General features: G+C 31.8%; 5 protein-coding genes, 1 long non-coding RNA gene and 1 pseudogene across 12 annotated transcripts; 2 read left to right on the forward strand and 5 right to left on the reverse strand.

Annotated features, from left to right (window-relative positions):
* Window positions 1–19,443: 19,443 nt before the first annotated feature.
* On the reverse strand, window positions 19,444–20,205 carry LOC128039760 (putative nuclear RNA export factor SDE5; annotated as a pseudogene).
* Window positions 20,206–21,342: 1,137 nt separating this feature from the next.
* LOC105786087 (uncharacterized) lies at window positions 21,343–24,224 on the reverse strand. The gene is made up of 3 exons (XR_001131317.2): window positions 23,877–24,224; window positions 23,135–23,284; window positions 21,343–22,049 (listed from the first exon to the last, which is right to left on the reverse strand). It is a non-coding gene; the product is annotated as an uncharacterized LOC105786087 (long non-coding RNA).
* A 196-nt stretch (window positions 24,225–24,420) lies between these two features.
* Window positions 24,421–27,501, forward strand: LOC105786086 (uncharacterized). Its single transcript, XM_012612355.2, has 4 exons — window positions 24,421–25,034; window positions 25,554–25,908; window positions 26,306–26,390; window positions 26,920–27,501. Exons 1-4 carry the CDS (start codon window positions 24,871–24,873, stop codon window positions 26,922–26,924), a joined length of 609 nt encoding a protein of 202 aa, XP_012467809.1. The 5' UTR covers window positions 24,421–24,870; the 3' UTR covers window positions 26,925–27,501.
* Window positions 27,502–29,201: 1,700 nt separating this feature from the next.
* Window positions 29,202–31,193, reverse strand: LOC105786088 (uncharacterized). Its single transcript, XM_052624658.1, has one exon. It carries the CDS (start codon window positions 31,191–31,193, stop codon window positions 29,202–29,204), a length of 1,992 nt encoding a protein of 663 aa, XP_052480618.1.
* A 125-nt stretch (window positions 31,194–31,318) lies between these two features.
* LOC105786089 (uncharacterized) lies at window positions 31,319–40,023 on the reverse strand. 7 transcript variants are annotated; one of them, XR_008198579.1, is made up of 8 exons: window positions 38,626–39,028; window positions 37,283–37,647; window positions 37,084–37,171; window positions 36,820–36,908; window positions 35,862–35,967; window positions 35,289–35,674; window positions 34,188–34,247; window positions 31,319–31,333 (listed from the first exon to the last, which is right to left on the reverse strand). XR_008198579.1 is itself a non-coding variant. In XM_052634487.1 (6 exons), exons 2-6 carry the CDS (start codon window positions 37,289–37,291, stop codon window positions 35,664–35,666), a joined length of 312 nt encoding a protein of 103 aa, XP_052490447.1. In that variant the 5' UTR covers window positions 37,292–37,647; window positions 38,626–39,093; the 3' UTR covers window positions 35,275–35,663. The 7 variants fall into 7 exon arrangements, 3 of the variants coding, with proteins under 3 accessions (XP_052490447.1, XP_012467818.1, XP_052490451.1); XR_008198581.1 differs by lacking the exons at window positions 31,319–31,333; window positions 34,188–34,247 and adding exons at window positions 37,731–37,815; window positions 39,885–40,023 and having other exon boundaries at window positions 35,275–35,674; window positions 38,626–38,705; XR_008198580.1 differs by lacking the exons at window positions 31,319–31,333; window positions 34,188–34,247 and adding exons at window positions 37,726–37,815; window positions 39,885–40,023 and having other exon boundaries at window positions 35,275–35,674; window positions 38,626–38,705.
* Window positions 40,024–60,370: 20,347 nt separating this feature from the next.
* LOC105786091 (B3 domain-containing transcription factor NGA4) lies at window positions 60,371–61,357 on the reverse strand. Its single transcript, XM_052628159.1, has 2 exons — window positions 60,867–61,357; window positions 60,371–60,775 (listed from the first exon to the last, which is right to left on the reverse strand). Exons 1-2 carry the CDS (start codon window positions 61,234–61,236, stop codon window positions 60,759–60,761), a joined length of 387 nt encoding a protein of 128 aa, XP_052484119.1. The 5' UTR covers window positions 61,237–61,357; the 3' UTR covers window positions 60,371–60,758.
* Window positions 61,358–65,042: 3,685 nt separating this feature from the next.
* On the forward strand, window positions 65,043–67,073 carry LOC105787078 (uncharacterized). The gene has a single exon (XM_012613525.2). It carries the CDS (start codon window positions 65,043–65,045, stop codon window positions 67,071–67,073), a length of 2,031 nt encoding a protein of 676 aa, XP_012468979.1.
* The last annotated feature ends 5,016 nt before the right edge of the window (window positions 67,074–72,089 follow it).

The following is a 72,089-nucleotide window of genomic DNA, read 5'->3' on the forward strand; positions in this document are numbered from 1 at the left end:
AATATATATATCTATATTCAAATCATGTCCCAAATCAAATCCCACAACTTTGATATTCTAAAACATACTACAAATTAAGCATATCACATTAAAACTAATTAATTAACAAATAATATTATATTATAATTATAGCAACCAAAAGTTAATTTTTTTATGTTACAAATACATATCTATAGCCAAATGACTTTACTAGAAACTAAGAACATGCCAACTTGAAACAAAACAAAATATACGAACTTTGTAGAGTCTAGGATTTGTCGGTTGGATGCTGGCGACTTTGAGTACAAAATCTCAAAATACACCTATCCAGCGTATGAAAACAAGACTATTCGGTGAGTATTACTTTCAAATGATATTACAATAACTTACTCGATATAGCGTGAAATTTAAATAATTGGACTCAGTTGATTTGTTTCTTCTTTAGACCAATTCAAGTATGTTTCATATCAAAGTTTATCCAATACATTAATATATACATGTATCCCAAACAAACCAAATGCGATATTATAATTAACCAATCTATTTTAACGAACTTATTAACACTTTATACTAATGATGTATGCAACCTTATTCGATTTTGTCTCATTTTGTCATATTGTATTACATTACCAGTTTGAATCATACCATTCTTCTTGTTCAATATTGATGTTTGCTTATACATAGCTCAGATTCGAACTAATTTACAGATCCTATTTGTAACACCCTTAACCTGAATTCGTTGCTGGAACAAGGTGACGGAGCATTATCGGAGTTTATAGATCAATTAATTAGATATTTCATATAATATAACATTCATATCAGAAATTAATCGCAATCAAACTTATTGTCCCTTATACGAGCACTCGAAACCCAAAATACACATTAGAAACAAGTTGGGACATGATTGAGTACTTAAAGAATTTTTCAGAAAATTTTGAAATTTTTCATAATTGCAGAGGACACATGGTTGTACACAGCCAAGAGACACGCCCGTGTCTCAGGCCGTGTGGGTATTTGAAATAGGGGCACACAGTCGTGTCCCAACCCGTGTCTATACCTATGTAACTCTTTGACTTGGGTCACACGATCAAGCCACACCCCTATGTGCTAGGCCGTGTGAGCATACTGAGTTGCACAAGTTAAAAGATGCAAGGGACACACGACCATGTCACCTGGCCGTGTGTCACACATGGCTTAGACACACGCCCGTGTCTTTACCCTTGTGGACAAAAATAGGTCATTTTCTAAGCCGCATTTTTCACCCAATTTGTCATCAACCTAACTCAACATTGTTGCACATCAATAAGCCATAACAAGGCATTCAAATCAAGCTAAAGTCAAATCTTAAACATGTATTATCACAACATACAACCAATATGCCCAAAGACAATTCAAATGACAATTTGAAAACATGTCAATCAAATTCCAAAGTTTACCTAGATAACCAAATACATATATGCATAATTTTGCTAAATATACCAAATCAACCAATTCTCAATATACCTATAATTTTCCATCATTCAACCATTCCAAAAACATTCCAAACATGATAAGGCTACTTATATACGCACCAAAATATACCAAACACAAGCCATTCAAATGGCTAGTTTCAACAAAACATTTATATACCAACATTGACCAAAATAACTTATAAATGCCATTATAACTGTAATTAATTTACTAAAAATACCAAAAGAGTCAATGGATAGTGTGATTTAGCTTCGACCAGCTTCCAACCCAAATGAGCTTTCGAATTACTATAAAACATGTAAAAATAACACGGAGTAAGCTTTTAAGCTTAGTAAGTTCGTATAACATAGAATTTAACTTACCATTTAATCACATTTAAGGTAAGCATACAAGACTTATTCAAACCAATGCCAAAACTCTAAACACATAACCTCAACATGTTAGCCATGTAAACACATATAATAGCTTATAATCATGGATGAACATAGTCATTAACCAAGTTCCACATACATGTATATCAACCGAATCATGTTTCAATATATCAAGTAATATCATTTCCATGTATAAACCGGTAATAGTTTGTACCAAACTCATTTTGTCTCATAACAAAATATTACCCATTGAACCGTTTAAAATATCGTTGGATAGACGGCTAGTACACACGAAGTGTACAAAACTATAATCCATCAATTCATGTACATGTATGCTCATTTGAGCATGTAAATAGGAAGCCCTTCTGAGCTGAATAAAGGGAAGCTCATGCGAGCTAAATATCAGGAAGCTCATGAAAGCTGTGGTGTGTCTGCAACACGTGTAGGACTACAACCAAAACTGTAACCCTAATGACATGTTATTGTATCCTCCTAATTTCTAAGGTTCAAATAGGACTAAAAAATTATTAGATATGTGATCGGTAATTATACATGGAAATTGTACAAATCACACATAATAATATTAAATTTTAAAACATATAAATGTACAATTTAGTTACATGAACTTACATCGACAACTGTGTGTAGATACGAAGGCTACTAATTCGTTACTTTTCCTTTGCCTCGATCTAACTCCGTACTAGGTCTATTCGGATCTATACGAATGAATTTGAATTAGTTCAATATAATTCATATTCAATTTAGTGCAACACAAATTTTTGGAAAAATTACTATTTTGCCTTTATACTTTTAATTTATTACAATTTAGTCCCTAGGCTCGAAAAATTAAATTCATACAATTTAATTCTTATTCAAGCCTAATCAATTTTTATACATATTAATAGAAGCCCATGTATTTCATAAAATTTAGAATTTTCCATAAATTTGTCATCTTTTCAATTTAGTCCCTAATTGATAATTTCATCAAAATTCTCTTTACAAAAGTTGTTTATCTAACAACCTTTCATTTTCCATCTTAAAACTTCAAAATTCAAGCATACTCATCCATAGAAAAATCCTAATACTTTAGTGGTTTTACAAATTAATCTCGAGATAGTTAGATTAAGCTATTACGATCCCGAAACATAAAAATTATTAAAATGAGACAAAAATACATACCTAAATGAGTAAAAATAAGCTTGCTAACTTCAAGCTTCCATGGCTAGAGTTTCCATCTTTTTTTCTTTTATTTGGTAAAAGATGATGATATTAGATTAATTTATTTATTTATCATCATTTATCATTTCTTTTCCAAAATTAACCTTAATAATTTATTAAATTTCCAATGATGAATAATCATTCTTATCTTCTAACTACTCAAAATGGTCTATTTACTATATAAGGACCTCCAATTTAAAATTCCATAGCTATTTAATACCTTTAGCTATTAGAATTCAATTTTGCACTTTATGCAATTTGGTCCTTTTTATCATATTAGACATGTAAACGGTAAAATTTCTTAACGAAATTTTTATACAATATTTCTATCATACTATGGACCATAAAATAATTTTAAAATAAATTTTCTTTCGACCTCGAATTTGTGGTCGCAAAACCACTGTTTCGATTTCACTGAAAACAAGCTATTATACTATTAATACTATAATTCTACCACAGTGCCTCATCGATATGTCCCAAACTAAATAAATTGCACCTAGCACTTATCGGTTAATCCGAAGCAATAATCATGCCCAACACTTGTCGGTACATCTGATGGTTAGTGCGCCTAGCACTCATCGACCTATAATCAATCATCAATGTAATTTTATATTGGTACATCTGACATAAATAATTCGTGCCCTACACTCATCGCCTCAGCTAAAATAGTAATTGTGAAAGCCACAGTCGGGGCATTCGAAGGAAAATATGCCTAGCGCTCATCGACTTATAGTCAAAGCAGTTATTATTATTTTACTCAATTCTATAACTCATTAATTGTTCTCAACTTTGCCCAACAAATACTACAACAACCTATAATTTTATTCTCAGTTCAGTTTCCATTCTATTGATCTGAATAGCAAATCTTCCATTGAATGTTATTTCATATAAAACTTGGCATCATTCGTCTCATGTTCAAGCCAAATACGCAACTTTACTAAATTATACTATTTCAAATTTTTATACACTTTAACTCTCTATCACAATAAGCAAACTTAATATTGTATTTTTAGTCAACTAGTCATGTGTAACTTCATTTTGCCAACTGACCTGAAAATGAAATTAAAAGGGAAAATAAATAATAAGTTGAGTTATGGTGATACTTACGAGGAATTTTAAACTATTCTTTAGTGACTTTAGCTTTTTCCTTCCCTTTTGAAGAAATCGAATTTTCAGTAACTACAAATTAACATAAACAATAACATCAATAATTCACCCAATTCATAGTCAATTATTATCTCAAGCAAACTTTGCATTTCATTCAATTTAAATTCTTAAAACTAGAATAGGCATAACTCTCCATTCTAAGTGCCAATTTATAACCCGACTTCATTTCCTTTTATTTTAGACCCTTTATTATCGATTTTAACAAAATCTCTTAACAACTCTACTTGATATCCACTTTATTTTCTCAAATGAAAAATCTAACATCTAACTTCAAAATCTAGTCATTTTTCATGTATACATTAAAAATCTATTAATTTAAGATTAAAAAGCATAGAAAAATCATTAATGGTAACTTTCTAAAACCTTAACAATTTTATAAATTGATACATATGTTAGTTAAATTATGATTCCCCAATCTCAAAAACATAAAATTTATAAGAAAAAATAATAATTTACACTCACCAATTTGTGGATTAAATCTTGAAACCCTAAGCAATTTCCTCTATTTCTTTTTTGGGTATTTTTTTACGTGTGGAAGGATGGGAAGACATCTTCTCTCCTTCCACTTAAATCATTTCACTTTATTATTATTTTTCTTTTTTAATAAATAATAATTATAACATAACAACCCTTTTTTTAGCCACAAATTTGGCATGTCTTAATGTCATCTTAAAATTTTGGCTATTAGTAATTTTAGTCCCTTTAACTATTTCCAAATTAAATTTTATAGCGATCTAACTTTATAATTTAATCCTTGGACTAGACAAAATACTCAAATCAACTAAATTACTTATCCTCAATTCAATTCATTTATATATAACTCTGAAAACATTTTTATTAATTATTTAGAGGTCGATTCATTAAAATAAAACCCGAAATCGTATTTTTTGACACCACTGTACCGATTTGTTATAGTAGTAAAAGTCATCGTCACAGATGACAAGTGAATGGCCATCGTCACTGGAAATCAAATCTGCGATGACCAATTTTTTATATGTAGGATGGTGTGTCGAGCAATGCTCGAGAGCGATTAGGATGGACGAATGGGTAATTAAAAAATTAATTTGCATTTGCATTTGCATCATGAAAATAATTGTACATGCATTGATTTACTAAATGTCCCTTATATTATGCTTAAATTTACTATTATGCTATAAATTGTATGCTTTGCAGTTTGAATTGTAATGACCGATAGTCACGGGTGTCAGAAAATGTATTCCCAAGACTCCATTATTGTAAATCGAACTCGTATATATTTTAATTAAGTTTTGGTTAGGTGAATTTGCTTGAATTAAGGGTAATAAGGTATAAGGACTAAATTACATATAGGGTGAAAGTTGAATTACAGATTAAAGAATAATTAAAGGGATTAAATAAGCAATTATGCCATTGGTGTTAAATGAGGCAGCATAAGATAAAAATTAATATAAAATTTAAAGTTAAAAATATATATTATAATATATTTACCTTAATGTTTTAGTATATATATTATATTATAATAATAAAACAAATAAAGAAAGAAAATAAATAGAAAGAACAAACGAAAAGAAAGAAACAGAAAGGAAAGAAAAGAAAAGGGAAGGAACGAAAGGAGAAAGACAAGGCTAGGGTTTCAAAGTTCCAAGTTCAATTGTTAGTTAATTTAATCTATTTTCTTGTAATTTTTATATTTTGGAATCTCGGTGTTAAATACTACCCAACTCATGTCAAAATTTCAGAAATTATTGAGTTTTTAAATGTTGTTAATGTTGAATAATTTTAATATTAGGGATTAAATTGATAGATTTGTAAGTTAGAAATGAAAAGGATTGAATTGTAGAGTAAATTGTAAATTTTAAGTAATAGGGACTAAATTGTGAAAATTTGAAATTTATGGATTTAAGTGAAAATAGGAAGTTAAATTTAGTTTAAAGTGGAATTTGTATGAAAATATAGGAATAATTGTGAAGAAATAAAGTTAGTCTCGATTTAAGGAATAAATTAGAATTTAGGCAAATATTGAGAAAAAAATTTAAATATTCAATATGAAATGGAATTGTATTGTATTGATGAATTTTAATTGTTTTAATTCCATAGCTAACGTCGTACCAGAATCTTCGACTAAAAAGAGAAAAGATAAAGTTGACGAGGAATAGCTCGGAATTTTTTGTTTGTATTTCTACAATCCGAATCTAATTATTAATTGCTGTATTTTGATTTAATGACTATGGTAAGTGGTTGAGGTGAGTATTTGACATTTTGATATTTAATTGAATTTATATGTATATGTGATTATATAAAAAAATTTGATATTGTATATTGATTTTTTTTGAATTGTGAAATTAAACCCTATTAACTGTATTAGGCTGAGTTAGATATAGATGGCATGCCATATGATTGGAAAAGTCCAAGGATTTCTTCGACTTCGAGTCGATGAGACACTAGGTGTCAATTTATTACTTCGGATTTATTCGATGAGGCACTGGGTGCCAAACTGGTGTGTTTTGGTTGGATCCGTGTATCCGTCTGAGTCCGAGTCGTGTTAATAGAGGTAATTAAATAAAACAGTATTATGATTGATATGGTATGTGAATTGAAAATGAAATAGTGAATTGTGAAATATGTTGCAAATTTATGGAATATATGAGTTATATACTCATGAAATGAATATGAAATGGATAATACAATTGTATAACGAAATGTGAAATAAATTGTAAAAAGCTATTTATATAGCAAATATGAGAATTGAGGTATTGGTGAAACAAATGAAACATGATATGATTGTTGTATTAATTAAATATTAATATGTGTTTACATTTTAATTATATATTTGTAATCTCTTATCTTTAAATATTCGGATTATAAAAATACTACTGAGTTTTACTCAGAGTACGATTTTGTTTTCCGTGAGCAGGTTAGGTACTTAATTTTGATCGCCAATTCAGCATCCAACAATGGTCTTGAACTCAAACGTGGTGATGTTTTTCCTTTTATGTCGGCATGTACCTAAGGTGTCTAAATATTAATTATTTTGTTGAGTGATTGTAAATAAGATTATAAGTTAATATTGGTTGGTTTTATATATATATATATATATAAATATGTGTTTAGGTTTGAGGTCATATTATGATATGTTAAGTTAATGTTTAAATGAACATGAATTATGTAAAATAGATTAATTTTGGCATGTTTTAAAATTGGATTTGAATGATGTTTTGATGATATAATTGTGGTACCAATGAGGGTACTTTGGTTAGACACCTAGGATGTTTGTTTGATATGATTTGGATGTGTTTGATTGTGTTTTGAATTGATTAAACGAATGATTTTTGAGTTGTTTATTGTCCAAGCTTGTAGGGAATGATAAACTTGTTGTTTAAGGTACATTTTAAGTCTACACAGTCAGGCACACGGGTGTGTGACTGGGCCGTGTGAGACACACGGCTAGCACACGGGCGTGCAAGGCCATTTTGAAAGGGCACACGGTTTGGCACACGGGCGTGTGGCCTGGCCGAGTGACCCAAGTCAAAGAGTTACACGGGTATAGACACAGGCTGGGCCACGGCCATGTGTCCCTATTTCAAATGCCCACACGGTCTAAGACATATGCATGTCTCTTGGCTGTATAAACCCTGCAGCTTGAAAATTTTTAATATTTTTCGAAAAATTCTCTGAGTTTCTGAATTAGTCCCGACTTGTTTCTAACATGTATTTTGGGCTTCGAGGGCTCGAATAAGGGACAATATGTATGAGTTTGATTGATTTTGAGTTGAATATTATATGATATGAAATGCTTGAAATTATGTCTGTTTGATCGATAAGCTTCGGTAATGCTTTGAAACCCTATTTCAATGATGGATGTGAGTTAGGTGTGTTACATGAATAATTATAAATGATGGTTTAAGATAAGTCTCACACTGATTCGTTGCAATTTCATTCCCCCTTTCTTTGCCTCTCAGGTAGCACAGAAAACTAGGACTAAGAATGGCATCGGATGAACCTCGGATTAGCAGCTTATTTTGTTTAATAGTTTCATTAAAATTTTCGTTAAATGTTTATTTGTTGGTTTGTAATTATTAAAGTATTTTCTCGCTTTAATATCTTAGGTTTGAGATTTTTTAGCTTTTTTTATTTTATGCATGACATTTAAATATTACTATAATATTTGCATGTCATTCGGTTTAGAAAACTATTATATGTTTTCCATTGCTTTACAAAATATTCAAAGTTTTGACAAGTCTTTTCTTGAAAACCCTAACCGTTTTTTCAAAAATCCATATTAATGAAATTGCAATTGAATTATTAGGCAAAACCGGTTTAAATTAATGAATGTTTTCCTAAAAACAAAAAAGTGATTTTTCAAACAAATCAACTAAATTAATGAATGTTCCGTCTAGTGATCAAATAAAACACCTTTGAACTTAGTCGAAACTCTTAGGCTGGGTTGGGGGTGTCATATCCCGAAAACCATGTTAGAAGAATTAGACTGTGAAATTATGTTAAGTGTGATAATATGGTTCAGTGGATAGGTGTTGTAACACCCCTAACCCATATCTGTCGTCGGAACAGGGTTACAAAGCATTACCGAAATTTACATATCAAATAACAGACATTTCATATCAATTAGCATTCATATGAGAAACAAATCAAAATAAATCATATTTTCCTTTAGGTGAGCCCTCGAGGCCTGAAAAACATGTTAAAAATAAGTCGGGACTAAACCAGGTACTTAGAGAATTTTTTTTAGAAAAGATTAAAATTTTTCAAATGTGCAAGGGACACACACCCGTGTGGCTAGGCCGTGTGTCTCACACGGTCAACAGACACGCCTGTGTCTTAGGCCATATGGACATTCAAAATAGGGACACACGGTCGTGTCCCAACCCCTGTCCAAACTTGTGAGCTTACTGACTTAGGTCATACATCCAAGCCATACGCCTGTGTGCTAGGCCGTGTGAGCATACTGACTTGCATTAATAAGCTGCAGGGGTCACACGGCCAAGCCACACACCCGTATGCTAGGCCGTGTGAGCATTCTATTTTGCACTAATTAAAAGATTCAGGGGACACACGACCGTGTCACCTGGCCGTTTGTCTCACACGGCTGAGACACATGCCCATGTCTCTGCCAGTGTGGATGAAATAAACCATTTTTCTAGCCACATTTCTCACCCAATTTGTCTTCACATCAACACTTTTGCACATCATCAAGCCATATAAAACTACTTAAAACAAGTCAAACTCAAGTCATAAACATAACATATCATCACATATATCCAAGAATCCATACTTACCAAATTAACCAAATACACATATAAGCATATTTATAACTAATATACCAATCCAATCCAACCATCAATATACTTACGAGCTTTAAACATGATGATGCCACATATATATACATCAAACTCAAGCCATTAAAATAGCTAATCACAACAAAACAATTGTATGCCATCATTGGCCAAATGAACCTATACATGCCATTATAACCAAAATGAATTTACTATATATATACTGAAATGGGCCAATGGATAGTGTGATGTAGCTCCGACCAGCTTTCAACCCTTACGAGCTTTGAAGTTGCTATAAAACTGGGGAAATAAAACAGAGTAAACATTTAATCTTAGTAAGTTCGTATAACATGGAACTTAACTTACCATTTAATTATATTTAAGGTAAGCATACAAGATATATATCCAAAGCAATTTAGCCAATAGCCTAAACACATAAACTCATCAACCATGTTAGTCATATATTTCATATGAATATCAAGAAACATGTATGAGCTCAACAATAATCAAATTTCCATGTACATATGCTTTCCACATCATGTGCCCATATAATATGTACAAATCATATCCATGTATTTCAAGTATATATACCCGTAGTAATTAGTCTAGAATTCATATTGTCTCATATCATAATTTTGCCCATTGAACCATTTAAATTATCGTTGGATACACGGGTAGTATACACGAAGTGTACAAATCTGTAATTCGTCAATTCATGTACATGTATGTTTATACAAACATGTAAATGGGAAGCTCATGTGAGTTTTATAACGGAAAGCTCTTGTGATCTAAATATCAAGAAGCTCATACGAGCTACAAACGGGAAGCTTATGAGAGCCAAATATCGGGAAGCTCGTGAGATCCATATAACAGGATGGTCATAAGAGCTAAATAATGGGATGCTCTTGCGAGCTATGGTATGTCCGCAACACATGCAGGACCACAACCAATTCGGGAACCGTTAATGACATGTCATTTGTATCCATCGAATTTTCAATGTTCAAACAGGACTTAGTACTTGTCGGATATGTAATCAATAATTATACATGGCAATTATACATTTCACATACATATTATTCAATTTAAACATATAAATATACAATTTAGTTACACGAACTTACCTCGACAAGTATACGTAGATTTGTAAGCTACTAATCCGATACTTTTTCTTTTCCTCGATCCAATTCTGTACTAGGTCTATCCGGATCTACATGAATGAATTTAGCTCAATTTAATACAATTCACATTCAATTTAGTCCAATAGATAATTTTGGCAAAATTACTATTTTGCCTATATACTTTTAATTAATTACAATTTTATTCCTAGGACCGGAAAATAAAATTCATACTATTTAATCATTATTCCAAGCCTAACAAATTTTTATATATAACAAAAGCAGCCCATGTATTTCATAAAATTTAAAATTTTTCTATGAATTTTCCATCTTTTCAATTTAGTCCCTAAATCATAATTTCATCAAAATTCTCTTTACAAAAGTTGTTTATTTATCAACAACCTTTCATTTTCTACCATAAAACTTCATAATTCAACTGTGCTCATCCATGGAAAAACACTAACACTTTAATAGTTTTGCTAATTAATCCTCGAGATAGCTAGATTAAACTATTACGATCTCAAAAAAATAAAAATCATTAAATACGGGACAAGAATACTCACCTAATTAAGCAAAATAAGCTTATCTATCTTCAAGCTTCCATGGCTAGGGTTTCCATGTTTTTGTTTTAGGAAAGATGATGAAAATGATATTAATTTAATTATTTATTTCATATATTATCATTATTTTATCATCTTTCCAAAATTAACCTTAATATTTCTTTAATTTCCAATGATGAATAATCATACTTATCTAAAAAACTCCTCTAAATGGTCTATTTGTAATATAAGGACCTCAAATTTTAAATTCCATAGCTATTTGATACCTTTAGCTACTAGAATTCAACTTTTGCACTTTATGCAATTTGGTCATTTTCATCAATTTAGACATGTAAATAGTAAAATTTCTTAACAAAATTTTCATATGATATTTCTATCATACTATAGACCATAAAATAATATTAAAATAAAATTTCTTCTGACCTCGAATTTGTGGTTCCGAAACTACTGTTCCAATTTCATTGAAAACGACCTGTTACATGTGTTGTGCTTGTGTGTGTAAGGTTCTGGGTTAGAATATTTTTCTTGGATTTTTTCCTAAAACCCTACCTTTGAACATTTGATTTATATATTAATTTTGTTCAACTGATGAAAGAATGAGCCTGGTGGTTTGGTGGTAGGGTGTTTGTTAGCTTACCCTAAGGCTTTGTGTTTGAATCTTGTGTGTGCAAAGTGGAGATGATTTTTGTTTCAAATTCGGAAGAAAACAAGCTGATGTGGTTAATATGTGGAAGTTAGTGGGGTAGTTTTAAAATTTTTTGGTGAGGGATTTTATCCTAAAATTCCTCCCTCACAACCATCCCACTCTCCCTCGATTTGATATTCAATCTTCCACTTTTACCATTTTTTCCTGTCTCAATTTGCGTAATTTTTTCTTCTTTTTTAATTGAAATTGCTTTCATGTACACAACTTTTACGTTTTCTTTCTTTTATTATTTCAAATCCTACATTGGTGTGGTGTGAATTCCAATGTCGAGTTCTTTTTGGTCGTTTCAATTTTTGATGTTGGTTGTGTTTAGTAGGAATATTGAGTTGTGGTTTTGATTTTCAGAGAAGATCGTGAGATGAATTTTCCTCCAATGATTAGTGAGCTTTAGGATTTTCTACTATAATCCAAGGGTCTGTGAATGTGTCGGAGCATCGTATTTCAAAAATGATTAGGTGTGTATCGAAAAACTCAAAAAAAAAGTGAATGGTAAAAAGCTAAAAATTGGTCTGTCGACGCCACACGATCGTGTAGTAGGTTATGTGCCAGGTCGTGTGGGCCTATTTTTTAAAAATTTTCATCTAGGCATATATGAATATGTTTCAATGATGATGTATTTAAAGTATATGTAAAATATATATCTGTATGGTATGATACTGGTAGTTCTGATGGTATGTTTTGATTCATTATGCCTGTATATGTGTGTATAAGGTACGATTATGTGAATTTGTATTTCTAAATATGTTATATAACCATGCATGTAATTTTATGGAAAAATTGATGTGTTTCTATAAGATTTGATAAATCAGTTCTGCAAAGCATGGACTTCTATGCCTTTTATTTTTTGATATTGTGCATCAGCATGTCCTACATGCTTATCATTCTGATTCTGTATATGCATGCCATGACACATTGCATGGGGTTTGAGATAATGTTGAAAGGAGAAAGATTCTGGCAGTTTAATGATCTGCGTATTTTGGTGGTTTATCCACATTTCTGTCTAGTAGCTTACCTGCAATTATGGTGGCTTGACCACATATGATTGTTCTGGTAGCTGGGCTGCAATACAGTGGTTTGATCACATATGTCTGATCTGGCAGTTTATCTACAATATTTGATGGCATTGACCACAACTATTCTATTGGTGTGATTTGGTTGGATGAGTTCTGGGGAACTCTATTTCGGTGTGTAGTGGAGTTGGTTTGGACGTTTTCTGAAAAATTCGCAATATGATTTTCAGAAAAATACCGCATAGGCATAATCATGCATACTCACTTCTGTTTGATTGATCATTTTGAAATTTTTTGTGACTTTCTAATTTGTATATTGTATTATGTGTGATCTCAATTTGAGTTTCTGATTTGTTATAGTTCACCCTTTTGTTTTATTTCTGACCTTCTAAGTAAACAGTGAGGTTAGGATTAGATGGCGTGCGGGAGCTTGGAATCACTCATGGATAATTAAATAAGATAGTTATGGTTTTAATTATTTTGGACTGTAAATTTGTTTAGACTTTGTTTTTGGGTTTTGTTTTGTTTGTTTGGTTTTTATCATTTCTTCATGAAACGGCAAAGCCTCGTGGGTTAACTTAAAACTTGATTTTCAAAATTAAAACTCTAAAAAATTTTCACTACAAAATTAACCCTTAAAGAGTTTTTTTTTATAAATAAAAGAATAGTTTTAACGAGTATTTGTTCTTAAGCTGTAAATGATTTGCCAAAATGTTTATTTTCAAAACACAAGTTTGAGTTCAAATTTTGGGACTGAGATAAGTGATTCCGTATTTAAGTTTTTCTAAACATTTGTAAAAGTTTTGTCAAATTTCATTTTTTTGAAACATGCTTTTAGTTTGATCTAAACAAAGTCTTTTAAAGAAGTTAATGTAATTCCTCGACATCCGTTCATAACTTCTAGGCTAGGTTTGGGGTGTTACAGGGAGTGTTACAATATATATAACTATAATTATTGGTCAAAAATCAAATTCGAATTTATCAATCAATTTGCTTGAATTGGCTTGATTTGGCCGGTTACATAGATTTTAATAGCTAACTATAATAGATGATAAATAAATATACTATATAACTATGACAAACTATTGTACATACTAGAAATCCTATCACACGCAGCGATTTTTAGGGGCGAAATTAAATTGTAATTTTTACGATAGTGAAAATGCAATTTCACCATTTGAATAGTCTATATTTTTATAACTTTTAGGGGGCCAAAGTGCAATTTTAGCTTTACTAATAATTTTAAATTGACTAAATGAAAAATTTTCCATTTTAGGAGGGGTCAAGGTCCCTGCTAGCCTCCTAGATACGCCCCTTATCACACGTGTATGTGTCATGGGCTGCAGTTCAAAGCCCGTGACCATCGCACCAAATGCATCCAATGGAGGTCTATTGCTTAGATGGGGATCATTTGGCCTATGAGAACTGGCCCGATTCAAAGAGCTATTGGACAAGCCTGTCAGATTGAAGCCTAGTTGGCCCGATAATGAAGAGATGACAACTTAGGCTAATATTGTAACTAATCTTAGAAGATAGAGGGAATCATATCTTGTAAAGATTAGACTTGATTTGATAAGGTTTATCTTGTAAATCCCTAAAATTAAGGGATATGGTTAAATCTCATCCGTCGATGTAATTGTATCTTGATCGTCGGTTTTGGGGGAGCTCAACTATAAATAGAGAGCCTCCCCCTCATTTGTACTCACTCCTGAATTGTTTCATTATTCTTTGTGAATAAGAATTGAGAGCATTTACTCAAACACTTTGCGAGCACTCTTTCTGTTGTTCTTTTGTAGCTTCTTTTGGCACAATCGCTTCAGCTATACAAATTGGTGCCTTGGAGGAGTTCTAAGGAATCCTCACTTTTGGGCGTAAAGGCTGACTTAGGCGAGTTTGGAACAAACGGATCGCCTAAGGCCGCACGGTTTGCGAGACAAAAGGTCTAGCCCCGTGACAAGTGGTATCCGAGCCAAGTTTTGAACCAAGTGATATCTGAGTTATTGGTTCAAAGGCACCGTTGGGATGTCGAAAGAAGAGTTTGAACAAAGGTGGGCGAGGAAGTCTTTGAGGGAGACATTATCGACAATAGAGGAACGTGTGGGAAAACTCGAGGGATCCATGGAGGATGTAAAGGAGGCACTCGATGGGGTCGAGGATCGCATAGCAAACTAGAAGGAGCAGTCCAGAGACTATGTAAAGATATCTCTTGGTTCCACCATGGATAAGGTAAACGAGTTGTTTAATTCACACAGGGATAAGCTGTCGGACAGGAACGATGCTCTCGAGGCCATGATGGTGGCTTTGAAGGAGGAAACAATGGCCACGACGAGGGCTTTGAGCACAAGCATAGAGGAGCTCGAGGGAGAGCTGACATTGTGTCGAGCAGTTGTGGGGAAAGGAGTGGCAAATGCAGCACTCAATAACGAGGATGTCCTGAAGCCGGAAGAGTTTGTGGGGACAAGGTCTGCATGTGATGTGGACAATTTCTTGTGGAGGATGGAAAACTACTTTCGTGCCAAAGGCATCAGGGACGATGCGGTTAAGGTAAATACTGCTTCAATGTTTCTTACTGACATTGCGCTTTTATGGTGGCGAGGTAGGACCACAGATAAAAGGCAAGGTGAGATTGGGACGTGGCAAGAGTTCCAATGCGAATTGAAGGGACAGTTTTACCCAGAGTTTGCCGAGGAAGAAGCTCAGGCAAAGTTGCAAGGGATAACGCAACGGGGCACAGTGGGGGAGTATGTTCGAGAGTTCAAGGAACTCATGCTCCAAGTTTCAGATGTGACCAATGAAGAAGCATTGCTTGCTTTCAAAAGGGATTGAAGCCGTGGGTCAGACATGAGGTGGAACAAAGAAGTGTCCAAAAGCTGTCGGAAGCCATGACAGTAGCTGAGTCCGTGGTGAAGCTTGGTCTAGGGAAAGACAAGCTTGGGTCTTCCAAGTCCGATGGAAGGGGCGTATGTGAAATGGATCACAAAAAAGATAGTGTTGATGGCAATGGCAACGGCGACAATGGTGGTAATGGAAAACTACGAGTTGGGAAGAAGAAACCCAAGAGGAAAAGGGACATGCTGAAATGTTTTCTTTGCGACAGTCCACACATGTTGAAGAAATGTCCGAAGAAATCCGAGCTTAAGGAGAAGCCGGTGGGTAAGGCCTTGGTACTTGGTTTGAACGCAAGGGGTGTCGAAGCCAAGGAGGCTGAAAGCAAGAAGAAGCCAGTGGAGTGCTTCTTGTGTCAGGGTCCGCATAGGTTGCGGAATTGTCCAAGAAAGTCTGTCATCGAGGGGAACGATGGAGCAGACAAGGAACCTAAGAAGCTTGGTTCGAGCAAGGGAAAAGCCGAAGCCAAGAGGGCAAAGAGGAGCAAAAAGAAGCGAGTTAAGTGCTTCTTGTGCCGTGGTCCGCATGAGTTGCGGAACTGTCCAAAGCAAGCCGGAGTCAAAAGAAAGGCAACGTCTGAGCTTGGTGAGTCGTCGGAGGGGCTTCCACCTAAGGAAGAGGTGAGTTTGTCATTGAACTTAGTGGAGAAAGTTGCGATGAAAACAGTGAAGCTGGGACCAATGAAGCTTAAGTTGAGTGAAGCGTCAGAGTTGGCCGAGTCATCGACAAGGCTTCCACCTATGGGAGAGGTGGGCGGTGCATCGAACTTCAAGGAAAAAGAAGTGATGCATGTGGGACAGTTGACCAGAGTAAATGCGACGAGTAGGACGGTTCGAGTGAAGAAGCGACGTAAGCCGAAGCAAAAGTCCCGAAGGAAGGAAAAGGCTAAGGCGTCGAGACGAGACTGAGGTGAATCAAGTCAGTGCCATTCAGAAGTCGCAACGAGGACGTTGCGAGAATGGGTAGGGGAGAATGTCACGGGCCGCAGTTCAAAGCCCGTGACCATCACACCGAATGCATCCAATGGAGGTCTATTGCTTAGATGGGGATCATTTGGCCTACGAGAACTGGCTCGATTCAAAGAGCTATTTGACAAGCCTGTCAGATTGAAGCCTAGTTGGCCCGATAATGAAGAGATGGCAACTTAGGCTAATATTGTAACTAATCTTAGAAGATAGAGGGAATCATATCTTGTAAAGATTAGATTTGATTTGATAAGGCTTATCTTGTAAATCCCTAAAATTAATGGATATGGTTAAATCTCATCCGTCGATGTAATTGTATCTTGACCGTCGGTTTTGGGGGAGCTCAACTATAAATAGAGAGCCTCCCCCTCATTTGTACTCACTCCTGAATTGTTTCATTATTCTTTGTGAATAAGAATTGAGAGCATTTACTCAAACACTTTGCGAGCGCTCTTTCTGTTGTTCTTTTGTAGCTTCTTTTGGCACAATCGCTTCCACTATACAAATTGGTGCCTTGAACGAGTTCTAAGGAATCCTCACTTTTGGGCGTAAAGGCTGACTTAGGCGAGTTTGGAGCAAACGGATCGCCTAAGGCCGCACGGTTTGCGAGACGAAAGGTCTAGCCCCGTGACATATGCATGTGGTAATCATAGATTTAGAAAACAAATATGTGTTTAAGAATAACAAATAATAAAAAATGAATTGAATGGCTTGAAACTAATTAATTATAATAACACAGAAAATATTAACAATATGTGTGTTCTAAATTATGCATGTTAAAATAAAATGTATAGAAGTATTGAAGTAATGCTTTAGTTGAGGCGTAAAATAAATGTTTTATTGGTGCAGTTGGCATGGGTTTGAATCTTTCTATATGCATATTTTTATTGGTTTTTAAATGAAAAGACTAAAGTACAATTATATAACTTATTTTAATTACGTAGGGTATAATAACATAAGGAAAAAGACTTAAAAGATTAAAGTATCCTTAGCATAATTTTTAAGTAAATGATTATTGTTATTGTTATTAAATTATAATAGGATTATTATTAAATACAATTTAATAATAAATAATTTAATCATATTTTAATATAATTTAATAATAATAGAATATATAATTTAATAACATTTTAAATATAATTATTATTAAAATATAAATTAATAAAATATATAATATGTAATATTAGAAAAGAATATACAATCTACTTTATTATTAGAAAAGAATAGCATATTTAATGTGCTATAATATCATTAGCGAAACAAATAATTTAATTATCCTTTAAACTAAAAAGCAAAATATTAGAAGCAATAAATAACTTGAGAATTATATTTTACATCCAAACATAATGTTGATACATTAACAAAAAATTACATGATGTCATTAACTTATATGCCATAATCTATATCTTAAATTTTACAACATCAAAAAGTTACATGAGATGTCGACTAGTGAAGATAAAGTGATAACTTCAAAAGCTGGATTGCCTCCCTTGTGCCATGATCGTGCAACTTAAGCAACATTTCGTTGGTGTTCCTGAAGAATGCAATCAAGAAAACTACAATAGAGAGTGAGAGTGAACGAAAGAACCAACATGGTTCTTCTGCAAACATGGTCGAAGAACAAGAAGCTAACCGAGTTTCAAAAATCTTTTGATTGGATTCTTCATCTGCTTGCTGAGCCTTTTCTTAAAAAATTGTCCCTGCCACAGCAAAATCCTTCATTGGAGTCATTTAACTTGTATATTAACACCCAATTACCTAACACCGAATACCTATCGGAACTCATATTTTTAAGTTTAAATTTAAAAAAAGAAAAAGAAAAAAAAAGCTCCTACAGCCAGATACGCATTGCTAACAAAGTTGAACACTTGACACCAAAGCTTAGCATTGGGAAAACTTCCTTCCACTCGGTTTACTACTATTTATCTACTTTATCCGTAAGTTCCCAAGAAACATAGGTCAATTTAACTCGTATCTCGATCCTTTTGGAAGCAAAAAGTATCTACGGAACACGCGTATATGTTACCTGTTCGAGAAGTTTTTGCTTGATCTTGATCCCCCTTAGCAAAAACATCAACAGCCTGACAAAGAACATATAAAAGTTAAGAACATAAAAGGGATCGATATTGTAGAAACGACATCGGACATTTGAGAAAAGTGACATTGTGCAAATACGAAAGACTGACATTTTGAAAACTCAAGACTTACAGCTTTATAATATGCTCCTTCATTGTGCCCCTATATTCCTTCACGGCTCTTCAAAGAACCTGGAAACTATCTTCTTCTTCATCTTTATATACAAGTAAACATCGAAACAAGATAAACTAGAATTCACATATAAAGTAAACATCGACCAGTCCAGAAGCTTCTCCATTCTCTTATAAGTCAAGAGAAAGGAAAAGAATATTCATCAGTTCTAACAAGTTCAAACGTACCATAGTAAATAGAGAAATGTCATTCACAACCATTAAGAAACCTTCAGGATTATCACGTTCCGCAATGTAAACCACCATTAAAAGGTCAATGAGCAATAATAAAATAACAATAGAAACTTTATTTTCCCAAATAATGCACGATAAATTGCACTAACAATGCTTGGTAAATGTATATATGTTTAATACGAACTTATGATCCTCTAAAACGAGGTCCATAGTTCCATATCTTTTGCATGTTGTATCCACTACTATTTGCATATTAAAAAAAATAAAACTTGATTAGCAGTTAAATAAACGAAATATTGACTCAAAATTCAATTAACAATGATATATGATTTTGTATGAATTTGAAAGATGTAGGTTTACTGAGAACTTCTCGAATCATATCCCTTTCCAATCGAAATTCCTTTCCTAACATCTTGAAAAGAAAATCTTCCATATCCTTGTACATAAGGTCCTTATTCTGACTACTGGATTCGAGTTTTTCACCCCAAAACAAAGATGGGCATCTCATTTGAGTCCACTTTCATAGGTTTGGTTCCCGCATACGAACCATTAGCCAAAGGGACAGATTTCATATACCCCTTTCCTAGCATGCTCGAAACAGTGCCTTTTGAAACCGGTCTCGCCTTTTACGTCGGAGATCTTAAATCGCCATTTGCTTGACAAGAACTCTGAAAACTATTACAACAAGATGATTCCATAAGTTCATCCTTTTTCCTATTGCCACTACATTTATTAGTAGCGGCTGAAACTGGTTGATCCGCTGTAAAAACCTCACATGCTTGTGAATAATTTTATGAACTTTTAACATAACTTGATCCCAAAGTTTCATCATTTTTCACCTTGTTGTTAGATTGATCAGTGGAAACTAAAGAATGGATCCCCTGCATTTCACATAGAATTAAACCAGCCAAATCCGAATTCCGGCCAGCCTCACAGTAAGCAGAAGCGATGTCATTAAGAGAAAAAAACAGATTCGAAAGCATCGAGCAAATTGTTCAATGCCTTCTCATCATCCTTTTGCAATCCATTCAAGCTAGAAACCTCCATTTACTGGAAATAAGAAAGGATTCAATGTATAATTTAGGGTACAAATGACAAGATTTATATATTTAAACAAAGATTTTGTCATCCATGATCAGCGTTAGAACATTATTGAAGTGAACATGGATTTGCAAATTACCAAAATCACCAGAAAATTAAAATCAAAACATAGAAAAGAAATTAAAAAAAAAAAGAAAAAAGAAGAAGAAACAAATTACCTTTCTGTATAAGTTAATAGTAAAAGAAAGTTAAAATTTCAATTGAGAAAGAAATTTTAGAAATCCAAATAAAAAAAATTGATGCTTACCTGGAGAGGAATTCAGGGCACTGGTTCGCTGTATTGGATTAGAGGTGTATTGAATTAGAGGTGTAATGGAATAGAGGTGTACTAGCAAATCAACTGTTTGGTTGAATGGAATAGAGGTGTAATAGCATAATGGAAAAAACTAAAATGACTAGAATACCCTTAGCATAAATTTGTTTTGGTAAATGATTATTGTTATTGTTATTTAAATTTTAATAAGATTATTAATATCAATAATAAATAATTTAATCATATTTAAACATAATTATTATTAAATATATTATAATTAAAATATATAATTTAATAAAATTCCTAATAATTAATATTCTTATATGAAATTACTCAAATCATAATATATGATACTATAAAAGATAATTTAACATAATTATTATTAAATATATTTTAATTAAAATATATAATTTAATAAAATTTTAATAATCAATATTCTTATATGAATTTACTAAAATCATAATATATGATACTATAAAATATAATTTCTTGTCAAAATGTATGTTGGAAAGACATTCAAATCAACACTATTTGATGGGGATTAACTCACATGGATGATGTCGACTTGGTATGTATTTTATATAGAATACCAACTAACATATTGGAAATAATTGACAAATAAAACATACAGTATTCTTTCTTTTCTTTTCTTTTTCTATCAATTCCTTGGAGTATTATATAATGGTTAGTCTTAATCCTGTCTCAATCGTTAACTTATTTTGTCTAAATAACTTCTCATTTGAGTCGTCATTATTTCATAACTGAGTCGTGGTTTGGTCATCGTTGTTGGACTTTGAGAGTCGGAATTTGAACCAAAATTAAAATTAAGATTTTGCCAAACTGTGAACTCGTAGCACTAATTTGTATCCATAAATTATATCAAATTCATAGAGTCTTGAAAGTCTATCTACAGTCTAGTTTTCTGGAAGCTTGGCAATTGATGAACATAAACAAAGTAGTTAACAAAGCATAATAATAACAAAGTGGCCTCTTTTCTTAGCTTATTGAAGTTCGGCCTTCACCTCGGGTACTTACTACCTTAGGTTGCTTCAAATCATCACCCTTTAACACCGGTAAACCATTGCTGCAATAAAATTTCATTATGTATCATATGAAAAGTATTTCATTGATTTATATTGGACACCATCTTGTAAAGGTGACTGTATGAACCAGCAAAGCTAAACTCCGGCTTCAACTTGTATCAAAGACAGTGATTCGAATCTACTTACATGCAGAAAAAACAAAAGACACTAACAAGGCAGCCAATGAAACTCATTACACTATTGCACTTCAAACCAATGAGACTTAAATTAACAGCAAGTCAAGCAAAATGCTGAGCTTAAGCTTCATCAATGGAAGAAAGGAATACAGCTACAAAAACATGGCTGCTTCCATTGACAAATTCTAACTACAAGAAGTTTCAGACCAAAATAATGAACTGAAACAAGACAACGGGAAATGAACGAATGACTCTTAACTTCATCATTGGTTAAGCCATCTACTTGCATAAGTTCCCTAATCTGCTTTGGAGTAGCCACTGCAAAAAAAATTTCAAAGATTTTTGACTTAAAAACTTTAAACTAAAAGGACCAATGAATGAATTGTCACAGAACAATACAATCCTATGATCTCAATTCCCAACAGATCTATGGAATCCAGTTTCGGATATATTATCATCTATGGTCTCAAACAAAACTAGTTATACATGTATAATTCAAACACATATTGAAAAACATTTGTTGGACTCTAATCTATATTTTCCATCAGATCAAGTGCAAATCCAGTCTTCCCATTGACCAAACTTCTTAATTCTAATCTAGCAGGATAATAAACAATCCAAGAACAGCAAAATCAAATTTGAAACCAGCTAAGTATATGTCTAACTCTCATTCTGGAAATCATGATGTGTGATTACATTACAATAACTAATAGCAATAAGCAAATAACCATTTGATGATTGCTCACTAATAGCATCTAGATATCAAATTATCAATGTAAACGAAGAATCAGTAAACTTAAACAGACGGGACAGGTGAAAACTTAAACAGACGGGACTGGTGAAATATAAATGAAAACAATGTCCAATGGGTTCTTTACTAAAAAGTGAAAACAGATGATACATGATATCTGGTAGTTTGAATCATTTTACAAAAAACTTAAAATTGAAATCAATTATGGAATGTGTTACATTCAAAATAATAATAAACAAAATATGGATATAACACTAGCTACAAAAGTAATTTAACAATATCATGTGGTAACAAGTTCACCTGAAAGTGAGATATGAAAGATATGCCCAAATGAAATCATTTATGGCATGAGTTACATTCAAAATAACAATAACAAAAGATGGATATAACACTAACTACAAAAGTAATTTAACAATATCATGTAGTAACAAGTTCACATGAAAGTGCAATATGAAAGACATGCCATTTTCTGAAAACTGACATGACCAGGCTTCAAGCTTATCATACTCTCATTTGTATCCCACATATTTCTAGTACAATATCATTAAACATAATGCAAAGTAAATAAACAAAGCAGCTTACTATGAACTGCACCTAAGTAACAGGGAAAGGAAAGTATAAAGCAGAAAGTCACAAAGATAACAAGGCATACCGTTGCTTTGCGGTCCCATGATGGAAACCACAGCATATGACAGACCGCATTCATGAAGTTTCACTTCCTTGATAAAACTTTTGATTCCAGTACCATTGAATGAACCATCTCCATCAATAAGTTGAACTGAACAACATTCATCGCTTGTCGCTGAGAAATCAAATGTTCATAGCATGTCAAGGTAAAGCGAGAAAGCATCCATAATGCACAGAACTAAACCACATTGCACCCTAAATAATAATAAGAAAAAGAAGAAAAAAAACCAACAAAATTATTAAGGCGGCGCTGCTTGCTCAGCCGCTTTCTTTTGCCATTACTTTACAGAAATTAAACAAATAAACCGCAAAACTAATTGAGTAATGAAAGGAAGAAACGAATCACTGAATAAGCTATAAATAGTGAGGAACAAAAATGCAAAAAGAGAAAAAAATAGATTAGGATGAAACGATTCGAGGGTTTACCCATTGAATCTTATTTGAAATTGAAAGCTTGGAAGATGATGAGATCGACTCCGATGAAAGACAGATAAGAGAAATAGAAAAACAAAGATAGATTTTGCTGATTTCAATTTTACAAAAATAAAAGTTGCAACATAAACATCTAAAGCAACAATTTTGCACCAGTTAACACTCTGCCATGAATTGATACCGAAAAACGAGTGTTGAATTACAGATATAAAACTACAGGAGAGAAAAATTAAAACAGAGAAAGCCGAAGACAATGTTGAAGCAAAGATTTATACCTGAAATCGGCCTCCGATGAAGACAATGTTGAGGATTTGTTATGAAAGTAGAAGAAATGAGGACAGATTGCAATACCGATGGAAGAAGAAGCAAAAATCTATGAGGGCAGAAAAAGGAAACGAAAATAAGAAATGGGTAAGGAGTCTCTAATCGGCGCTGGATGGGAGGAATATCTATTACGGGACCGGGTGTATTAGAGAAGGAAACTGATTTGGGACGTAATGGTAATACAATCCACCAAACAACGTATTAAAGAGGGATTAGTGGGGCCCACCGATATGGGGTGTATTGGCTACCCAACCAAACATGCTGTCAACGTTTTGAGCTTTCCTTTCACTCAATTTGATAGAAAGACGAAAAATGAAAGTTTGGAAGAAAATGGTGAAAGAAAGTCATCTCAGGTTTTTGCCAAATGAACGTGTAAATTTGTGGTTTTTGAGGGGTACGCAGGGACGAATATTTTTTAAATGAACTTGTAAATTGTTGAATAAACATTTACAGCGCGTTTGGTTGGGGGAATGCATGCGTATTCCCCCTATGCAGCGGGCCCACTAGGAAACGGCTGTTTGGTTCGCTGTAATCCCGATCCCCCGAATCGGTTACTCCCCTATTCCTTGATTGCGCGTAATAGGTAATATGCCCCCTCAGCACCGATTACCCATTCTGCGTTTTTCCTTTTCTGCTATTCCATTTTTTGCCCTCGTCCTCAACGTTCCGATTCTCCAACCCCTACTTGCACATGTAATTCCTTTTCCCTTCCACTCACTCTGTCATCAATTATTGTTCATCGTTTCTTTGATTTTCATTTTATCAAGAAGGAGAAATCGATTTCCAGAGGTAATTATTTTTTAATCAAAAGCTTAAAAAATCCTCAAAGCCTCGACCTTTCCCTAGAAAACCAAACGGTAGAAAACAACTAGAGCGGATCACTGCTATGGTTGTGATATAAACCAAAGCGGGTCTATTTTGTTTATTGTTTTTAGCTAAACAACAATGGCGGGGATAGCAATATTGCTATATCTATACAGGAAAAACCCAAGCTTTTGCTCTCAACAAAGCTTCCACTCTTCTGGGTTCTTCTCTGTCTCAGCTGCCGCCACATCAGCCACCGCTACCGTTTTTGCTGGAACCTCTTTTGCCTCCAGGTTCCTTTTTGGGTATGTTCATATCCGTGTATTTCTGTGGTTCTTTTGTTATTTGCTTGGTTGACAGGGGTGATTAGTAGAACCATTTTGGTTGTTGATGGTATTTAGGCAAACGTATCAGTGGTCCTCTCATCGTCCGTACGTGTATGCACGAGTCATGACTGAATTTGATGCTCGGTGAACAGTGATAATTTGATTGGACTGGATAATGGTTGTTCATTGAATTTAGGCAATTGGGTTTTTTTTTCGGTTTCATATACATTTTTCATGTGTACATGTATGATGTATTTTCTGAAGGCTACATGCCTTCATCTGTACGTGTAAGAATGCCTGTATTTGCTTTGGTTATTGGTAAATGGACAGCGCTGAGGATTGGGTTTATGTTAGAATAGTTTAATAGTTTCAAATTTTGGTTATTGTTACTATACTAGGCAGCTCCTTTGGTTATAACTACTTAGTAAATTATTGATGTAAATGTGTGACATGTTTGTGCATAAATTTGACACTGTTAGCCTAGTAATTGTGCTGCAGTAATCCCAAGGTTTCTCATTGTGATGCTGCTGCGGCATTCCCTGAAGATTACATTTCAAATGTACAAAGATTATCTGAAGATATTGTTAAGAATGTTAAGAACTTAAAAAATGATGCTCTCAAATACGCTGTGAAGGAGTATAAGGTTGAATTGAAGCTTCTTTATTCAGCTTTTGAGTTGAGGCCATTTGCTATGACAACTTTGAGATCATTTCTGATGTTCTATTTGCCACTGTTGGAGCCTGCCACAAACGTAGAAGAAGATGATGAAGATTTCCTGCAGGACACTCCTAAAGAACAACATGTGGATTTAGTTGCTCCCTTTAAAAAGTCGGTGAAGCAAATAATCCGTGAGGTGAGTTATTTTTTTTTTGGTCTTTCCCTTGATATCTTGAAATCTGCAGATTGCTTGATACTGTTCATCTGCCTCCCTCTTTATTGTTCCTAGCTTACATGAAGTCTTCTTATGTTCTTTCAACAAGTGATAAGCAAAAAGCCAGATATTTGTATAATTCATCAATGTAAGCAATTAAAGTTAATAAACATATATGGAGTTAATATTTACATATAACAAATATGTTCGGTTCTTCTTTTAGTGGTGTTCATCAAATCTAAGCTCCAGACCAAAGTCTTTTTGTTGTAGATTGTTGGATCTCCATATTTGAACCACATTGCTCTCCAATTGAGACAATCGTTTGCTGTTTTAACTTTTAAGGAATATCTGAACTTCATTATGTTTTATGACTACTCAGACCACTGTTGTAACGACAAGACGGGTTCTTGAAAGACTTGCTGTTATTTATGTTTCACAGCGCATGGCGTGGAAACTCCTTAAAGGTACTTTCTGTCTGTTATTCTGCAAAGTCATGCTAGTGGGCCAGTGGTTGTTCTTTATCTTGCCTGTGAATTAAACGGGAAAAGAAATGATATTACTCTTACTATTATAATATCAATATTCTTCGAATATTTAAATACATTTCAATATTATTCAGTGTTGTTAAGGGCACAAGGCGCACTCTAAGCGCCAAAACCCTTATATTGCCTCAGGCACAAAGTGCAAAAATAGCTCTAGCCTGAGTGAAGTAAAGCATAATATGTATATGTGTGAGGCTCTTTTGATAATTTAATTCCATTTTCATTTGGTTGTCCTTACATGTTTCTGTTTCCTATGTTTCCTAGATTGAGTCAGCCTTTTATGCTTGTGATTTCAATTTTGAGTTTTGACTTATTTTTAGTCATACTTAAATGTACTGAGTTTTGACTTGCTTCTTTAATAGCTACTGTTACATTGGGTGAAGAATTCTACTTGGGAGGGTAAGCCTTAACTTTTAACCCATACATTGTTGCCTACAATCATACTTTGCAGGGTAGGAGCAGCATTGATAATGGCTGGATTGTATCTGGTTATCCTAGGAAAAAGTGAAGAGAGCAAGTATCTGTCAGAAAATCAACCAATCTATTCAGTGTCTGAAAATTAATGACATGGAATCCACCTTCATTCGGCCGTTGATGGGAAATAAATTGCAAAGCTGAGGCAAATGGATGAATTTTCATATCAGCTCCATGGCAAAGTCAGTCATCCAATCCACACTAATGCCATTTGAAGCAGCTTGCTGCTATTGAAATTGAAGGACAACAAACGTGAATGATGGAGTTTCCAACAATTGAAATGGGAAAAAGAAAAGTTGAATTGTTTTGATCAACATGTATCATGGATGACATATGAAATATTTTTTATTATTAATTCTGAATGGAACATAGAGGGTGCCTTCTCTGAGCTCTAACAGCCATGCTTATGTATTTATTTATGTTTATTTGACCCTGTTGGTTTGGATCATCATTTTGTGAAGAAATTCAATGGTAATGTTGTAACTTTTTGATGTTGTAAAATTTTATAACATATAGATTATGACATATAAATTAATGAAATCATGTAACCTTTTGTTAATATTTGAATATTATATTTATGCAAAATATAATTCTCAAGTTATTTATTACTTTTAATATTTTTTTTGTAGAATAATTAAATGATTTTATTCACTAATGATATTGAGGTTTAAAATAATAAATGGGATTAAATATTTTTATATTATTATATATTATGATTTTAGTAAATTTATATAAGATTAATTATATTAAGAATTTTATTAAATTATATATTTTATTAAATTATATTTAATAATAATTATTTTAAATTATTATTAAATGATTTATCATTTATATTAATAATCTTATTAAAATTTAATAACAATAACAATAAATCATCTATCTAAAAAAAATTCTGCTAAGGGTATTCTAGTCATTTTAGTTTTTTCCTTATGCTATTACGCCTCTATTCCATTCAACCAACCAAACACAAGAATACTATTACGCCTCTATTCCATTACATTCAAACAAACAATTGAATTACTATTACGCCTCTATTCCATTACGCCTCTATTCCATTACGTCTCTATTCCATTACGCCTCTATTCCATTACAGCGAACCAAACGTGCTGTTAATGTTTTCAAGGGTTAGAGAGGGAATGCAGATTACGTTCCTATGGGATGAATTGAACCAAACAATGGAATGGTGTTCCCCTCGTAATTTGGATGTAACTGTGTAGCAATTCGCTTGAACCAAACATAGTATAAATTGGTGATTCGATTGAGAGTGATATCAATTCAGAAAAATATTTAATTAATATTATATATATATATAAGTATAGATTTACAATTGATGAAGTTAATAGAATGCATAATAAAATAAAATAAAATGTATAAAAATATTAAAGTAATGCTTTAGTTGAGTGATAAATTAAAAGTTTTGCTAGCGCAATCAATGTGGCATATTTTTATTATTTTTGTTTTAAGTAGAAAATACTAAAGTACGCTCGAATAATATAACTTGTTTTATGTATGAGAGGGTATTTTTGTAATTTAACAACTCAGTTGGTAACCCGATTGAAGGTGACACCAACTCAGCAAAACATTTAACTAATAGTATAGATATATACAACTAGGGGTGTTCAATCGATTAACTGACCCGAACTACCATTAATCAAATTAATCGACCCTTTTAAACCCTTAACCATTAATCGAACCAAACTTTTGTCGGATAATTTGATCGATTAACCGAATTAACCGAAATTTATATTTTTTTTGTTAAAACAAGTATAAAACATATAAAATTAATCAATTAACTGACCGATTAATTTGTACTTCCAAAAATTAACCGAACCACAAAATACTTATATATATAATATTATTTATTAAGTTCAGTTAAATTAGTTCAATTTAAAATTTATTATTAATTAAATTTGCGATATTAGTATTTTCTTCATAAGCACTTAATATTGTAGCAACTTGTTTTGTCAAATTTCACGGAACATTTTATCAAAACTTGAATATTTTACTTATTTATTAAAAGTTTACAAATAATTAAGGCTTTTATTTTATTACTATTTTACTTATCTATTATTATCTTTAAATAAAAACAAATTTATTTCTATAATTTTCAGTGTACGAAAATACAACTAGTATATGTATGGCTAATTTTGCAACCATGAAAGCAATAAAACAATAAAATTTCCAAGTATTATAATGAAATCTGTAAGATAAAAAATAAACGAAAGTATCGGATGATTATCCGGCATCTTTTATCTGAGATCACGACGGTTCGATGTAATGGCTTAAGCCAAAATGAGCTAAAAGAAGAGAGACGTAAGTCAGCAGCTCTCCACCTTGCCTCAACGCTAGTGCATGCTCCTTCCACGAACAGTATTTGGCTACATGAATCAGCATTTTCATCCATATATCAGACACTATTTCCCATATGCCATCATAATCATACCTGAATTGGTCCAAAAGCCCTAGCAATTGATGGGCAACATGTAGTCCCTCGACTAGTACATTAGGTTCCGTGTCCTCAACTTGTGTCAAAGAACTATTGCTAGTAACTTCGAAAGAGAAAAAAACCTCAGCATCCCCAATGCCAAGTAGTCCATTGGTAAAGAGCTTGATTGCTGCAACTGTGTCCAGTGTACCTCCCTCAGAAAACATTGAAGCCATTCTTTGGCTCTCGTTTCTGATCAGATCAGGTTTTTTTTTGTCAGGTATAAAACTTTCTTTTGTGGTATTGCCAAAGTCTTTGGGTAGCATTGTTGGATGCACTAGAACAAGGTATAGCATGTAATCAGACAAGATATTGCTTATTCGACACAATGATGAGCGAGCATGTCGTCCTCTTTGAACAGCATTGTAGTAAATCAGCTTGGTAGCAATATGAAAAACAAAGATCACGCGCGTTAAACCTACGGGCATTCCTTTCCTTGCACCCTTTCCAAGTTCCAGCAATGGCTGCAAAGAAGCATCCTGACCTATTATTCTGAGAACCTCAGCACTTAATGAAGGATTGAGGCGTTCCTTTTCCAAGCCAGTGTAGATGAATTCCTGGAGATAATGTTCCAGTTCCACCCAACTGATAATACGGTACTTGATTCGAAGTTTGTTGGTGTCAACAAGATTTATGAGCCCAGAGAAAATCCCATTCCCGCGCTTTGAGCAAAAATCCTTAACCAAATCGTACTGCGCTATATTTGGTGTTCCAGCCATAGACTTAATTGAACGCAACCTGGACGCAACCAGCCAATGGTACAACTTATACAGCTTGCCACCAGCAATGCCAAATTCAATCATGGTCCAATAAGACAAAAGGTGCAGAAGAGCTCCCAAAACATCCAGTAAAATGGCCCCTACCAACAGCAAGTAGGTCACGGCGATGTCAACTCCTGTTATGTCTCTTTTGCTCACACCAATATGATTCTGTGTTGAGAGAACTATCAGTACGGACAGAGCAGACAAAATGTAGAAACCGCGAAGAAATGCATTCAGTTTACGATGACGGTACTGTATAGGATTCTTGGTGAAGAGCAAATCATGAAAGAATTGCAGTTCAATTTTTACCAATCGGAAGGCTTCTTTCGCGGATTTGTCCTTCAAGTAAACATTGTGGTCGAGATACTTCTCGGAAACTTTAAACGGGAGGTCCAAAAACAAGGGCCTAAAAATTTCAAACGACTTGCGTGCCTCTTGGAGAAATTTGACCTGTGGGTCCTCTACAAACTGTTTTACCGTCCCAGCCGACTCGTACAACCCCGTTCTAATCATTTCTCTTCCCTTTGATTCACGCTGGTTGTTTTCTGCTTCAGAATATACGGCACTCCGGAGCTGTTCACTGCATGCGGATCTCAGCGCCACTATCCTTTCCGCGTACTTGAGAATTCCGCCGACTAATAGCGGAACAACCATGACATCAGGGTAGTGGAGGCTTCCATAAATCGGGACTCCAGCTGTTCGAAACTTGAAGTAGATGTACAGTGCCTCTGCACCATTGGAGACTAGTCCAAGAAAATGTCTCAACCACAGCTCATTGTCTTCTAAAGAATAAGCCGTGATGTTAGCTGGGCTGCCAAGATGCCACAGAAGGAATGGAACCCAAAGCACCACAACCGCACTTTCCTTTTCCAAGGTGCCCCTAAGAACGGTGGTCATAGCCAATGTTGCAACCCAATCAGCTCCCAAGTATATTGACCACACGGTCGCTGCTACGTAAGGTAAATGTCTTCCTTTGAACTTTTGTCGAACGTGTGCTGATATCATGAGAAGCAACTGCAGAGTAAGATTCAACAGAACCAAACACCGAACTTCCCATTCGCTCCATGCTTCTTTCAGCTCTTGTGGGGCTGGAAGTTTCTCCAGCGCCCAATTTTTAATCTCCACGTAAACAAGCGAAAGAGCAACTGACAAGATTTTCAAACATGTGTAGATTAGAAAAACTCCATGAAATCTTAATACATAAATTTATAAAAATAAATATTTTAATATTATTAAAAAAGTATTCATCTACAAAATATCAATATTTTAATATAATATTTGAAAATGTCTTTTTCTATATTAGAATTTTTATATAAATTAATATATTCTAATTATATTTAACAATTTGAATAACTAAAATTTGATTATAAAAATAAGTATATTATCTAAAAATTAAATGCGTAAAATCACACGAATTTCGAAAAAATTTGAATTGAATAATATAACTTTTGTTGTATATTATATTATTCAACTAGTTTTCTTTCCCGCACAAGTTAATTGTGTATATAATTTTTAAAATATAAATATAATTCTGCAATGCTATAATTACAGCTCCTATTTAAACAAAATGCAAATAATGATATGTTAGGAAAATATAAAAAAAGTAAGTAATTAGTAAATATATATTTTTCAAGTTTGTAACATTATCATAAATTTTAAAATATATTAATGTTAAAAATTTAAATTTCATGTAAAATTTTACATATATTTTATTGATTGTTTTAGGTTTTAATTTTTAAATAGTTTTAAATATTTTATAAAGTATATAAATTTTAAAACATGTTTTTAGATAATATTAAATTTCATATATATCTTATTTTTCAATAATGTTTTTAAATAGTATTTGATTTTGTTTTTAAAATTTTTAATAGTATCTAAAAGAATTAAAATACGTATAAATATTTTAAAAATTAAATGACGAATTAAATAATATATAATTTTAAAAAATTTTAGTAGTATTTTTTATTTTTAAAATTTTGTATAAATTTTAAAACTTTTTAATAAAAATTTTAAACATTGACATATTTTATTTTTAAAATTATGAAATTTTATAAAATCTAATATTTCGTTCTGATATTTTTAAACACTATTTATTTTAATTGACTAATTAAATATTATTTATTTAATTTTTATTAGTATTTAAAATTTTGTATAATTTAATGATATATATATATAAATAGTTTTAAATTTTAGGAGTTTTTAAAAGGATAAATTATTTTGAATTATTTTTATTTAAAATATGAATGATATATCTATAATTAGTTTTCTTTCTCGTGTGCACATGTTTTTGTATGTATTAATTAAAATATAGTTTATTTATTATAAATATATAATTACCCTTCATTAATTTAAATATATTTTAGATAAGTAATTGAAATCAATAATTACAGTAAGAAATCATTATTTAAATTAAATAATAAGAAAAACAGTATGTTTTATTATAACTTTTAAATTAAATTAAATAATTAGAAGTAATTAAAAAATAGATAGACATATATTAATGGTATATGTTTAAATATATTTATCTATTGATTTTTAAATTTAATTTAGATAAATAAATTTATCTACTTATCTTAAATTAAAATTAAATATTTATTTTTATATTATGTTTTATTTTTAAAATTTGAACTATAAATAATATATATTTTACATTAAATTTTATATGAAATTTACAATAATATTAAAACTCTTCATTTTGTTTAAAAAATTTAAATCAATATTCCAATAAAACTAATAGGAATTCTTCATTATTAGCATTTTTAGTTCGATTTGAATTTTTTCAAGAAGAAAACGTTGAAAGTCAGGAAAAAAATCTGATTTGTCATTCTCCTATTGCAAAAGGATATGAATGATGTGGAATAACAGTTTCATATAATCTCTTCTCCTATTATTGATACAATAAGCGATCGAACCTTTTGTTTCTCCGAATATTTTATGGTGTTGAAAAATTGAATTTGAATAGTATTTAATAAAAAATATTATTGATAGTATTTAATAGAAATACATTAAAATAGATAGTTAAGATTAAATTCCTACATATTATAATATTTCTTTATATGGTGTCCAAATATAATTTTATAAACAAAACTACACCGAACCGGCCGCTATATAACTAAAACGGTATATTTTCCATTTCAGACCTTGGATTAATTACTATATAAGCCCTTAAACTTTTGGCCCAATTCTAAATCTATAGTTGCAAACTTTTACAGTTTAGTTCCTATATCATAATTAACTATCAATTCAATAAAATTAAAGAACCAAACTTTAATATATTTTTATACTAACCTCATAGATATTAATTAATAATATTTACATACTCGAATATCGAAAATGAGATTCTGAAATCACTAAAAAACGGATTGTGTACTTAAATTATATTTTTTTGTTAACATGGCACTGAACCATCGGCAATCAACGTTGATGTGGATCGCCACGTCTGCATTTGTTGGCTGACATGGCATTTGTTAATGGCCACGTCAATATCATTGTTAGTTTTAAATGGTTAACGTTGGTCAAAGGACTCCGTTAGTTAAAATTGTCGATTCAATGGCTCAATTGGGTGCAAAAGGTTGGAGGAATTTATTTGATTTTTTTTTTTGAAAAAAAAATCAAGATCTTATTGTACCAATAAATATTTATTTTTATGTTATGTTTTATTTTTAAATTTTGAACTATAAATAGTATATATATTTTACATTAAATTTTATATGAAATTTATAATAATATTAAAACTTTTCATTTTGTTTTAAAAAATTAAATCAATATTCCAATAAAACTAATAGGTGTAATTCTTCATTAAAGTAAAATTATAAAAATTCATTGTATTTTACCCATTTAACTTTCCAATAATTTTTCATTAATAATTATAATATCACATTAAAATGAGCTAAGGTAATCATGTGTTATAAATTATATTACAAAAATAATATACCCAATTAATATTCGATTAATTCATGAGATTAATGTAAAAGTAAAGATAAAAAAGAAAAGAAATACCCGTATATAGTGTCATTGTTACAAGAAGCTCAACTCCAAACCAAGTTCAGCTTTCACAGCCTAAAACAATTGAGTTATCAAAATATTGAAGTTGGGAACATGTCTTTTTATACACATGGAATCAAGCCAATCTCTAAAACTAAGTAAAGAATTATACTTATACGCTTTTATACTTAAATTCGACACTTTTTCCTAATTTCGTATCTAATTTTTTTTTACACATGGAATCAAACCAATCTCTAAAAATAAGTAAAAAAATTATACTTAAACGCTTTTACACTTAAATTCGACACTGTTTTCTAATTTCATATCTCAGTTTTTTTTATACACATGGAATCAAACCAATCTCTAAAAACAAGGAAAGAATTATACTTAAACGCTTTTATACTACACCAAAACAAGTTTTTAGCGGCGTTTTTTTATGCCTTTAGCCTTGCATTTTAGCGCCACTAAAAGTATTTACGGCGTTTTTGAAAGCGCCGCAAAAAATGCTACTGTTGTCAACACTGCAAACGTTTGCGGCGTTTTGAGAAATTGAGAAATAAACGCCGCTATATATCATGACCTTTAGCGGCGCTTTTCCCACAAATGCTGCTATAGATCAGGATCTTTAACGGCGCTTTTCCACAAATGCCGCTATAGATCAAGACCTTTAGCGGCGCTTTTCCCACAAACGCCGCTATAGAACAAACCTTTAGCGACGCTTCTCGCAAAAACGCCACTAAAAACATAACATTTAAAAAAATTATTTTAATCAAATAATATTTATTTTTATGATAAATATTATATTATGTTTTATTTTTTAAATTTGAACTTTAAATATACTTTCAAGGATAAATAAATAATATTATTTAAATTAAATTTTCTATGAAAATTTAACTTTAAAACTAAATATAAAAATTAATGAATTTAGTTTTAGAATTTAAAATAATAAATTAATAACACAATTAAAATCCAAAAGTTAAAACTCAAGTTGTCGTAAATATTAAAGTAAAAATAAAAATTTAGAATCAAAACTAAAATAAATAATACATATGAGAAACAGACTGACTAGTTGAACCTGCCTATGACCATACACATTGCAAGGTAATAAATGTGCACCTCATCTTTCAACATCATTCACATAGTGCACCTCATCAAAATATAACCTACATTCATATAGTCACAATAGAAAGAAACATCTTAAATATCATGTTCACAAATTAGAGAAAAGAACTAACAAGAGCGTTCAGCAGAAGTAATGAAACTACTATGTAAAGTAATGCTACCAAAAGCAACCCCTTCACCCATTCAATAACGCGAATAATATCTGCACCTCGATAAAGCATTGACCTTAATAATTCAGTTGTCATGATGAGACAAGAAGCCTCTGGTCTCAAACTAACATCACCTGTGAGAAGGCCAACATCAAACTTCCCACAGAAATCTCTATACTTCTGGTTGCTGATTGTTTTAATTGGAGCAGTATACACAGCTCTAGTGCAATGCTGCATGACATGAAAACTTATCAAAAATCTTGAAACTAAACCAAATTCGGCATAGAACTTCAGAAACTTGAAAATAAAAATGATATGGCCTAAGGTTCTTAATCAATGTGAGCAATTTGTCACATCTCCAGCTAACAAAAAATCAAAACGTCTATAGATTTACAAGCAAAAAACCAAAGTAACTAACGTAATTTTGATGCCAAAGCAAATGCATATTCTGCTACAACTGTCTTTCCAGCAGATGTATGTGCCGCCACAAAAACAGATCCCCCCTTTTCCAGATAATAAATAGCCTGTAATCATCACCAAAAAAATATCAAAATATTAATGTGAGCAGTTTGTTATAGAAGATAAAGAGATGTTCTTGTAGGCAAAACAGACTGCAAGTCATAAGCTGGAAGGGAAAAGAGAGAGAAGCAACCCATACAAAGGTTTTATAAGTGGATGAACTTAAGGCAATTATATTATCCACATGTGCTACTAGAAACAAACTTGTAAACTTGTAATTTGATGTTTATTTTCTTTTTAATTCTGACCCCTCAAGAGAAGCTAATAATTCAATTCTTTTACCACTTGGCTCTACTAAAGTCTCATTTTTGCCATCTAGAATAGTTCGATAGTGATGTCATGACAACTATTTTATTACGTTGTTAAAAGTATATTAAAAATTTTACATGTCAAAATTACGATTTTAAAACTTTGATTTGCATTTTAAAACACATACAAAAATAACATAATTTTTATTTAAAATAACATATGCAATATGAACAAAATAAAATATGTAATATGTGTAGGTGAAAACTTTTGTTTAATAATATTAATATATACAAAAATTTAAAATGAAGCATTGATTGTGTAATAATATTAGTAATTGAGATTTTATATATGTTAATGGTATGGTTTCAAATCTCAACATTTATAATTTAAAATGAAAAGGACAAAAGAATTCTTGTAAGAATATAAGTTATTTCTCTAACCTACTCAATGTACAATTGACACTAATTCAGTGAGGTGAACCATTTGCTGTAGTGGTAAAGTTGAGATTTTATATATGCTAATGTCATGAGTTCAAATATCAACATGTATAAAATAAAATAAAAATGGTTTTATTTGAAATGTAAAAAGACAAAAATTACTAGTAAAACCTGGGCTGCACTATGTGCCATGGGATAAATTGCTGATTGAGCATAGACGGAAGAAGGCCAAGAACCAGGTCCAGATTGGCAGACTAGATCTGTAGTGTCAACAAATACGTATTTTATGCATGGAAAATAAAAATAGAATTTCACAAATGTCTATAGACAGAAATTTTCAATATTTATCCTGATCAAGGTCATTTTAAGAAATGATATGATAATGTTCTCACGTCCCAAGGAAACAAAAAACAATAGCATTGATTTATATCCTACCAAGACCTCCTGTTCCAGATGCTTCCACATTTATAAAAACTCCTATGGAATGACGCCATTTATGTGTCCTCATGAAACCATGTGCACCCTAAAATATCAAAAGCAACAGCGTTTCATAAGTATATATGTAGGATATTCAACAAGATCTGGATCATTCAGCAAAATTAACAAAATACTGTCAGCATGCAGTTTGATTTACATTTCCCATTCTTCCAAAAGAATGAACCAAGTTTCTTCTTTGACATGTACCAACATATGAATTTCAAGTTGTTGCATAACAGAGCAAGCTTCAATCATATGAGCACAGAAAACAAACAAATAAGGAAACTTTAAGTTCTTGCATAACAGAAGATACTATCCAAAATTTAGGTTCTGGACATATAGCAATAACACCCCATTATAAAACCATAGATAATCTAAACCAAAAGAATTCAAAAGTGTTGGTCGCGGTGGCAAGTTCTTAGAAATTGAATAGTGGAAGCTGCTGGAGAACACCGATTGAACTTTCTCCTATATTTTCACTATGAAATTTGTCTTTGATCTCTGTCCGTCTTTTATTCCTTCCTGTGATGCAAATCAAAGAAGCAATGAGTTGAAGGCTACATAATTGCCCACGGTTACTATTGTAATAACAAAGACGACCTTACTGCTTTTCCCTTTATCCGCAAATCCAGAAACTTGGTTTATGAAACTTCGACCCAAGAGAATTGCAAATTAATTCACCCAATTTATCTAACACATGGTCCACGTTATTTAAATATAAAAATATATCTGAAATGAGTGCGAATTCAACCTTGAATATATATATAAAATCAAATACGAATATGTAACTCATATAAACAAACTTAATCAAACAAAACTAAATAATTTAATTTCACTTTAATTCGGCCTTTAACTTTTATAATAGTACTCAATCAAGTTTAGAGCATTTCTCTGTATTCGAGTTCGACTCAATTCTATTCCAATTTTATTTTATTTTATCTAAAATTTGAATTTAAATCGAGTAAAAATACCTTTAAATCCAATTTTACCCGAAGAGAACTCTTAAAGAATTTACATATTTCTTAAAAAAGTGACTACAAAGATAAAGGTGGACATTTTACCTCTTTGTTGACCCATTCTACGCAATAAGAAGAGTGCAGAAATTATTATAATCACGACCATGCCTAAAATTACTGTTGTAATAACAATTATCTCACTATTCCCTTTTATCTCCAAATCTAGAAACATGGCTAATAAAACATCTAAACCAAAAATGAAGATTAATTGATGCAATTCGTCACACACATGGTCGACATGGAAGACAAGTTTATCAAGTTCCGAAGATGGCAAACGAATGTAAAGATCGACTCCCCGATTAGAGAATTTCTGGACATCAATCAAATCTCCACTCTATAACATGCAACCAATGCCAGCATCATACGCATAAGCCACACACGAACAATTCTTCATGCAACCGATTAGTGTTCATATTTTAGGTTTTTGGTTGTTACTTTCGATAGAAATTTAAAAAAAAAAAAAACAAAAACATAAAAGACTGACCTAATTCGCGGAGCCTCGAGCCCTTTGGATCCGTGATGGAATCGCATAGAGCAGCTAAAGCTTGTGGATTAAGAAAAGTTCTGCAGAGAAAGAAAAAATAGCGTTCCAAATTTGGGCATTTAAGAATTGGGGTTGAGGAAGAAAAAATAGCCATTGGCATTAGGGGTGTGCAAAATTCGGTTAAAACCGAAAAAATTCGGTTAACCGACCGAATTCGGTTAATCGGTCGGTTAATCGAATTTTTTCGGTCTGGGGTCGGTTAATTATTTTTTGATTTTTCGGTTAACGGTTAATTCGGTTCGAAACCGGTCGGTTAACCGAATTTTTTTGGTTAACCGAAAAAATTATAATATATAAATAAGCCCACTATTCACCTAAACCCAATCTAAACCCAAGTATTCAACTCAACCCAATTACCCAACCCAACCCAATCATAAAATTAAATTACAAATAATTTAATAAATAAAAATAAAATTTTAAAACTAAGACTAAAACTAAAGTCTAAAAGTCTAAAAATAATTTAATTATGTAGTGATTCAATTTGGTTAATTCGGTTAATTCGGGTAATTCGGTTAATTCGGTTAATTTTAACCAAAAATAAAAAAATATAATTTTCGGTTAATTATGTACTTAAATTTTTTTGTTAACATGGCACTGGACCATCGGCAATCAACGTTGATGTGGATCGTCACGTCTACATTTGTTGGCTGACATGGCATTTGTTAATGGCCATGTCAATATTATTGTTAGTTTTAAATGGTTAACGTTGGTCAAAGGACTCTGTTAGTTAAAATTGTCGATTCAATGGCTCAATTGGGTGCAAAAGGTTGGAGGAATTAAATTTTTTTTTTGTGAAAAAAAAATTCAAGATCTTATTGTACCAATAAATATTTATTTTTATATTATGTTTTATTTTTAAATTTTGAACTATAAATAATATATATTTTACATTATATTTTATATCAAATTTATAATAATATTAAAACTTTTCATTTTGTTTAAAAATTTAAATCAATATTCCAATAAAACTAATAGGTGTAATTCTTCATTAAAGTAAAATTATAAAATTCATTGTATTTTACCCATTTAACTTTCCAATAATTTTTCATTAATATTTATAATATCACATTAAAATGAGCTAAGGTAATCATGTGTTATAAATTATATTATAAAAATAATATACCCAATTAATACTCGATTAATCCATGACATCAATTCAATTATACGGTAAAAATAAAGATAAAAAAGAAAAGAAATACCCGTAAATAGTGTCATTGTTACAAGAAAAGGCCACCAACGTATATGCTCAACTCCAAACCAAGTTCAGCTTTCACAGCCTAAAACAATTGAATTATCAAAATATTGAAGTTGGGAACATGTTTTTTTATACACATGGAATCAAACCAATCTCTAAATATAAGTAAAGAATTATATTTAAATGCTTTTATACCCAAATTCGACACTTTTTCCTAATTTCGCATGTAAAATTTCTTTTACACACATGGAATCAAACCAATCTTTAAATACAAGTAAAGAATTATATTTAAATGCTTTTAGACCTGAATTTGATATTTTTTCTTAATTTCAGTATCTAATTTTTTTTGGGTCTAATTTAGTACCTAAACTTGACATTTTTCTTAGGTTGGTACTTAATCTTTTTGGGGTCCAATTTGATATTTGAACTTAACTATTTTTTCTAATTTGGTACCTAATCTTTTTTCGATTTGGTATTTGAACTTGTCAAACATTTTAGAAATTACTCTAGTATACTAACAATGTTTTTTTTTATGAGATAGCAAAATAATCAATGTATGGTGACATGTGACGGGTAATATGATATTTTATTGTATTTTATATGTTCAATTACCAAATTAAGAAAAAAATGCCATGTTCAGTTATCAAATGTTATATTAACTAATAATAACACATTGAATATGTATGATATTAAAATAAAAAAATTTGAGTAAAATGAAACTTAAATGTGTAAAAACATAATATTAAGAATTCTAAATACACTATAATAGTTTATCATAGCGTTGTCATCAATCTTAAGTTAGTATTAGAGATGAAGGTAATAAAGTATGTATAATAAAATTAAAACTTTAATTAAGTTATAAATTTAAGATTTTACACGTTAATATATTTTCAATTTTTGTTCTTTTAAATAAAAGGACTAAAGGGACTTAAATAATAATAATAATAATAATAATAATAATAATAATAATAATAGATAAAAAGGGTGACATGTTGCAATGAGGGACATGCCGAATAAATTAATCTCTAAAAACAAGTAAAGAATTATATTTAATTAAGATTCTATATGCATTTGTACCAAAAAGAAGAAAAGCTCTATCATTGAAAAGAGGTTGCAACTTCCAAACAATAACACATGCAATCAAATTAATCTCTAACCACAACTTAAAAGAATTATTATTGAAAAAAATCGAAAAAATTGTGATTCTACTTCATTTTTATTTTTTATAATAGAACAATGATAAATCAGATTTTTTTCTCTTTATTTTTAGCATTTTTAGTTGGATTTGAATTTTTTTTCAGGAGAAAAAAGCTGAAAATCAGGAAGAAAATCTGATTTGTCATTCTCCTATTGCAAAGAGATATGAATGACGTGAAATAACAATTTCATATAATCTCTTCTCCTATCATTGATACAATAAGCGATCGAACCTTTTTGTTTCTCCGAATTTTTATATGGTGTTTTAAAAATTGAATTTGAATAGTATTTAATAAAAAATATTATTGATAGTATTTAATAAAAATAAATTAAAATAGATAGTTGAAGATTAAATTCCTACATATTATAATATTTCTTTATATGGTGCTTAGAGGTGATCATGGGCTGGGCCGGGTCGGGTCCAGATAAAATTTTAGGCCCGGGCCTGGCCCGACCTGAAATAAGGGCCTAAAAAATTTTTCAAGTCCAGCCTGAAAGAAAATTGCTAAGCCCAAGCCCAGCCCGGCCTGGCCCATATTTGATTAAAAATAAAAAATATATATTTAAATTATAATTCAGATTAAAAGTCCAAAAATATATATATTTAATAAAAAATATATTTTATTAAAAATAAAAATAAAAATAAAAATAAATATTTAATATATAATTCGGGCCGGGCCGAGCTGGGCCCAGCACAAAAAAGTCTTACCCGAGGCCCGGTCCGTTTTCTAAACGGGCCTCTTTTTTTCCCAAACCCATATTTCGGCCCTATATTTTTACCCGAACCCTCCCATTTTTCGGATGGATCGTCGGGCCAGGCTGGTAGCCCAACCCATGATCACCTCTAATGGTGTACAAATATAATTTTATAAACAAAACTACACCAAACCATCCGCTATATAACTAAAACGATATATTTTCCATTTCAGACCTTGGATTAATTACTATATAAGTCCTTAAACTTTTGGCCCAATTCTAAATCTATAGTTGTGAACTTTTACAGTTTAGTTCCTATATCATAATTAACTATCAATTCAATAAAATTAAAGAACCAAACTTTAATATATTTTTATACTAACCTCATAGATATTAATTAATAATATTTACATACTCGAACATCGAAAATGAGATTATGAAATCACTGAAAAACGAATTGTGTACTTTATTTTATTTTTTGTTGACATGGCACTGAACCATCGGCAATCAACGTTGATGTGGATCGTTACGTCTGCATTTGTTGGCTGACATGGCATTTGTTAATGGCCACGTCAATATTGTTGTAAGTTTTAAATGGTTAACATTGGTCAAAGGACTCCATTAGTTAAAATTGTTGATTCAATGGCTCAATTGGGTGCAAAAGGTTGGAGGAATTTAATTGATTTTTTTTTGAAAAAAATTCAAGATCTTATTGTACCAATAAATCTATATTTAATTAAGATTCTAAATGCTTTTGTAAAAAAAAAATCTAAAAACTTAAACTAAAAATTATTTTATTTAATTCTAATATATATATATATATATATATATTACATTATTATTGATATATTTCTACAAATACAATTATACCATTTTATTTTTTAGTAATCATCTTATTTTATTTCATGAATTTTAATAGCCTAACTTTTCTTTTAATATATTTATCCAAAAATAGAAGAAAAGTGAGAAGAATAAAAAAATGATTACACCCACAAATTTCAAATTATTGCAACAAAGTACCAACTACATTAAGACTCATTAACTTTAAAAGCTATACTTTATTTTAAATGCAATGTGACTTGAAAATATTTATTCTAAAAGTAATGTTAAATAAAGTGATATTTGTGGGGAAGGAAACTATCACTTTTTGACCTTCTTTGATGGTAGTACAATGCATATTGTAGACACCAAATTTCATTTGGATAAAAACTTATGGGATGGTTTAATGGTTAGGTGTTTACTGTTTCAGGTGTGATTTGGGTTTGAATTATATTAATCGTATTTATTATTTAAACTTTATCTTATTCTTATAATTCATAAAAAAAAATACGTTCGATGAAACCAAGACATTTGTAATAAATTTTATTTAACTCGAGGTTTAATAGTCAAATTTAAGAGCCCATAAAATTACTCAATTTGAATTCATGCTAATTTGTGGGCTCTCTAAAAAAAATTGAAGTCATCAGGGCATTTTGATTTTTAGGTTTTGTTTAAGGTCATTTTATGGATTTAAAGTGTATTAGGCCTTTTGATATTTAAGCCTTTTACTTTAATTTTAACATGTTTATATTGCTATATCTTATTTTTTAACCTTTTGGGATAGATAATCGAAACTGTGGATATGCCCATGCTTTGTTTGGATTTTGGAGTATTTGATATCTAATTAGGCTTATTATCCCTTTTTTCATCAGGGTAAACTATAAAAATAGTCACTTTTATTTGTACCGAACTCATTTTGTACCGAACTCATTTTGTCTCATAACAAAACATTGCCTGTTGAACTTTTTAAAATATCATTGAATACGGCATTACATTTATAGAAGCCCCTAGATCACACATAGCCTTCTTAATTCCTAGATGGCCTATTTTGCATGGTATTGCAAACATGCCCCTATCCTAGCATTTTGTCGGCATTTTCCGCTGTAACACTGCGGATACATTCTCACCAACATTCACCCTTTCATTACCTGTTAATTTTCGCTTGTTGGTGCAAAGTTCTTTAAGAAATTTAGCATACCGCGGTATTTGCTTGATGGCGTCCAACAACGGAATATTGATCTCGACATTCCTAAATGTTTCAAGAATTTCCTTGTCCTCTTTACCTCTTCGACACTGGTTGAATCGTTTTGGAAATGGAGGTTGAATTTTAGGCAATGGAGGCTTCGGTCGGACCTGTTCGTCTTTCTCGGGTTTTTCTTGGGCGATTTCTTGGGCAAGATTCCTGTTAGGAATTGGTTCTAGTACCTTTCCGCTTCACAACGTCACTGCATTCGCATTTTGTCTTGGGTTTGGTTCTGTTTGTGACGATAGCTTCCCTTCAGAGGTCAATTTCTCGATCGATGTGGTCAACTCTCTGATGGACGCCTCGGTTTTCTGTTGGAAATCCTTCATCTCTTTTTGGAAATTAAGATTTTGCTGCTGAAAATCAAGAACATTAGCTGCTAACTTATTGACCATGGTTTCTAGAAAATTACCTGAACCTTGCGGCTGTTGCGAAAATCGATTTTGGTATGGCTGGTTATTTCGTGAATTTGCCCCATAACTTAAGTTAGGATGGTCCCTCCACCCTGGGTTGTAGGTATTAGCGTAGGGGTTGTATTGCCTTTGTGGCGGCCCAGGAAAATTTCCCACAATATCCAGATGGGTCGTGGTATCATCATACAAACTGGGACATGCATCAGTTGCATGATTAGGTGTAGCACATATTCCGCATAACCGAGCTGTCTTTGCTTTTTCTGCAATAAGAGAGTTCATCATATTAGTAAGTCTATCAACTTTATCCTCTAGGGTTGAATTACTTAGCTGGTGAACCTTCTAGGGGGTTCAGTATTAGCTAGAAACTGCTGAGAATTTGCAGCCATCGTGGAGATCAAGTCTCTCGCTTGTTGGGGAGTCATGTTGACCAATGCTCCTCCACTAGCAGCGTCTACCATATTCCTCTCCACGGGCTTCAAACCTTCGTAAAAGTATTGGAGGAGAGATTGCTCTGTTATACCATGTTGTGGGCAGCTTGCACACAACTTCTTAAATCGCTCCCAATAATCGTAAAGTGACTCAGCTTCTTTTTGCCTTATTCCAACGATCTCTCTTCTTAGCTCAGCTGCTCGAGACGCTGGAAAAAATCTGTTCAGAAATAAACGAGATAGATTAGCCCAAGTTGTAATAGATCCAGGGGGTAAATAAAATAACCATTCCTTAGCAGAATCTGCTAGGGAGAAAGGGAAAGCACGCAATTTAATCTGATCCTCAGTTACCCCCTGAGGTGTCATACTAAGACAAACCATATGAAATTCTTTCAGATACTCGTGGGGATTTTAATTTTGTAACCCACGAAAATTTGGCAATAACTAGATTAAACCTGACTTCAACTCAAAATTCGTATCCATAGTAGGATACGCGATGCACAATAGCGGTTGTTCTGTTGGAGCTTCGGCCACTTGCCGAATCGTTTGAGTCATTGGTTGGTGTGCTAGATTCGAGTTTTCGTTAACCCTAGCGTTAAGCACTTCTTCTGGTGAGTCGACTTCTACTTTTTCGCTTTCAAGTGTTCGAGTAGGGTTTTCGTTAACCCTAGACTCAGCTTCATCGTCGACTTCTATTTCTGGCGGTGGGTTACTTTGAGTTCCAACCACCGCTGACTGCTTTTTTCGTAACTTTGTCTCCTTGCGATTGGCTCTAGCAGTCTTCTCAATTTCTGAATCGAACGCAAGAGTACCTGGAGCAGATATGGTCATAAGAAACAAAAAACAAGATTAGTACGTTGCGGTCCCGACAACGGCGCCAAAATTTGATGCGGTCGTTGAAAGCACCAAAAATATCCTATCCCTAATAAATAATGAAAAAGAATAGTAAAAGGGAAGTAGGGTCAAATCCTCAGGGACTAAACTTGCAAAATATCTTGTTCCGAGAAATCCCAGGCAGAGTCTTGCCCAAGACAACCTACGTTCCTGAAAAAAAATAATAGCAGAATTAAATTATTAGATCTAGAAACGAAAAATAAAATAAAAACAGAATTAAGAATATTGAATTGAAAATTCGAGAAATTAAAGAAAATTCTTATGGGAGATTCCAGCCTCCAGTTGTCTCGTTCCGCATTGGGTTCAATCCTCGGCTTTTAGATGATCCTTCCCAAACCGAATAAGCCAGTTATAGTGGAAGAGGACGCCTACGACCACCAGCTCCAAGGATTTAGACTTACAATTTAGTGGAACCTGACTCTAGCCAACAATCGCTTCTGTGGGATCGTCTTATGCTAGATGAACGCTTCTCAATGGCAAATCCCATGCCATTTTGTCTCTTGGGCTCGCCAACCTCTGACGCAATAAGCTAACGAACCGACTGTGCAACCTTCCCAAAACATACAAAGCGGCCGCCTTTGCATACGTTGAAAAACTTACTTCTTAAGGGACTTGGATGGAAGCGTCAGCCCCGTAGTGCGGAGAAACGATGAATACTCAACGAGGAGGCTAAGTACGGATTCTAAGCCTCATGAATGCTTTTGGGGATTTTTGACAACCTTCGGCTAGATGGGTTTAGTGGCTCATGGTTGTAGTAGAAAAGAAAATAAATAAAATAAAAATAAAGATTTTATTAAAAGGAAATATGAAAAGAACAAAAGCCTAAACTTTTGGGGAGAGAGTGTTTACAGAAAAAGAAAGATGGGATCCTCTTTTGAGTCACTTCACCCCCTATTTATAGTGCTAGGGGAGATATTCTAATCCTACTTAAATTCCTAAAAGATAAATACATTTAATTAAAGATAAATAAAGATAAAATAAAATCCTAAAAATAATCATTAATAATTATCTCAATATTAATTATCCTAATATAATTAAAATAGAGTTTAATAGAATAAAATCTCTTCTTTTTGCATTTCAACCCTTATGTCCTCCATGCTTGCACTTTTGGCACCAACTTTTCCTTGTGTCGCACATTGGCCCATTTCATCTCTAAATTCACGCTTTTGGCCCTTATTTTCACTTTTGCCTCAAATTTAGTCCCTATGAGATAAAAGATCATAAATAGCTCAAATTAGCACGATCATACTTAGAATAAATACATAATTAATACATAAAAATACGTTATTCTAGAGTGTTATCAATATACTAAATAAAATAATAATAAAATAATAAAATAATATTTAAATATCAAATTAAAATATTAATAAACTAATATTTATTTATTTATTTAATCTAAAATATCTCCAACATCATCATTATTTTCTAGATTTCTCTTTCTTCTAATTGACCATTTTGCCCTTTAGATCTTTTAAAATTTCATCCTTGAGTCATCACTTAATTTGGTAAAATTGTGATTTAGTCCCCAAAATTCTTCACATTTTCAATTTGATCCTAATTCATCCATTTTCCTTAGTTTCTAGATTATTCCAACCTTAAAATATTTACACTATTGGTCCTTCAACTTTTTTATATTTACACTTTAACCCCTCAAATTTTAAGTATTTACTCTTGGGCAACAAAACTTTTCTCACTTTTGCGATTTAATCCTTTCTTGAATTAATATGTCATAATATAATTCTCAATGTTGCCATAACTCAAAATTACCCTTTTTATCACTTTATTTCCTTATTTTTACTATATCAAGGATATTATCTTACTTTCCTACTGTAGTAATTTTCGAGGTATTACAGTAGTAATTTTCGGGATATTACACCCGAAACCACTATTCCGATCTGACTCAAAGACGGGTTGTTACATCGTTACACGGGTATCCAAAATATAGGCAAGAAAAGTAGTATATCATCTTCTCATCATCTTAGAAGCCTTCATTGCAGATACCACATTCGTTAATGCACTATATTTTTCACTGATTACAATCATTTCCTCTTCATCTGAAGTTCTCAAGGAATTTTTTTTCTTCTGCAATCAACCATAACCCCGTGTTCTAACAACTAATCCATACCCAATATCACATCAAACTCATGAAATGCCATAAGGTCTGCTAGAAACTCATAATCATGAATTTTTAAGGGACATATTCTACACACTTTACTAACTTTTTCGCTTTGCCCAAAAGGGTTAGTAACTACTACTTCGTGTTCTGTAGGTTCTACTGATGACTCTCTCTCTTTCACTAATATAATGCATATGTATGAATGTGTAGAGCCAGGATCAATTAGTGCAATTATAGAAGAATCAAATAAAGAGAATTTACCAGTAATCACATCAGGAGCATCTCCCTCTTCTTGTGTTCTAATAGCATAAGTCTGAGGTCTCTAGGTGTAACATCCCGATTTTGGGTGTAGACGGAACAGTGGTTTTTGGACCACAAATCCGACGAGGAAAAAAAATGTAATGGCCTGAATTTTTAGAGGTGTTGGAACGGTGATTCGAGATCACTAAATTCAAAAAATGAGTAGAAAATATTATTAATTTAGTGAGTATAAGTTAAATGTGAAGTTAGGAAAATTTTTGAAATAGTGAATAGTGCACTAGAAATAAATATTAAAATAATTAGAATAAAAAAATAGGGTATCGAGACCTCGAAGATTTTAAATCGAGCCATAAATATTTTTATAAATATTTATGGAGTGTTAAAAACTTAATATTAAAGTTTCGTTAAGAAATTTTAAAGTTCCGATAATTAATTGAACAAAAATGACTAAATTGTAACAAATGCAAAATTATGGGAAATGATTAAATAGCTTAAATGATAAAAGGAAGAAGGCTTAAAAGGAAAATAGACCCAAGGTCTATTTGGGCTAGATGGCAAGGGCATGAAATCAGCAACAAAGTCAGGAGAATTAAGGGCAAAATTGGAATATTGCAAAATTTACTTAATAAAGTTAGGATCAAAGTGGAATTATCTAGACTTCTCTTTATTTTTCTGCATTCTCATAAGCTAAAACACCATAGAAGGGTTTCCTTAAGCTGGTTCTTCATATTTTTACTGTAAGTAAGTTCAATTCTTGATTATTTCTTGAAATTCTTGTGTTTTTGTGACTTTTACAACTAGGCCCACTTATTGTATTCATTAGTTTTTGATTCTATGAAAGAAGTTGAAAGTTGCTATGAATACATGCTGGAAGTATATGATGATTTAGCATGGAATTAGAGCTTTAAATTGTTCATATGTTGATTTTATTGAAAGAATTGAATAGAAAGTGAATGTTTGGGACCTAATAGTAAAAGAGTTTAAAGATAGAGTTATATGTGGAAATTCTGAATTTCAATAGTTGTGAAACAACTTATAAAGTCTAGGTAAAGTATTAATTGATAAAATTATATTAATTGAGGGGTTAATTGAGAAAGGACCGAATTGTATAAACTGTGAAATTTGGGGCAAAATGGAAATCAACATTTTGCACTAAAGCAGTTTTGGACAGCAGTAGTAGTATAACTTTGAAAAATCACCAAAAATTTTGAGAAAGAATTAGAGGGTTAATAAAATATGAAATTAAATCTTATTGAGTCTAGTTTCTCATAGAAGAAACGGTGTAAGCAATGGAATTATAAATCATGAGATATAATAAATTTTGTGAGACAATGTCAGAATGATTTCGGGTTCCCCTATTCTGACTTTGGAAAATCATAAAAAATTGAATAAAAATTATTATGAGTTATAATTTATATTATTAGAATCCTTAATAAGTCTATTTTCAAAGGAAATAAACAAAAATATCATCTGAATTCTGTACAATTAGATAATTTATTTTTAGTGAAGAGTGGTCGGAACTGTCAGACAGCAAAATAGGGGAAACTTTAAAGAATAAACTATATTATTTGGCTGAACCAAAAATTCTGAAAATTTTATGGTAAGAATATATGTGAGTCTAGTTTTAGGGAAAATTAACAGATCTTAATTTGGAGCTCTGTATCTGTGGATAAAAATAATTTAGTGACTTTGACTTGGATAAACAGCTTTGAATATATATGTGAGTGAATAGTGAAATTATAGCTAATGTTGTTTAAGTGTGTTATACACATTAAGGATGTGGAATGGAGAGGAGGAGGAGGAAAATTGGGAAATATATGAATGATTTGTGTATAATTGGTCATATGCTTGATTATAATTGATAAACGATGAAATAAAAATGATGCTTATATTTGTGCATTATTGGTCATAGTTTAAGCTCATGTGTGAAAATAAAGTTTCATAGTATGTGTGTATGGTATATTCGGTATATGATTTTGCATGAAATAATGTCATGAATGGTTTATGAATTAACACATGTTGGTAAGCCTGATACATGAATAAATGTTGTGCTCATCCATGCTTATAATGCTTATGCTATATGTGTATTTGGCTAACATATTTGGTATACATGCTTAGGCTTTGGCCAAGTAGTGGCTAGACTATGCCACGTTAAATTTATAAGTTATGCATTGAAATGGTTTATCATGTGGTTAGCCCCAAAAAGAGTTATGTTTAAATACACTAGCTTGCGACTATGGTTGAATGATATGTTTATATCTTGTGTGATGTGCATAGAAAACGAGTGTGGAAAGATAATGAAAAGTAAGTTCATATGGCTAAAATTTAATGATTAAATGTTAATTTCATGAATTATATAATGTATGATGAAATATATATTTATTGATGAAATGAGAATAAAATAAAATGTGCGAAACCTGAATAAATGATCAAATTGAGCGGAATGCCGGATTTGAGTACTTTTGATCAGTGACAAGTGACAAAGTGATAAGTGGTAGCTTTAGCTACATTTATCTGATCAAGTGACAAAGTGATAAGTGGTAGCTTTAGCTACACTTATCTGATCAAGTGACAAAGTGATAAGTGGTAGCTTTAGCTACACTTATCTGATCAAGTGACAAAGTGATAAGTGGTAGCTTTAGCTACACTTATCTAATCAAGTGACAAAGTGATAAGTGGTAGCCTAGCTACACTTATCTGATCAGGGACAAGTCATAAGTGATCATACGTAAGACCATAATTATACTGTGGCAAAGTGGAAGTGAAGTACTCGATTTTCCGTAACCGTTCCCTAATTTGATTAAGGATGGTAAGTGACAAATGGGCCCAAAAGAATTAAAGTAAATGGATAAGTGGTAGTGTATTTATACCAGGATGATGTTGTTATTTAAGCTAAAGTGATATTTTCATTGCAAAATTGAGAATTTCATAAATGTGTTATTGAATGGTATAATCGATAAACGTTGAGTTAAATGATAAATACGTATTAGTGTTGAACTTAATGTCATTGAATTGTACGTGAATTAAATGGAAATTGCTAGTGAATTGATTTAAATTGTGAGCATGAGAAGTTGTGAATTGAATGAAATGGAAATGAAACATTGAATTACATGAGTATGTATCGAGTCTCGTAGGCCCTAATTATTATGATTATAATATTTTGAGGATATATTGTGAAAAGTTATAGAAGCATGTTAATTATTTTGAAAGTTTTAATTTAGATGAAATTTTATAACTCGGTTAAATACGTTTACAAGTGTATGTGTTTTGGTAATGCCTCGTACCCTATTCTGGTGTTGGATACGGGTAAGGGGTGTTACACAGGGATTCATATCTATCAGCTATTTCTCTCACAGATCTTGTACCACTACCAATACCACCAGAAATTTCAGGTTGTCTACTTCTTTGTGAAGTCGAGCTACCTCTCGCAAATTGTTCTGTAACATTTTCTAACGTCTTTGGATAATCTCTGATCAAATGATCTTTCAATCCACAACGGAACAAACTTGATAATTCAGTCAACATTCTCCCCAATGATATATTTCATAACACTCACATGATGGCGGTGTTGGTTTTCTTCTGGAACCCCTAGTACTAACCATAGAGGTCGCCTGCTGAGTTTGTCTTGTCTGACTTCTGAATCTTTTCCCAACAGTAAGAGAAGTGTATCGGGAATCTCTAGAATCCCTCACTCTTTTTAAAGACGGTGGTGGTGCTAAACTAGTTGCTAATCTCTTCCCAAAACTCTTCTCTTTCGAACGAGCTAACCCTTCTTCCAATCATTATGCTCTATCAACCAAAATAGATAATTATTGTAGATGTAATGGTATAAGAGGAACATAAATTTCTTCATTCAATCCCCACTCAAATCTCCTGCACATATCCGCTTCATTTGCTACTAATTCCTTAGCATATTTACTGTAACAACCCGGTTTTGACCATAATCGGAATAGTGATTTTGGGACCACAAATCTGAGTCCTAAAAATATTTTAATATTATTTTCTATAATTTTTATGTGTAAATTTACTTGTGTGAAAATTTCATGATTTAATTTCGTCGTTTGAGTGTCCAATTAAATAAAATGATTAAATCGCGTAAAATAAAAATTTTGTGGTCATTTTTAAAAGGGCTGAATAGTGGATGTTCTTTTAATATGGAGGTCTTATGTGGCAATTAATTCATTTAAATGCTAGTGGACGGCATTAAGTGATATTATATAGTTTTTATATTATTAATATTAATTATAAAGGTTATAATTATGTATATTATATTATTATGTTATAATAAAAATATTATAAGCCATCATCATTTTATTTTATTTCTTCTTCATCTTTATGACCGAAACTAAACAAAAGAAAAAGAAAGAAGAACCTAGCTACATTCGGCCATTTTGAATTTTGATTAAGGTTAGTTCTTTGTTCGGTTTTTGATAATTTTTACGTTTTTGATATCGTTGTTTTGTGTTCTTCTAAACCCATGCTTAAATTTTGTGAATTGATGATGATTTTGAAATGTGCCATTGATGGATGTTTGAGTTTTATGATGTTAGTTGATGAAATATGAAATATATGTGTTAGATTAACATGTTTTGTCTTGGGATTTTTGATGAATTTGAGTATTTAGGGCTAAATTGTGAAAATAAATTTTTGAGGGACTAAAATACGAAATAAATGAAATGCATGGACTTGTATGAGTATAATGAAGTTTCGGCCTAACCATAGTATAGTCAAAATTTGAATGTTTTGTGTTTTGTGTAATTCGGACTAAATTGTGAAAAATGTAAAATGTTAGGGGCAAATTTGTAATTTTCCATTTATGTGTTTTTGGACTAAATTGAAGTTAATAATATTTAAACTAACTCATTTTGAATATGTTTAGATCAAGAACCAAAGATATCGAAGCTAGATCGGGGAAAAACCAAAATCGTCGACTAATTATCCGATTTCAATTTTTTCACTATCCGAGGTAAGTCAATTAGCAAGTAAATGTTTTCTAAATTGAATCTATATACATTTATTTATCATGAATATGATTAGCTAGAACTTAAAATGTGTAAATTGAATGAAACCTTGTAATTTTCCATATGATAGCGAATATAGGAATTTAATTTAGTTGGGTTGATATTAATGATTTAAGTTATATGTATCTTAGCTAAATATGCTTTTAAGTTTCAATGATTTGAAATTAATAGTGGAATAAATATACATAGACACGTAAATCAAATGTAAGGTTAAATTTCTTTGGGTTGAATTTAAGGTTATGAGTTATAAATGTTTAATTGAAGTATAATATAAGTTATTGAGTTAAAATTTATTTTATGAATTACATATGTTTAAAGGTATGAGGTTGAATATAAATATGTATGCATTAAATCAAGTTATTGAGTTGGAAATTAAAGTATCTTTCTTATATTCATAGAGAGGTTCGAATATAGGTTACAAATTCTTTGAGCTGAATTTTTAATGTTGTAAATTATACATATGTGGTTCGAATGTTTCTTTGCTATGAAGAATTGAATATAATTCAATTCTTACGGAGATCTGATTATTGAGTAAGACTTATGTAAACATAAAGAATTATACGAAAGATCATCCTTGTATCTAAGATTTTCAGGCTTAATGCATAGCAGACTTGATGTCGGTGAATTATTTGAGACTTTATGTCTAGCGTGCTTTGTGCTTGGTGAAATGTATCGAGCTTTGTGCCTAGCGTGCTTTAAGCGGTGTTTTATACAAGGTTCTATGTTCTATAAATCTTATGTGAGCAATAATAAAAGCAAATAAATGTGTTAAGAAAGCTAAATTATTCAGGTATGTCTTAGCCATTTGCTAAATATTTATGTGTATTTGGCCATATGGTTTGTTTATATGAAAATACAATGTGATTTTTATTAAAGTGTTATATAGTACAAAATATTAGGATATTTGGTTTATTTTAACTTAATGATGGAATAAGTATTAATATATATATATGAATTTTTGCTTATGACTTACTAAGCTTTAATAGCTTACTGTATGTGTTTTTGTTTACTGCTGTTTTATAGATTTTGGAGTCGCGTTACGAGCTCGGGGATCGTCAGCATAGTCTATCACACTATCGACTTCTTTTGGTATTTTGTTAAAGTTTGAACTCAATCATATGGCATGTATAGGCTTGATTATGTTTTTGGTTAGTTTTGGATCATAATATATATATATAGCCATGCGAAAATGGTTTAATTTCCATGTTTGTGTTCGGTTTGGTTTAAAAATGGCTTATTCATGATCATTTTGTTTAAATTGAGTTTTCTGTGTTTTTGAATGGGTGCTTGATGTGTTTAATTTTTATGCTTGAATTTGACTACATTTGATCATGATTTTAGTTTGCATTTGAATGAGATATTCAAGTTACATGTATGTGATAAATTTGGTTATGTTAGATATTAAAGTCTTGTGATATAGGTTGAATAAAAGGTGATATTTAGTTATGTGTTTGACAATAAGATTAATATTGGATGTTAGTTGAATTAAGATTATGTTATGTGATAATTAGGTATTTAGAAATATTGTATATACATGTGGTGTATTAAAATTATGTTTGATTTGAAAATGTAAGTGATTATATGATTCAGTTTTGGTGTTCATATTTATATTGATAAGTAGGTGTTTTGGAGAATATTAAGAGAACATAAATATGATAAGGTTTGAGTGTTATAATGACCCATTTGAAGTACACACATGCACAAGCTTGTAATAGGTTAACAAGTGTTTAATATTTACATAATGAACTAGTTATGTTTAGTGTGTTAAGCCTACTTACATGCGGACATGTTATATATATATTAGTGATGAGTTTGTTATAAATTGCTAATTATGGAACAATATATTTTAGTTCGGTACTATGCAATATTAATTGCGTGCGATGTAATTTAGTTGAACGAAAATAGATATTTACTAAAACATATAAATTAGCAAGTTTATTTTCACTTTTGTATTTGGGTTTGACCATTTGAATAGTGACTTGTGTTATAATAAAACTAGAAAGGTATATGTGGTAAATTGGTTTTGTTATTTGAATTTTAATAACTAAGTTGTATATAGAAATAAAATGATAAGTCTATTAAATTCAGTCAATGTAAGTTATTGAATGTAAACACATGATGTGCCGATTATGAAAAAGTGATTTTTGATATTTTTGCTTATGATTTATTTGACTACATATATGTTCGTTTTAAAATATAGATTAATTCATAAAGAGTTTATGTTAGCTTTGTGATTTAAAATTTGATTGATTTAAGAGACTTATAAATTGTTCGGATGTGTGCTTTGTTTAGTAATGCCTCGTAACTCTTATCCGGCGACGGACACGGGTCGGGGTGTTAAATTTACTCAATCTAATAAATTCATGTTCGTATTCAGCAACAGACATGTTGTTCTGCTTCAAATCCAGAAATTCTCTTTTCTTCTTCTCAAAATAAATTTGACTAACATATTTCTTTCTAAATTCAGACACAAAGAAATTCCAATTAATTTTCTCTGTAGGATGAATATTCATGACAGTGGTCCACCATTGGTAAGCCTCACCCTTTAATAAAGATACTGCACATTTCAACTTTTCATCTCATGTACACTGCAATTCTTCAAATATCCTTTGACTATTCTCTAACCATTCTTCAACTTCAGCTGGGTCATCATCTTTCATTCCTTTAAACTCTTCAGCTCCAAATTTTCTTGTTTTCTCCAAAAGAGACCGATGACTAGTTGCAGATGATTATGGTTGTGAAACAATAGGAGGAGGAGGTGGTGGAACAGATGGAGCATTATTAGTTCTTACAACTTGTTGCAATAACTGATTCATTGTCTATAATAAGGCTGCGATTGGAATTTCTTCTCTAGGTGGTATCAGCTCAGTTTCAGGTTGAGTTCTTTCTTCTAATTCAGGCTCCCTATCATCCTCTAAGTTTACCGATTCACTTCGGGCTTGGGCTCTATGTTGATCTCTTTCCCTATCAAGGTTTGGCACCCTACTCTTTACTTCATCTTTTGACTCTTTACGAGGTCTATTTCACATCTTTAAGTTCTACAATATTCATAAATTACGCAATTAAATAATTAAATCTCATCTCATCACATCAATATACACAATGGCATGTACAAATAGTCTCATTCCCGACCCAAGAATCAAAAAACCTAAGCTCTAATACCAATAAATGTAACACCCCTATACCCGGTTCGATCGTACGGACCCGGTATAAGACTATAACATTTGGTGCCAAATTGGTTTTGGCTAGACACTATTTAATTTAAACATTTATACATAGAATTTTAACTTATTTAACTAAAAATTATTAATATAAACATGTGGGGTCATTATTGGATGTTAGATTATGTTTGGATATGATTTTAACACTGTTTCTACTCAAAACAGGGGAAAAATATCGATACCAAAATCACATACTGTTTTGGCAATTTTGTATTTCAAAGCCTAGGTATCGATACCTATACCCCCTTTAATATCGATACCTTGGGTAAAATTTGGCAAAAATCAGTTTAAAAGTTCACTAAAACCCCTTGCAATATATATTCTTCTCAACACTTAAGACCAATTCAAAATATATTAAAATTACTTAAAACCACTCCAAATCAATCATAATCATCATATTAGCAAACCACATTTGCAAACATATTTATAGTTTCAATAATTCATTTCATATATAATCAAAATACTTCAAGTAAAAACAAAATAGATAGAATTTCAAGAGTTTGTATTTTAGTCCCTAACACATGGGAACACATTTGGTCTACCTATGTACATGCTATTTTAATTCAAAATATGGTACTTGCTCTTGAAGCTCTTGAGGATGTGATGAGATGAGAGATCTCCTAGCCCAACTCTATCTCTTCGAGTCTAATTGTACCTACGCGTTAAAATAAATGCGTTAAGTCGGTGAAAAAATAGGTAAATGAATCATATCACAATATTTTAAACTTATTCAATTAATACATATTTACACACATACAAGTTTCGTCAACTATACCTTACTTTAATAAAATTTAACTTACCTTTTGTAAGTTATCAAACTTACCCCAACACATTGATGTTTCACTTTTATTCACAACTCATATTCTTAGCCCAGAGTAGACTTTATAGAACACACTGGATATACGGAACAAATACAAAGGTGCATTATTATGCACTACTGAACAAAGAGCACTAAAGTGTTATATAGAAATCACAAATATGCTAAATGGAGAGCATTAATGTGCTAATAATCGGAGAGCGCGCTAAAGTCCCTTAATGGCATGCCACTAATATCCTAGTAGTTCTAATTTTGTCTACCTGGGCGTAAAAGTTGAATTTCATACATTTAAAGACTTTACATAAATATTTCGGAAAAGATTTCACATTTCTCCATCATCTACAATTTAGTCCCAATTTCACAAATCACAAATATCACATCTTTTTCACACGTATACTTTTACCACAATATCATTACTTAATGCTCAAACAAATATACTATTTCATATTCTCCACCAATAATTTTCTTTACAAATTTCATAATTTCATAATCTAATTCCTTTTATTATCTATTTACAAATATAAATATATATTCTACATTTTTATTCTAAGTAATTCCATATTACAATATAAGCATTTAAATAAAATAATTTAAAAATATTGTAGTACTTACAAAAAAAAGGTTGAGATGTTGTAATATTTTCTTCTTCCTTCACTCCTTGGCCTTCTCCTTTCCTTTTCCTTCAAATTTATCCTCTCCTTCTTTTCTTTCTTTTCAATTTCATATAAAACATATATCATTTATAAGTTAAAACTAAAATCATATAACTTTTCTATGCTAGTTAATGAAAATAAACATGTATGACATGATAATTCATCATCTCTTACCTTAGTTCTTTGAAGAACACCCAAAACCCTAACTCATGCTTTTCTCTCTTTTAACCATTGGAAATTTTCTCAGGAAATAAAGTTAACTACTTATTTCTCCATGTGAAAACGCAACTCTATCACTAACACTAAGCTCTATCTCCACCCTATTCCTTTAGTAAGAAGTGGCTTTTTCAGGTACATCTTGTTGTTCCTTTTAAGAGTGTAAATTAGCAGAAAATTAGCAGAAAATTAGCAGAAAAAGTAGGGAAACAATTCAAGGACTTTCTTGGGATCATCAATCGTTTCTAAATATAATATCAACCTTCCTAAGTCTATTTAAGACAATTGTTGATGATGATGAAATATGAGGAAACAATGGGGATTAATATGCAGAATCAAATTTTCTCAACACCTAGATTCCCAACCTAATATACTAGTTCAGAGCCTAAACATAAGTGCCTTAATTACTAAGTTTCCTAGGTTTTTCTTTTCTCGATTTTCCTTCGATTTCTGTTTTATGTAGTTCAAGATGACAAATCTAATTGTAAATTTTAGTAGAAAAACACTAAAAAAATCTATCATTCGGCAGTGTCTAGCGCGGTTTTCTTACAGTTTCTGATTACAACTCTTGTTTATCCTTTTTCCTTTATGCTATTCCAAAGTCAATGTCTTAACTAGCAATGTTTCATAAAACCAAAGTTGTTGGAATAAGTTCGGATCGGCCGAAACATCGATTTGGGAAAAATGGTTCAACTGATTGACTAGTAAATCAATACGTATTGATTGAATGGAGTTGAAAAATTGATTAAACTAAGTTTTTTTATTTATATAAGTTTTTAATAAATTTTTTGATCAAACTGGACTAATTTTGTAACAACCCTCAGCCATGATACGAGTAATTAAAGATATATTTCAACGTCCTTGGATGATTCAAGTTACACATGTATTCGGATAAGGTAATCGAGTCGTCGATGGACTGGCAACAACGACATTTTCAAAACCTCTAGGCCTAGATAAAATTCTTCAAGGGCTACATAATGACTGCTCTAGAATGATTAGGCATCGTCTGGTCTAGTTATGATTTTATCCTTCTTATTCTCCCAAAAAAAAATAATATGTATTTTTTTATTATCATTTTTTTTCTAAAAATATCCTTTCCAACTCATTATATTGGATTTATTTTTTCGTTAAAAATGTGATAAGTTCTTGTACTTTTTGTAAATTTAGAATTCAAGACTGTATTTTTATTTCTAGGAGTTTAGTCTCTACTTTTCAATTTTCAAAATTTATGTCAATTGTTAACTGTTAAATTTATTTTGTTACATTCAGGTTCATTACAATGTCATTTTTTAGTTATATTGCTATTAAGTGAGTATTTTTATTTCAAAATATCACACTAACAAACTTAACAACAACAATTAGACTTGAACTTTGAAAAATAAAATGATTAAATTCATAAAATAAAAATAAAAACATAGAAACTAAATTCTAAATTTTGAATAATATAATTACTTATGATATATTTTAACTTATTTTTTATGTTGGTAGAAAAATAAATGATTAAATTATGGTAAAGAGATTAAATGTAAATTTTGGATATAAAATATGAGAAAAGGATAAGTTTAGAAAGTTCCAAAGAGGCCAACCTTGTCCTATCTAGCACGTATTCGCGCGATGCTTGCCAAAAGTAACATACGGTGACGCGCGTTCCAGAGACAAACCGTTCAAAATTGTAAGTTGCAAGTGCAAAGAAAGTGTAGGTGATTTCGAATTTTGATTTAATGTATAATTATATATATAATTTTTAATTTGGTGTGATTATATAAGTGAAATTTTAATTGTCATTCAAATGTCAATTTAAAATTTAAATTTTGATTTAATATTACACATTAAAGAAATAAATTCATCAATTTATTTTTATATTAGATAAATATAATTATTTATGTGTGTACTATATAAACATAAAATGATATTATATCAATAATTGTGTTAATAATTTACAAGAATTGGATCAAATAAAAATTCATGTATAAAATTGCACAAAATCAAAGTTCATATATATAATTACACATTAAACCATAGTTTATGTATAGTTTTCATATTTATCTATTTCTTAAACTTTATAACTCTTGAATTTGGTAACATGCATTTTGTTACTACTTTTATGTATTAGGTTGAAAATTCTCGGTTAATGAAATAGTGACACGTATTTAAATATTTTAAATTTTTAGGAAACTCGGACAAATGTATGTTCAATTGCATAAGAATTTGGATAGTTACTTATCTAGGTTGATTCTAAACATGCAATTTTAGTAATTTTATATTTTGATTAAAATATACTCCAAATTCAAATACTCTTTATAAATTTGAAATTTAATTATTTTACTTTTATTTTCAAGAATGAAATTCCCAGATTTCTCATACTTCAAAATTTAATTTTAACTGTTACCAATATTAAAATTATTCTTTTAAATTTAATAGTATGATATTCGAAATAAAAAAAATACTCGCTTGATAACTATGTAATAAAAAATGATATTGTAATGAATATGAATTTGCTAACTATTGGACTTTCATTTTAAACCTGATATATATAGAGACTAAGTTCCTCAAACTTCAAGTAAAATAAATATGCGAAGAGATGAGAGCTTGAACCATATTTTAAACTCATATTTTTATAATTTCAAAAATAATAATATAAAACTAATTTTAAAAGAATATTTTTATAATTTTTCAATATTTTTTTCAGATAAATTTTAACTTTTTAGGAAATTTTTATCATAATAATTTAAGAGTAAATTAACCCAACACAAGATGCTGGTGCTCTGTTTTGCTCTGGTTTCATTTTACCTTATAGGCCCTGAATATAAAAGCTCTGGATTGTTTGTGTGGGATGATGAGTTTGATCAACAACGGGCGAAAAGGCAGTAAAGCTAAACGCAATCACAAACTATGAAATGCTACAAAATCAGAGGTGAGAAGGTTAACTAATCAGTGTACTTACAAAACATTTTTAACCAAGAGATTATACAATATCATTTGAAACCTCACCGGGAAATGGTTTATGAGCAAAAATGGCACCAAATACTTTAACAGCTTTCTGCACAGTGACACGATACTCAGCACTACCGTCAGCTTGTTGTTTATCCATGTAAAACTCAACTTTATCATCAATACTAAGCTCTTTCCTGCAAACGAACTCTCGCCATCCCTTGGTAAGAACTGGCTTCCGATACTTATTGTTGCTTTTACGAGTGTAAATTCGGAACTTCCAAACATGCCCACACTCGTCTCTCACATCAAAATCCACCATATGCTCATTCCCACTTAAAGCAGGGAAACAGTTAAGGGACTTGCTTGGGATCGTCATTCGCTTCTGAATATCAGTCTTCCTAAGACGCTTTGAGACGATGGTTGCCATTGATGAATAACCTCAAGCTTTTTTTACTTTAGCTAGATGGAACGATGAGGCTTAATATAGAGAAAAAGAAATGCCTAGTTTCCTCCTGTGGGTACCGGGGCGCTCGATTTTCCTGCCCAACCGCGCGACTTGTATTATATTTCGTCCAGGATCAGAGGTTTATTTAATTATAAAGTAGTAGAAAAATGGGTGGAAAGATTTGTCAGTTGGCGAATGGCGATGGGTAGCGCGATATTGCTACAGTTTTTTCTATTGTGACTCGCGTTTATACTTTCTATTCAAAAGTCAATTCTTAATGTGCAAAGTTATATATAATATATTAAATAAAGTGAATCTTATGTAAAATTAATATTAAAATAATTTTATATCCTTTCGCATATATTTTTTACTAATATTTTAACGATTCAACCGTTATATTTTATATTTTATTTATATAAATCATATATATTGTTATACATCAGTAATTACCAACCCGAATCCCAGATAATTCAGGTCGCCTACTTGCAACCTAAATAGGTCCCATCAGACAATTGAGTGTGAGGCAAACCATAAGAGGACAATGAGGGGAGCTCGCGGACCTAGCTCGTAATGAGACTTCGCACGAACCAATGGAAGGTCGCGTTCTCAATTCGCATATACTTAAGGAGCTCGTAAAAGGGAGATCGCATGGTCTAGCAGGCAACCCAAAGTGAAACACGTGTCCAGCATGCTTGAAGTCCGCTCAGAATGTCAGTCTTGGGAATAACGGGGTCGAGTCATGAACAGTGGGGTCATGTTGTGAATAGTAATAATGTATATAAATACCCGAATGTTCTCATTAATAAAATACGAGAGAAAATTACTCAACACATATCAAATTTGATATAAATTTAAATTTTCTAATTATTTGTTTTATGTAAAAAGCTTTTGGTTGTTCAATAAATATTAATTCATAAAATGAATCAGTTTGAAATTTTACATGATAAGTATAATTATATCAATAAATTTAGCGGTTGAATGATTAAAATATTAATCATAGAAGTTTAGAAACTTGTCTTCCAAACATGGGACCTACCTTGTCCTGTCCGGCGAGACTTGGTGGTGTTCTTAGAGATCTAGCAATGTATTCGCGCGATGTTTGCCAAAAAAGAACCTATATTGTGCGACGTGCGTTCAGAATTGGAAGATCAACAAATTTGTATGATTTTTTTGGTGAAAAGCTTTTGTATGCAGTTGCAGACTAATGGGGTTGGAGAAAACAAGAAGCAGGTATTGTCAAAAGAATTTTACGTAAGCATATCAATAGGAATATTACCCTTTTCAGACCCATCAATCTTTACGTTTGTAGTGAATCATTCTAAAGGGACCCAAGCGATACATGTGAAAATAGACGATGAACGTGTTGAGCCAACAAGGAGCGTACGAGCCGACAAACCAATAACAGAAGCCACATTAGCATGGAAGTAATAGTTCATTCATACATGAGATCAGGTTGGGTCGTCGTGTAGTGTATGGATAGATGAGTTTGAACTTGAATTGTATAAGAAATTATAGAGAAAGAGAATTAATAGTTGGTTATGCTTATTCTGCAACGTCATTTCTATTTTCTCATCTCCAAATTCTCTCTTATTTTTCTCACCTTTTCTATATTTTTCCTTAATTCTATGAATTTGAGTAATACAATTCTTTCTTTGGATTGTTGAGCTCTGTTACTCTTCTCATGTTTTAATGGCAGAAAACATTTTATTGGTGCTTTTCATTAAGCCATCTACACAAATGGCGAATGGTACTTGTCTCTGTCAAATACATTCAAGAGCTTGCTAATCAAATTGAATGATGTTGTTTGCAAGAAACAAAAAGCAAATAGATTTGTCAAATCTATCGATGTACGAAGAAAAAGATATACGAAGTAAGTGTGAGTCAGATCAAATTAAATTTGGGTAAAATTTATATCGTATCTATTTAAAATATATAGGCTTTAAATCTTATTCAAATGACTTATATTTGAAAATTCTAACGTGTGTGTCACTTGTCACACTAGAATTTTAGTGAAACTCTAAGTTTTCTATTAAAATATTATTTTTCTATTCTAGCAAAACTCTTGTGATTTTTATTCTATATAAGGATGGGTTAGTCGAAAATATAGAATATTGTGACAAAGATACTTTACTGAAATTTAGTGAATTTTTATGTAGATTCGAATAAATTTTATTTTTGTAAGTACTCAAAATATTAATTTGTGAGATTATAATTGCAATTTCTTTAGCAACTATAATTCAAATTTGTGGCTACAATTTTTTTTATTTTGGTTATCGTAGAGAATGGTGGAGAATATCATTCGATCGAAAGTAAAAAAAGTTTAGTCACTAGATCTAGATTTTGATAAATTTTCCTAGCTCGAAAATACAAATACTAAATTTGATGAGATTTATTCCTATAAAAATCACATAAAAAGACAGAGGATAGCGTCGGAATCGCAAGAAAAAGTCTTAGGACTTTCCAATCAATTTGAATTGATGTTTGAGTAGACAGAACTTTTATTCAAGTATTCTTCTCTATTAATCTAGAACACTTTCATGCTTGGAAAGCAAGCTCCAAATTGAAATATCCAACTAAAAGAACCCTAATTATGGTTTTTTTTTTATTTTCTCTCTTAGTTGGCCACACCTAAAAATACTAAACCCCCAATTATAGTTACTTAGATATAGAGCTTAATTGTTTTAAATTAGAAATTGAGTGCAAAAAAGAAAAACTTATAAAGTTAGAAATTTAAATTTAAATTTATAAAACTAGAGTGCAAAAAAGACATGAGCTTAATTGTTTCTTTTTAAAGGTTGAGGGCTTTTTTTTTTATGCATTTTGGCAGTCCAATTACCCAATTGAGTGTAAAGAAAAAAGAGTAGGGGCTTAATTGATTTTTTTTGAAAAATTTAAGGGCATTTTTTTATGTATTTTAGCTGTTCAAATACCTAATTTAGTGCAAAAAAAAAACATGAGTTTAATTTTTTTTTTAAAATTTGAGAATATTTTTTTGCATTTTAAAAATTCAAATACTCAAAATAAAAAACTTAATAAAAAATATTAAAACATTTTACACCTTTAAACTTTATTAAAATAAGCAACATTTATAAAATTATACAACTTAATTTCAAAGTTAGCGGTGTTTGGATTTGTTTGCTATGATTCACTTTCGTTTCTAATGCTTGCCTTAATGGTTCTTTAATTGTCCATTATTGTGTGCATTTGCGATACGATAAGGGTACCGCACGAGTGCGCGCGATTTCTTGAGTCGCCGTCTTCTTTTTCCCCGACAATCACATTGATAATGCTCGTTCCCATGACGACAAATAAACGTATTAGTATTTTGTTGATAAACACAAAAGAAAAAAAGCTGTCTAATCGGAATGAACGGCTGATCCAAAAAACAAATAAACAAAATTAAAAGTTGCTTTCGAGTTCTGCAACTTCTTCAAATTAAACATTTAGCTATACTGCGCAACCTAACAATCGCGCGATCGAACATCAGACTTTCCAGAAGGCATATACCAAGACGGTAATGTGACAAAATCATATGGAGACATGTCAAGTGGGCCTTTTTCACTTCACCAGAACATAAAAAAGTGGGTATTTGTTGTTTCTTTAATTTTCTCGAACGCCGTTGTGCGATCGTCTCCGACAAGCTATGACATTGACTGGTGGCGAAAATATCAAGCAACATTATTGCTTGATTTTGACCTTAGGCGCTTAAATTTAAACGAAACGGTAACAAAGAGAACCAGCATGTCGAACAAAAAAAAAAGAGCTTGTCAGCAATGTGAACTGAAACAATGTTGAGTTGGGAGGCCAAAACACAGATTCAGCAACTCTGGGATTTGATATCGTTAGGGGATGATGTTTGCACAGCCGCGACCAAGGCTAAGTCGTTCAAGAAGGAAGTCTCCAATTTGGTATCGTTAGTTTGTCGACTATCGCAAATGCTGAAAACCCTGCTTTGTTTCGTTACTTCACCTCATACTTCCCTTTACTTGCGCCCACTTCATTGCATAGTCAAAGAGGTTAAGGTTGGCTTTGAGCACGCCCTCTCCATTGTCCACAAATGCAAGCGCGGAAACCTGTTGTGGAAACTCTTCACTACCTGCAGCTATGCAACCCAATTTGTGGAGCTCTTCAACTGTTTAAATGCTTCTACCAGCGATATGAAATGGCTGCTTTCCATCTACATGCCCCAAAGTTGCTCGACGCCGACGTACGAGAAACCAGTTAAGGTTAAGGTGTGGTCTTGCATCGCCGCAGTCAAAATGGGGCGTGCATTGGAAGATCGCGTCCGGGCGGTGAAACAACTGGCATCACTTGCTGAGCAAAACGATGAGTATAAGAACATTATTTATGAAGAAGACGGGGTACCGTCTTTACAAAAGCTTTTAAAAGAGAAGATATCTTTGGATGCTCAAATCATGGCTGTCAAAACACTTTGCCTTTTAGCTAACGAGGAGGAAAGGAAAAGGGTTATTATGAAGGAAATGGTTTCTACAATCTTAAGTCGTTTATCAAGAACATCAGCGATGCCTGATCAAATTCAAGCAGCCAATTTGGTTACCGGCATTGCAGAGCATAACCCAAAATTGAAGGAATACGCTTTAATCAGAGAGAATGTGATATGGCAGCTGATTACATTGTTGTCACCTGCAGATGATACTAAACGGAATCCGAAATTGAAACTTAGTTGTTCCAGGGCTTTATGGATGCTTGTTCAAGGGAGCATTTCAAATTGTGAGACATTGACGGAGACAAAAGGAATGCTATGCTTGGCTAAGTTGTTGAAAACGGAAAAAGATGAATTACAATACAATTGCTTAATGATTATTAGAGAAATTACAGCCATCGCTGAATCAAATAATGAATTTAGACATTCCACCTTTAAGAGTTCTTCTCCGGCTGCAAAGGCAGTTGTCGATGAGCTATTGAGAGTAATCAAAGAATTCGACAACATGAAACTGAGAATTCCGGCAATCAAGTCAGTCGGTTCATTGGCAAGGTCTTTTTCAGCGAAAGAGTGCCAAGTAATTAGTCCACTGGTGGCTCGACTAGGCGATATGGACCGGGAAGTTGCAATGGAAGCTTCTATTGCTTTGCAAAAGTTTATCTGCCCAAATAATTACCTCTCTTGCGTGCATTCGAAGTGGATAATCGAATCGAACGGCGTACCATTGTTAATCAAGCTATTACTTGACGACGGTGATGAAAAGTTACAGTGCCATAGATTAACTCTCATCTGCTATCTTGCAAACCACGACAGCAATAGCAATGTATTGCTAAAAGAAGGAGCACTGACAGCTCTTCAAACAACAGCTCCGACAGTCATGGCCCAACACCCTGAGTTAAAACAATTGGTGTCCCAGGCCATATGCAAACTACAATCCAACAAAGCAGCCAAGCACCAAGAATTAGAAAACTCACGAGGCATTAAACGGTTTATTACAGAACAGGGTAAAGCAGTTGTCGATTTGGTACGAGGTTTGAAGTTAAAGTTAGAGACCGCATGTGTTGGAGGGAGAGTAAATATCCAACTCCAGGGTTATTGGAAATCATATAAAAAGAAAATTTCAGGCGCAATACGTTCATTGAGGATGAGGAGACGGTGGAGGCTTGTGAAAGCTAAAAGCGTGGAACTGGCATTAACTCTAAGATCAGTGATTGAGTATTCAGGGAAAAGGGTAATAATGAAGGAGACGGCATCAAAGCTTAGGGTGGTGAAGAGAATTGTTAAATCAATGGAGAAAAAAGAGATTAGAAGAAAATTTGGTTTCATCATACATAAGATTTTTTATATCTGTAATATCTATATGTTAGTAACATAATCAACCCACTTTTTTTCGATCTTTTTTGTTCTCTATTTTTTCAATCGATATATGAGGTGAGATTTGAATGTGCGATTAGGTGCAATACAGTGCGTTTAATTTATTTTTTGTCTCATATTACAATATTGTCATAATATCCAATTTTATTATCACCGCTATTTTTATACTACCCGTAACTAAATGCAGCATCCATCCAAATTAAAGCAAAAATGAAAAATGAAAAATATCGAAGGAATAAATAAGGATGAGTATGGGCGTGGCCGCCCACCTGCCTCTAATCTTATCTAATACATTACCACTTGACTTTTACCTCCGATATTGAAATTAATTTTCTGATCTATTTTGTTCATTTTTTAATTTTATAATTAAATTAAATTAAATATATTTATATAATCTTATAAAATTATGAAATATAGTTTTAAAATTAGAAAAAAAAGGATATATTAGAGAAGACTTAAATTTACTCAATTTAACTCGAAATTTTTATGAAAAATTAGTTTATACCGAAATTTAATTTATTTTAACTTTAGATGGTTGAGTGGGTTAGAATTTATCAAATTCTTTTTCATCCTTAGAAATAATGGACATTTCGTTTTTCTAAAATCAAGAATAAAGTTACACTTTAAATTTTAATTCAATTCGACTTAGAAAGATTGAAAAAATTTAAATTTTAAATTTTAAATTTATTCAAGTCAATTCGAATTTTATTTTTTGAATTTCGAGTTCAAATTGAGTTGAGTTTTCAAATTCGAATAAACTAAATATCAAATTATAATATTTTACATTTTTACCTCAAATCCTGAAACCATTTTAGTTTCTTCCAAAACTTTTACTCCTTCCCACTTTTCCTCAAATCTACACTAAATTCATTTTCCCCTCAATTTTTTTGAATATTGTCCCCCCAAAATTTTACTCCCCCATTTACTTTCTCGCCGAAATTTTACTCTCCCAAAATTTCAAAAACTTTTTATTTTCTCCCTAAACTTCTACTTCTCACCCTTTACCCCAAATCAAAAATCAAAATCATCCCAAAAAAAATCCCTAAACCCAAATAATAATAATTTTATTTATATCTACTATTTACATTATTAAATTTAATTTCATATTTTTGCACTATTTATATTATTGAATTGTTTTAATCCTATTGGATCTTTATAAATTTCTGTTAAAATTGAATTATTGATGATGTCATAAAATATCATGTTAAAATTTTATGTTGGTATCAATTTCACATTTTATTTTTAGAATAACTTTTATTAAAAATCACATTTTGTTACATTTATTTTATTTTTAATTTCAAAATACATAGTGACAAAAATCAAAAGATAATTGAAGCAACCGAGCAAGCAAAGAAGCGAACCCATATATAAAAAATTAATAAATAAATTATGAGGCGATGAAAGTTAATAACAAATTTGATTACCGTGGGTAATTTTGATTATGGTGGGTAATAGTGGTTATAAGGACCCAAAGTAATTTTTTTTTAAATTTAACTCAAACAAATATATTCGATTCAAATTTCATCTCACTCGACTCGATTCGAGAAAAATTTAAATCAAGTTAGAATGATAAAATCAGATTCATCAACTTAATTAACTCAAAAAAATTTTCATTCGATTCGGTCGAATGCTCATCCCTATCTTAATCCTTACCATTCTTAACCCTTCTTTTCATTATGCTTTAATTTCTAAAATGCTCTCTCTAATTTCTAATTCATATAAATATCAAGTAGGGAGAATAAGATACTCATCATTAAATTGTTAAAGTGTTTTATATTAAATTAATTTTACATTATGTATATGAAAAATTATTTAAGATATTATATATTTATGGATCAAGTCGAAATCTAATGTCAAAAAAGAATTAAAACCGGAATCGAGCTTGGGTTGGTCTAGCCCACTCAAATGATATGTTTTATTGTTTAAAAATCATTAAAAATATTTTTATTCAAATTTAATTTTAAATATTTAAATATTAATATAATTTTTTATATATTTCTACATCTTTTATTAATTTGAATAGTAAAATAGGTAAGCCTAAAACAACCTAACATTAAAAGCTTAAGCCAAGTCCAGTCCAAAAATGGATCAGGCCAACTGAGTGAAAATAGATCTGTTCATGGGTCAAGTTACTCGGCCCGACCCGAAGGTCTGCCTGAAAAGTGAGATAATTTGGGTCAAAATATAGATTCAAAAAATGAGTTTAGACAAAAAAATAAGGTCCGTTTAAAAAATGGGTCAGACCTCAGGTAAGATATTTTTGGCTCAGGTCCGGCCCGAATTCACAAAAGGACAAAAAAATAGTAAAATAGGTAAGCCTAAAGCAACCTGACATTAAAAGCTTAAGCCAGGTCCAATCCAAAAATGGATCAGGCCAACTAAGTGGAACTAGATCTGTTCATGGGTCTGGTCACCAGGCTCGGCCCGAAGGTCTGCCTGAAAAGTGAGAGGGCTTGGGTAAAAGTATAGGCTCGAAAAATAAGTTTGGGTAAAAAAATAAGGTCCGTTTAAAAAATGGGTTGGGCCTCGGGTAAGGCATTTTTGGCCCAGGCTCGGCCTGAATTCACAAAAGGACAAAAAAATCTGCTATTTTTTTATTGTTTTAAAATTTTTTTCTTATTGTTTACTCCCTATTTTGCTACCATTTCACTATTTTGTTGTTATTGTTTGGATATTGTATAACACTTATTTTATTGTTAATTTTGTTATTATTTTAGAGGCATTTGCTTGTTAAGTTGCATTTATCTTAGTGTTATTTAAATATACATATTTTTAAAATTTATTTTCAATTTGTTGAGAAATATTTATTTAATGTTTTTAGTATCTTTTAGGTATTATATATTTAAAAATTATATAAAAAATTAATACTGGCAGGCCGGGACTTGTAAATGAGCCTAAATTTTTTTGTTAAACTTGGCCTGAACCCGACCCGGCCCATGAACGCCTCTAAGTGGAACAAAATACTTAACCTATGAACATATTTAGCTACCAGGAAAATATTTAAAAAATAAAATATGTGACATATTTAAACCTTTTTATATGTCAAAAAATTTTGGGTAAAAGCGTATCAAATATTATATATTATGATACATTAAAAATAAATTTTAATATATAATTATATATGTTGATGTTATGTATGTGATTTAATGAGTTAATTGCTAGTTGGTAGCATAAAAATTAATACTAAATCAGAATCATTCATACGAGTCGCAAAATGAAGATATTATTTATTATTCTTACATGGGCAAAGCATATTTTTATGGCGAACTGTTTATGGATTTGATTTTCTTAACGTCCAATGTGAACGTACTCCGATCCTTGGCTCCACCAGCCAATCCCCAATGGTCTCATGACGTACCAAAAACATTAGAAAAAGCTTAAAGTCCACATATACACACATTCACAGAGCTTTAAGAATCGGCGGGCTGGAGACTAGAGGCTGCTGGATGAAGTACACTTGGCGTTATCTCCTTGATTGTTGATTTATCGGCTCGAGCTCGTGAACCCCTTATATATATATATATAAGCTGATTGTACCAGGAATTTCAAGACCTTGAGCAGACAATCTCGTCCCATTATATATTAAGTACTGGAATTTTCACACACCATGGCTGAAGCAATAAAGCTCTTCTCCAAGTTACTGACTGACACTGATACCAGAAAAAGGCTGGCAGTCCCGGCAAAAATCTTGCCTGCCTTGCCAGATTTTAATGGAAGCTATGCGATGAAACTTCACCTTATGTATGGGACAAAGGCGTGGCCGATCGTCTGCTCTGTCCGCAAAAATGGGTACAAGAAACCGGTTTTCTCCGGTGGATGGAGAAAATTTGTTATTTGCAACAATTTCAGGGTTGGAGATAAACTCACGCTGTACAAAGTGAATGATATTGATGAAGCGGGCTCTTCTTACTATAAGGTTGAAGTGGAGAAACCAGCCAAGCCATCTAGGGATATTTCTCTGAATCATCGAGTTGATAATGGAACCACTGGCAGTGGCACATACCCCACGAAGGTCCCCAACTTCGAATGTGAGAAAAAGCTATTGTCTAAGGACGCCGATGCACCAATCAAAGAGGAGGGAGCTCCTTTCATGGAGCCAGCTTATGATGCTGCGCCAGTCCCTTTCGCTAGTCACGTTGTTTCCAAACCACCGTGCAGGGTACTTGGTATCGACTTGAGTGAGGAAGGGAGTAGCGAAGCTCAATTCAAGACTGAAATGAAGTCCAGTGGCATTACCATGTGCATGGGTGGTGAACCACCACTGCACTCATCATACTATATGATCAAAGAAGAGAAAGAAATAAATTTCATTGGCCCGGCCTTTGGCATTGGCACCAGTGAAGCATGTTGCAGAAGTGGTACCCAAAGGCATAGCTTGAACTTGGCCCCACATGCGGAAGAAATGAATTTGGATTTGACTTTGGCACCGAGGTCCATTGTGGAAACCATGGTAGGATGTTAAGAGAGCTACAGCAGCATGACGGGTTGCTTAGACTGGTATATGTTTAATTTGGATTGGAGATGATTCATTATAGTTCATTGGATGTCAGCACTAAAAAAGCCTCATAATACCCAAGACTTTCCAGGTCGTTGACTTTGTTTTCTTTATCCTCCGGTGGATCCAACTCTAATACCAGTTCGTCGGCCCTTTCAACAACCCGTATATATGGAGAGCTAAATAACTGTCACGTTATTTCATCCTAATCAGCTAGCCTGCGAGTTCTTTATAGAAATTGTGTGTGTTTAAACATTTTAGCTGTTTATTTTGCTATTAATTCTTGGTTCTTTATAAAGAAGATTTTATCTTCTACTTTATGAACACTGAAATTTTAATTTAATTGAATAATCCCAAATATTAAACCCAAGTATCAATTAACAATTTAATTTTCATAAAACATGAAGATAAAATTTAGAAGTAGAAAGTTTTGGGAGAGACTCAAATGGCATTTGGGGACCCATATCTCCATTTGGTCAAGGGATGTATAACGCTCACCATTCATTATTATGCCGAAGTCTG

This window comes from Gossypium raimondii, chromosome 1, assembly GCF_025698545.1.
Source record: "Gossypium raimondii isolate GPD5lz chromosome 1, ASM2569854v1, whole genome shotgun sequence".
NCBI lineage: Eukaryota > Viridiplantae > Streptophyta > Magnoliopsida > Malvales > Malvaceae > Gossypium > Gossypium raimondii.

Excerpts from the sequence above, each read along its gene's own strand:
- LOC105786086 (XM_012612355.2), top strand. The coding sequence starts at position 24,871 with ATGGCGGGGATAGCAATATTGCTATATCTATACAGGAAAAACCCAAGC. Across the intron at positions 25,035-25,553 it reads GCCTCCAGGTTCCTTTTTGG|TAATCCCAAGGTTTCTCATT; the intron begins GTATGTTCATAT and ends ATTGTGCTGCAG. Across the intron at positions 25,909-26,305 it reads TGAAGCAAATAATCCGTGAG|ACCACTGTTGTAACGACAAG; the intron begins GTGAGTTATTTT and ends ATGACTACTCAG.
- LOC105786088 (XM_052624658.1), bottom strand. The coding sequence starts at position 31,193 with ATGATATCAGCACACGTTCGACAAAAGTTCAAAGGAAGACATTTACCT.
- LOC105786089 (XM_052634487.1), bottom strand. Across the intron at positions 36,909-37,083 it reads ATCTGGAACAGGAGGTCTTG|ATCTAGTCTGCCAATCTGGA; the intron begins GTAGGATATAAA and ends TTGACACTACAG. Across the intron at positions 35,968-36,810 it reads GTGCAGCCCAGGTTTTACTA|GCTATTTATTATCTGGAAAA; the intron begins GTAATTTTTGTC and ends TGATGATTACAG.
- LOC105786091 (XM_052628159.1), bottom strand. The coding sequence starts at position 61,236 with ATGGCAACCATCGTCTCAAAGCGTCTTAGGAAGACTGATATTCAGAAG.
- LOC105787078 (XM_012613525.2), top strand. The coding sequence starts at position 65,043 with ATGTTGAGTTGGGAGGCCAAAACACAGATTCAGCAACTCTGGGATTTG.